The sequence below is a fragment of the Oncorhynchus tshawytscha genome, linkage group LG10 (genome assembly GCF_018296145.1).
Source record: "Oncorhynchus tshawytscha isolate Ot180627B linkage group LG10, Otsh_v2.0, whole genome shotgun sequence".
Taxonomy (NCBI): Eukaryota; Metazoa; Chordata; class Actinopteri; order Salmoniformes; family Salmonidae; genus Oncorhynchus; species Oncorhynchus tshawytscha.
In genome coordinates this window covers 26,720,641-26,791,711 of record NC_056438.1, presented here as the reverse complement: position 1 = coordinate 26,791,711, position 71,071 = coordinate 26,720,641, and the positions used below count along the sequence as shown (strand labels likewise).

Below are 71,071 nucleotides of genomic sequence, written 5' to 3'. Positions count from 1 at the left end.
TATACCTTCCCTTTGCAACCCTAGAACTGTTTATGTTTCCTTTTTAGAGGGCAGTTACCTTCATATCACCACCTACCTTTACAGTGCAGTCCTCTGAGGCACTGGCGATGACGTTGTCGTCATGGGGACACCACTGGACATCCAGCACTGGAGCTGAGTGTCCACACACTGTGGGTGTGGCCTGGTCAATTCTGCCACTCTGTGGAAAAGAAGCAGGTGGGCATGGTCATCATCATCTGATTAGCACAAAACCCCAGGTCAGTGGTTTTCAACTGGTGGTCTGTTATTTGAAACAAATTGGGAGTTTCAATGGTGATATAAGGAATTTTATGTTACTTTTCACAATGCAAATTGTTCATTATAATAATGGGCCTTTCATCTGTTACATTTGTCATAAAATTGCCGGGAATAGGTGGGCACTTTTAGGGTATTAATCCTTATCTTCCATTTGAGAGATTTGATGCCATGGTGTACTGGAGGGTATCTGCAGGCATATGCCAATTATATTTATTTAACTAGGCAAGTCAGTTAAGAACAAATTCTTATTTACAATGGCGGTCTACCCTGGCCAAACCCGGACGATGCAGAGCCAATTGTGCGTCTGCCTATGGGACTCCCAATCACAGCCAGATGCAATTCAGCCTGGATTCGAACCAGGGTCTGTAATGTCGCCTCTTGCACTGAGATGCAGTGCTTTAGACCGCTGCGCCACTCGGGAGCCCATATACCCACTTATTTTCAGTGGGCATTGCATATACTCACTTCTTAATCCCCACAATGCGTATCAAAGTAGTGTAGTAGAGGTATTCGCTGTATCAATTAAAAAGGCTGATAGAACAAATCAGAATGTTTTGCTTAAAATGTTTATAAACAATCATTTCTTAACATTTTAGGAGCAACAATGTGCACAGGGCTATAGGCCTACACGCGAATGTTCCAAAATGTCATGTGCAGGATAACACAGTTCATGTTTTGCAGATGCGAGCGATTTCATGGACAGAGATGGAAACATCCGTTAGAAATGAAAGCGGGGAGATCTAAAGATGCAATAACTATCATGGGTTGCCTATATGACCAGGATGCCGCCTTTGGCTGCTACACAATGAAAGAAAGTTGAAAGAAAACAGAACATGAGAACGCATATGAGGAAGTGCCTCCATGTTTCTATGATGGGATTTTGGCTATAGGCTCCTTTGAAGCAAAGTAATACATGGCTCATAGCCTATGCCTACCTGGCAGAATGATATGATTTTTTGCATCAATCAAGTGACCATTTGTTTTGAAAACTCCATCTCATGTGCTACAGAAATACTGCAAAACAAGCAACAGTGCTAGGTCCCTGTGCACTTGAATTAAAAGGTAACTACAATCAAAAATCTAAATTTTGTAGATTTTTCCCAGACATCGAAAGTCTCCTGATGTGGTTTAAGCATTTTTATAGACTTCGGACCACCAATTTTGCTGTTTTTCTATTACAACAGTGTGAGAGCAAAACATCTAATCTGAAACCTGACTTCGTTGATTAATCTAAACATAATTTATTGGTTTCAATAGTAGGCCTACTATTAGCCTACTCGCACAGTACAGCATAGGTTGGCCTGACTGAAAGACCAACATGGGATTTATAATTTTAGGTAATTCAGAGTACATGAAACTGTATCTCAAATGATTTCTCATGCAGGGCACCTTTCCTTTGGCTGGGCGGACTGTTTGAAAAATTTTGGGCAAAATTTGAGTGTACCCACTTCTCCAGGAACCCCTGGGTGGATGCTTAAGTGGGCTAGCACAAACCTTGTTGAGTGGCAGAACTAGGAAGGCCCCTCCTCCACCTGATTCGATGACGACTGCGGTGAATTTGGGGTTCACAGCGCAGAGGGGCCCGTCCCATGTGACACGGGACACTCGGACGTCATCGATGCAGTGCTCTGCCTTCCAAGCCTGGGCGAAGACGTGCCTGAACTTGCTCTGTCTGACCACACCTCTTCGGAACGACATGACTGTGGAGAGAGAGATGTTGGGAGCATTCGAGCGGATCACTTTTGTCAATTTGGTGACCATTGTTGGTCACTGCCTTTCAAAGTGTCTTGCATTATGGGGATAAAAATTGTCTGACTTGAACATATATTATCGACTGTATGAACTTTACAAAATGAATGCAATCAAAGGTCATGAACGTGACCAAAGACTGACTGGAACAAACTTTGCCCACAATTCATGCATACAGTGGATATGTATAAATGAACGTGATACTGTCTCCATCTCTCTTACCAATTGATTGTACAATGTAAACATATTTTCAGTTTGGAAGGGTTGGAGACATGTTTATTTCTATATTATAAAATATTAGTTACCCATAACGCAGCATAAGCAATAACATGACACATATTTTATCCTCTACTAACTATGCAGCCCCACTTCACTGGAGATATCTACCACATGAAATGTACACTGACTATAGAAAATATTAGGAAGACCTGGACTTTCCATGACAGACTGACCAGAAGAATGCTATGATCGCTTATTGATGTCACTTGTTAAATCCACTACAATCAGTGTAGATGAAGGGGAGACAAGTTAAAGAAGGATTTTTAAGCATTGAGATATGTATTGTATGTGTGTCATTCAAAGGGAGAATGAAAAAGACAAAAGATGTGCTTTTGAACAGTGTATGGTATTAGGTGCCAAGCGCACCGGTTTGATTGTGTCAAGAACTGCAAAACTGCCTGGTTTTGCACACTCAACAGTTTCCCATGTGTATCAAGAATGGTCCACCACCCAGAGGACATCCAGCAAACTTGATAAGTGTGGGAAGCATTTGAGTCAACATGGACTAGGATCCCTGTGGAATGCTTGACACCTTGTAGAGTCCATGCCCCGACAAATTGAGGCTGTTCTGAGAGCAAGGGGGATGCAACTCAATATTAGGAAGGTGTTCATAATGTTTGGTATACTCCTTGTATATTGAAATAGTCACACACAAGTGGTGGTTAAAAAGTATTTGAATTCTGGTGGGCCTAGTGGGGCTAGTTTTGCAAGTCAGTACTAGGCCAATGAGTTCCTAAAGTGAACCATGTTCTTAAAAATAAACCTATCAGGTCAAAGTACAGGAAATGGAACTGACCGACACAAACTTGTTTATTCAGTTAATCAGTAACATTTAATGAATGTTAATACTGGGTAGAAGGAAGCAAGTAAACAGCCAAATTCCCCCATACAATGAGTCAGTCAGTTATAAAAAAGAACAGTCAAGGCTGACTGGACAAGAGGGCATGATCCGCCTGCAGTCAAAACACAAGGGGGGGGGGACAGGGTAATTCTATAGGCCTATGCAGGGTGATACCCAATTCTTTACAGTTGACGCTACAGTATAATCTAATAAAGGGTGTTTACATGTTACATTCCAAAGTAACACATTGATTGTAAATTATAATAACATGACGAAACGTTGGCTTGCATACAAATCATTTGAATGTAGGAATGCCTTGTGGGAGTGGCAGGTGTAGTTTCCAAATAGATTATCTGCACAAGGCACATTATAATCAGCATCAACAAGAATTTAAAAGATGGGACGGAAAATATCCATATAAGGACACAAAATACAACTAAAGGGAGTGAATGTCACAGACGACAAAATAACCTAACGTTAAGTAGCCTACATGATCGAGAAGAGGGTCGACAATATGTGGTTCTAAGAGAATATGCAAGGTAAATACAATAGCAAGGTGTTTTACAAAGAGAAGGACATTTTTTTCAATTACTATACCTCGATTTCAGACAACCTCTTAATTGGAAAAGATCAAAAGGCTGAAGCTACACCGTGACAAGAGGAAGCCAATAAAATAATCCGCCACCAGCAGTAACTTAATCCTTTGCTATGTTGGAGAGGCGGCTACACAGCCGACCTACTGCGATGGCAGGAAATAATTGTTGTAGATTATTAAACACAGCCAGGTGATTGATGATTAGAGCTCAAGAAAAATAAACACGCGTAGCGCACAATCCTGATGGAAAATTATTGCCCGCCCAGTTGGTTAAAAATTGCGTATCTGTGATGTAATATTTAACCTGAGCAAGCATGTCAAAAGATTCGTAAATGTAGACGAAGACAAGGGAATGGAAACCGCGAATGATGGGCGTGCGACCGAAAAGATGCTGACACTACGCACTCCGTTTTGGAATGATTACTGTTTGGAACAGAAATCCAGACTTCCGCCCTTGGCAGGATATAGTGGAGGTAGCCAGAGAGGAAGAGGCGAAGCGAGAGGGTTTGCTCCGCTCAAAAGCTGTCCACGAAAATAAGACCATGTAGAGAGGATTTTTTTTCAATGGAGGTTAATGAGAGAATGTCGAATTTGGTCAACAAAGACATATATTGCTAATTTCCTACGTGAGGCTTATTTAATGGAATACAAGTTTCGTAACGTTCAGGTTGTTACGAAAGCACTGATAGGATTGGACGCACGTGACATTTCGGCAACAAAAGTACAATAAAATAAACTGTATATCAGTGGTTTCAGCGTATCTGCCATCTCATTGGCTAGAAGGTTCCCACCTGATCCCGTCTCCTCCCGCATGCGTTCCATCTTTGAGGATATGCATTTCCATTGTTAGAGCGGTCACTCGAGTATCTTGTCAATATAATAGAAACTCTTTGATGTATCGTTGAATCCAAAGCATTACCCAACGATTGGACTGCTGCACTTACACAAAGCCCTACTGTACTAACTCAAATGCATATCAAATGGTGGACATAACGGGTTTGTAATTGACGTATTCTGTCAACATTTGCATGGCATTACATTATGTCAACAAAAAAAGCTGTTAAACCGTATGAAGCATACCAGGCCATATATGCACAGTTCTGCTTGTCCCTTGTTGTTTTTCAGGTATGACCCACCCACCACCAGGTGTCTGAAATGCATGACATGATGAAATGATTATGGGTGTGTGACACATTCTGTCTATATTTGCACATATTTGACAACAGCAAAACAAGCTGTGTAATTGACCACTTCAAAGCTGGACATGTATGGGTATACATGCAGGGTTGGGTAGGTTACTTTCTAAATGTAATCCGTTACAGTTACTAGTTACCTATCAACAATTGTAATCAGTAACGTAACTTTTGGTATACCCAAACTCAGTAACGTAGTCTGATTACATTTGGTTACTTTTAGATTACTTTCCCCTTAAGAGGCATTAGAAGACAAAAATGTACGTTACCAATTGAACAACATATATTGTAGGATAAATCCATGTTAAAGTTTACATAGCTGGTCATATATGGGTGTTAAATGTTACTTTATGGGTTGGTTATGTAGGCTTCTTCTAACCCATCACTTTCTACTACATATAATAATAACATTAAATTAAACCAAAGTCTATCAGAATTCCAGTCATTCCAATAAATGTTATACCCCTTGATCTTGAAAAATAGGACTTGTAAATATGGAAGTATATATTAGCCAAATTGTTTTACCTGAGCATGACCCCAAAACTAAGGACTTATTAGCCAGCCCTACTCAGTTTTGTATGATTTTGTTGATATAAAAATTATTAAAAGTATTGTTTTAACCATGTTCTGAGGCTATACAGTGTTTGTTTACATTTACAATGTTTATAAACATTGGAGTAAAACAGGTTTATATTTTGGGTTCTCATGGAGTGTGACAGAACTAAGCTCATGAGGCATTTATATTCTTCAAGAATCAATGGTTATATATAATTTATAAATTCAAAAATGGATGGAGCAACTACAGATTGCCCCTTTAAGTCTATCAAAAGAGTGTAAATTTGAGCATGTGTCCATTAGGCCTATGGATTTTTTTTATCAGCATGAATTAGATTGAGCAATAAAAGTCCCACTTTTATTCCACATGCTTGGATCCGCACTATGCAGCTGTTGCAAGAGCGCATTTTTCACTGTCTGTCCACTGGTTTCAAAAACAATGATTGATAGGCAGCCTAAAATTCTGGAATTCAACCATTATTGGGTTGAAATACACATTTAGATTTGTGGACAGACATCAACAACAACCACAATCCGTAAGGCGCAAATGGCTACATGTGAGAGCAGCAGTGTGATTCACATCAATGCGCTATGTAGATATCAATAATAAGTTATATCCGTATCGCTGTAGACTACACCACTGCTGTCATCCATGGCGTTTATTCCAATGGGATAATCTTTGGATGCCGACAACAGTCGCACCATTGGAAGACATAGTTTGGAATGTAGCCTACAAAAGCATATTCCTGCTCCTTTCCCGCGATCCATCAAACACATTTGGTGTGTCATCATAGTGGTCTCTGACTTGTGGTCAGACTCGCTCGGGTGGAAGAAACGTAAACTTTTTTATCTTGTGAAATACCATTTTCACATTTTAATATCGCTAAATTATGTATTTATTTGTGATTATTTGGGCCAAGAAATTATCTTATCCCTTCCAATATCATATCATATGATAATCTTTATGTATTTATCACCCCTAGAAATATGATTGTAATTCCATGCTCATACTAACCACGAGATGGCGATCATGTCCCACAAAGAAAAATAAACTGCTTAAAATAACTTTGGGGAAAAGGGAGTGAGTGGGACAATAGCACAGCTAAAACGATGAGACAGATATTTCACCGGATGTATAAATGTGAAGCATCCGTTTGGTTTTCCACTCACTACAAAATGGAATATAGAAGCCCACAGTGGCCGGCAGTAGAAGATGGAACGAGATGGATTTTGACCAATATTCTGCACATTTCTTTTTATCGATTAAACTATTCATCTCTATACAGTTTTCGGTTCCCAAAACTGAAATCTGTTATCTAAAGAGTGGACAAAGTTTTGTAGACTTTACCCTTTGCCAACGTTTTAAAAATTGCGTTGTTTAGGAGTGCCAACAAGAATTTAGTTATTGCATACGCGCACTTCACATAGTAGGCGTTCCCTAACGGAAATGTGCAAATATTTTCTAGAACGCGCCAATAGGATCTCTCTAGTTTGTGCTTGACTCTTCCCATCCCCTTGCTTGTTCTGCCCGCTATGACTAATTTGTTCCCGTTGGTATCGGCAGGCTGTGGTCTATCTTGGGTTAGTTATACAAATATTTGATGCTAGTAGTAATTCTATCGCGTGCACGGGTTAGTAAATGAAGAGGCTTGATGTAATCTCCCGTGAAGCTCAGTTGGTAGAGCATGGTGCTTGCAGTGCCAGGGTTCTATTCCCACGGGGGACCAGTACGAAAAAAGTATTATACATCTATACACTCACTACTGTACATCGTTCTAGATAAGAGCGTCTGCTGAATGACAAAAACGTAAGCGAGAGGGATTTGTGTGGAGTGGATTACGGGTTGGGCACAATTTTGATCGTCACGTTGTGGATGATCGGGAAACTGGCTGTGTTTTTAGTGGAGTAAATTGTGGAGCATGTATGGACATTTGGGAACCGTATGACATAGAGAGGGAGATATTGTGTGAAGGGTTAGAAAGGCTGGACAGGATTGGGGTTTGGTTGGTGTAGTGGGGAGAGGGAAGCGGTGTCAAGGCTCTATTTCACTTTCTTAGAGGAACGGAAGATAATTGAAAGTAGGTAGGCCGTGGCTGACTTCACACTCCAGTACAATAGGTGGCGGTGTATGCTACTTTAAAGTTGGATACGATCCGCCAACCCAATCTCAAAGAAGAATAACGACTTTGTTCAAAATGTTTGATGCAGGCCGCCGTAGATCAGCCGAACACGCTTGCTGCTAAGGAAGGAACAAATGTTTTTTGAGAAGTCTTCGCGTGATCGTAACCCTCTTAGATAAGTAGTTGCTTCTGGTTATAATAGCCTGACGATATCCAGTACATAACTTAAGTTTACAAGTCACAAAAACAAGAAAAGTGAGAGTAAGACTGAACAACCGTAGAATTTCGTTTGTCACTTGAGCTTGCTAGCAAAGTGGCTAATCGGCGGTGATGTGTCGGTAGTTAGTACGTTTGACATGCTATATTGGAATGTTATTTAGCATCTTCCCATTGAAAGCCTAAAGCAGACAGAATAAGTGAGAGGAAGTACATGACACCACAAAGTCCGTCTTAGTACTTTCCCAACAGCAAGGTGTGTTTGAGCGGGTCTAAAACAAGCCTGGACACCCAGTAACTGTCCAGGAGGATTTGTTTAGGCTACAGTTGCATTTAAAAAATGTGACCAGTGTAGACAAATTACTTAATCCATAAAACTACAGATATTTTATAAAAAATGTATTTCTCTCACATTTCACCGTTGTGTGGTGTTCGGGACTGTGTTGCCCATTTTCTATGTCTACTCAAATAAAAATTATACAATTGTTTTTTTCAACCCGAGACTCATTGGCCTTGGCTCATTTTCTGTGAAGAACATGTAAAATAACACATTTTTATATTACATATGTGGTGTTCGTGTCCACTGTCTTCCTCCTCCCTGGGCCTGCTGTTTCAACAGCACCAATAACCTGCCTTTCTTCCTCCCTGCCTGTCCTTTTTTTCTTGCACTCTTTACCCTTTGTAGTGTGTGTGTGAAACGTCTTGCTGGAACACTATTTTTGAACTATCACAATAGAGTCGCACACTCCATATAAACTCCAATACCGATTATTGGAGGACCAAAAAAAGCCGATACCGATTAATCGTCCGATTTCTCTCTCTCTCTCTCTCTCTCTCTCTCTCTCTCTCTCTCTCTCTCTCTATATATATATATATATATATATATATATATACACTGCTCAAAAAAATAAAGGGAACACTAAAATAACATCCTAGATCTGAATGAATGAAATATTCTTATTAAATACTTTTTTTCTTTACATAGTTGAATGTGCTGACAACAAAATCAAACAAAAATTATCAATGGAAATCAAATTTATCAACCCATGGAGGTCTGGATTTGGAGTCACACTCAAAATTAAAGTGGAAAACCACACTACAGGCTGATCCAACTTTGATGTAATGTCCTTAAAACAAGTCAAAATGAGGCTCAGTAGTGTGTGTGGCCTCCACGTGCCTGTATGACCTCCCTACAACGCCTGGGCATGCTCCTGATGAGGTGGCGGATGGTCTCCTGAGGGATCTCCTCCCAGACCTGGACTAAAGCATCCGCCAACTCCTGGACAGTCTGTGGTGCAACGTGGTGTTGGTGGATGGAGCGAGACATGATGTCCCAGATGTGCTCAATTGTATTCAGGTCTGGGGAACGGGAGGGCCAGTCCATAGCATCAATGCCTTCCTCTTGCAGGAACTGCTGACACACTCTAGTCACATGAGGTCTAACATTGTCTTGCATTAGGAGGAACCCAGGGCCAACCACACCAGCATATGGTCTCACAAGGGGTCTGAGGATCTCATCTCGGTACCTAATGGCAGTCAGGCTACCTCTGGCGAGCACATGGAGGGCTGTGCAGCCCCCCAAAGAAATGCCACCCCACACCATGACTGACCCACTGCCAAACCGGTCATGCTGGAGGATGTTGCAGGCAGCAGAACGTTCTCCACGGCGTCTCCAGACTCTTGTCACGTCTGTCACATGTGCTCAGTGTGAACCTGCTTTCATCTGAAGAGCACAGGGCGCCAGTGGCGAATTTGCCAATCTTGGTGTTCTCTGGCAAATGCCAAACGTCCTGCACGGTGTTGGGCTGTAAGCACAACCCCCACCTGTGGACGTCAGGCCCTCATACCACCTTCATGGAGTCTGTTTCTGACCGTTTGAGCAGACACATGCACATTTGTGGCCTGCTGGAGGTCATTTTGCAGGGCTCTGGCAGTGCTCCTCCTGCTCCTCCTTGCACAAAGGCGGAGGTAGCGGTCCTGCTGCTGGGTTGTTGCCCTCCTACGGCCTCCTCCACGTCTCCTGATGTACTGGCCTGTCTCCTGGTAGCGTCTCCATGCTCTGGACACTACGCTGACAGACACAGCAAACCTTCTTGCCACAGCTCGCATTGATGTGCCCTCCTGGATGAGCTGCACTACCTGAGCCACTTGTGTGGGTTGTAGACTCCGTCTCATGCTACCACTAGAGTGAAAGCACCGCCAGCATTCAAAAGTGACCAAAACATCAGCCAGGAAGCATAGGAACTGAGAAGTGGTCTGTAGTCACCACCTGCAGAACCACTCCTTTATTGGGGGTGTCTTGCTAATTGCCTATAATTTCCACCTGTTGTCTATTCCATTTGCACAACAGCATGTGAAATTTATTGTCGATCAGTGTTGCTTCCTAAGTGGACAGTTTGATTTCACAGAAGTGTGATTGACTTGGAGTTACATTGTGTTGTTTATGTGTTCCCTTTATTTTTTTGAGCAGTATATATATATATATATATATATATATATATATATATATGTAATAATGACAATTACAACAATACTGAATGAACACTTATTTTAACTTAACATAATACATCAATAAAATCTATTTAGTCTCAAATAAATAATGAAACATGTTCAATTTGGTTTAAATAATACAAAAAACAACGTGTTGGAGAAGAAAGTAAAAGTGCAATATGTGCCATGTAAAAAAGCTAACCTTTAAGTTCCTTGCTCAGAACATATGAAAGCTGGAGGTTCCTTTTAACATGAGTCTTCAATATTCCCAGGTAAGACTTTAAGGTTGTAGTTATTATAGGACTATTTCTCTCTATACCATTTGTATTTCATATAACTTGACTATTGGATGTTCTAATAGGTACTTTAGGATTGCCAGCCTAATCTCGGGAGCTGATAGGCTTGAAGTAATAAACAGTGCAATGCTTGAAGCACAGCGAAGAGCTGCTGGCAAACGCAGGAAAGTGCTGTTTCAATGAATGCTTACAAGCCTGCTGCTGCCTACCACTGCTCAGTCACTGCTCTATCAAATCATAGACTTAATTATAATAACACACAGAAATACGAGCCGTAGGTCATTAATATGGTCAAATCCGGAAACTATCATTTCGAAAACAAAACGTTTATTCTTTCAGTGAAATACGGAACCGTTACATATTTTATCTAATGGGTGGCATCCCTTAGTCTAAATATTGCTGTTACATTGCACAACCTTCAATGGTATGTCATAATTATGTACAATTCTGGCAAATTAATTACGGTCTTTGTTAGGAAGAAATGGTCTTCACACAGTTCGCAACGAGCCAGGCGTCCCAAACTGCTGCATATACCCTGACTCTGCTTACACAGAACGCAAGAGAAGTGACACAATTTCGCTAGTTAAAAGAAATTCATGTTAGCAGGCAATATAAACTAAATATGCAGGTTTAAAAATATATACTTGTGTATTGATTTTAAGAAAGGCATTGATGTTTATGGTTAGGTACACATTGGTGCAACGACGGTGCTTTTTTCGCGAATATGCTTGTTAAATCACCCGTTTGGCGAAGTAGGCTGTGATTCAATGATAAATTAACAGGCACTGCATCGATTATATGCAACGCAAGACAAGCTAGGTAAACTAGTAATATCATCAACCATGTGTAGTTAACTAGTGATTATGTTAAGATTGATTGTTTTTTATAAGATAAGTTTATTGCTAGCTAGCACCTTACCTTGGTTCCTTGCTGCACTCGCAATCTCCTCGTGGACTGCAATGTAATCGGCCATAATCGGTGTCCAAAAATGCTGATTGTTATGAAAACTTGAAATCGGCCCTAATTAATCGGACATTCCGATTAATCGGTCAACCTCTAATCTGGATAGTGTTGAACCCAGATTTGAACAGAGGGAAGCTCCAGAGAAAACATCTCTTTCTCGAGGAGCTGGGCTAGGTATTGGTAAGACCTCAAATCCATAGGAGGCAACATATCCCAAGGACCCTAGCTTCTGCAGCCATCGTGAGGAGGATGCTGGTTCCCCATCAGCCTGACCCACAGAACCAACAACTCCAATACCGGAAGTAAGTCTGCGTGATGACGTGTGTCTGACTCTCCTACCTCAGCCTGCTGTGTGTGGTGAGTGAGATGTTAGTAAAATTCCTGTACTATGTATTTTCATCATTCTATATTGCAGCCGGTAGCAACAAGAAGAAGCGCTGCGATGTGTGTGGACCCAAGAAGGACAGGAAGACAGTACACATGCGTCAAGTGCAAGAAATACATTTGCAACACACACACAGTAAAACTCTGTCCCTCATTGTGATGTGTAGACTGGCGTTAATTTGTGTCCAATGGGGCTCATTTATCATTTCCATAAAATTGTCCTTCCAATTTGTTCAAGTTCAAAGTAATTTCTCTGTAGGTGATGGCTTTGTTATGGAATGTTTGGGAATCACTTCCATTTTAGGTGGTTGTAGAATTTAATAGCTCTTTTCTGGATTTTTATAATTAGCGGATATCGGCCTAATTCTGCTCTGCATGTATTATTTGGTGTTGTAAAGTACACAGAGAATATTTTTGCAGAATTCTGCATGCGGAGTCTCAATTTGGTGTTTGTCCCATTTTGTGAATTCTTGGTTGTTGACCGGATCCCAGACCTCACAGCCATGAAGGTCAATGGGTTCTATAACTGACTCAAGTATTTTTTTTTGACAGATCCTAATTGGTATGTTGAATTTTGTTCCTTTTTCCTTGCCTTGTCTCTCAGATCGTTCACAGCTTTATGGAAGTTACCTCTGGCGCTGATGTTTAGACCAAGGTATGTATAGTTTTTTGTGTGCTCTAGGGCAACAGTGTCTAGATGGAATTTGTATTCGTGGTCCAGGCAACTGGACATGTTTTGGAACACCATTATTTTTGTCTTACTGAGATTTACTGTCAGGGCCCAAGTCTGACAATCTGTGTAGAAGATCTAGGTGCTGCTGTAGACCCTCCTTTGGTTGGAGACAGAAGCACCAGATCATCAGCAAACAGTAGACATTTGACTTCAGATTCTAGTAGGGTGAGACCGGGTGCTGCCGACTGTTCTAGTGCCCTCACCAATTTGTTGATTACATGTTGAAGAGGGTGGGGCTTAAGCTGCATCCCTATCTCACCCCCTGGCCCAGTGGAAATAAATGTTTTTTGCCAATATTAAACCGCACACTTGTTTGGGTACATGAATTTTATCAAATTTTATAATGTTTATGTCAGTCGGTTTTGTTCTGTGTGTTGTATTTCTACGTGTTTGGCCTGGTATGGTTCCCAATCAGAGGCAGCTGTCAATCGTTGTCTCTGATTGAGAACCATACTTAGGTAGCCTGTTCCCACCTGTGTTTGTGGGTAGTTGTTTTCTGTTTTGTGTATTGCGCCTTGCAGAACTATTTGTTGGTTTTGTTCAAGTGTTTGCATTTATTAAACGTATTATGAATACTTACCACGCTGCCCCTTGGTCTTCTCCTTCTCCTGACAACAGACGTTACAATAGTGAAGGCGTAGGCTTCAGGTTTTCTGGGTTTTTGGTTGGATAGGTTTCTCAATTTCTTATATTTTTTTGCATTCTTCATCAAACCATTTGTCGTTGATTTCCTTAGGTTGTCTGCTTGAAATGTTTCAATTTGAGGGAAGCTGAGAGGTCAAATATACTGTTTAGGTCTTCTACTGCCAAGTTTACACCTTCACTATTACAGTGAAACCTTTTTGTCCAGGAAATTGTCTAGAAGGGATTTAATTTGTTGTTGCCTAATTGTTTTTTGGTAGATTTCCACACTATTTTCCTTCCATCTATAGCATTTCTTAATATTATTCAGTTCCTTTGGATTTGATGCCTCATGATTGATTATACAGTTGAAGTCGGAAGTTTACATACACAGGTTGGAGTCATTAAAACTCATTTTTGAACCACTCCACAAATTTCTTGTTAGCAAACTATAGTTTTGGCAAGTAGGTTAGGACATCTACTTTTTGCATGACACAAGGAATTTTTCCAACAATTGTTTACAGAAATTATTTCACTCATAATTCACTATCACAATTCCAGTGGGTCAGAAGTTTACATACACTAAGTTGACTGTGCCTTTAAACCGCTTAGAAAATTCCAGAAAATGATGTCATGGCTTTAGAAGCTTTGATAGGCTAATTGACATCATTTGAGTCAATTGGAGGTGTACCTGTGGATGTATTTCAAGGCCTATTTTCAAACTCAGTGCCTCTTTGCTTGACATCATGGGAAAATCAAAAGAAATCAGCCAAGACCTCAGAAACAAATTGTAGACCTCCACAAGCCTGGTTCATCCTTGGGGGCAATTTCCAAACGCCTGAAGGTAGCACGTTCATCTGTACAAACAATAGTACGCAAGTATAAACACTGTGGGACCATGCAGCCGTCATACCGCTTAGGAAGGAGACGCATTCTGTCTCCTAGAGATGAACGTACTTTGGTGCGAAAAGTGCAAATCAATCCCAGAACAACAGCAAAGCACATTGTGAAGATACTGGAGGAAACAGGTACAGAATTATCTATATCCACAGTAAAACTGGTCCTATATCGACATAACCTGAAAGGCCGCTCAGCAAGGAAGAAGCCACTGCTCCAACACCGCCATAAAAAAGCCAGACTACGGTTTGCAACTGCACATGGGACAAAGATCGTACTTTTTGGAGAAATGTCCTCTTGTCTGATGAAACAAAAATAGATCTGTTTGGCCATAACGACCATTGTCATGTTTGGAGGAACAAGGGGGATGCTTGCAAGCCGAAGAACACCATCCCAACCGTGAAGCACGAGGGTGGCAGCATCATGTTGTGGGGGTGCTTTGCTGCAGGAGGGACTGGTGCACTTCACAAAATAGATGGCACCATGAGGAAGGAAAATTGTGGATATTTTGAAGCAACATCAAGACATCAGTCAGGAAGTTAAAGTTTGGTCGCAAAAGGGTCTTCCAAATGGACAATGACCCCAAGCATACTTCCAAAGTTGTGGCAAAATGGCTTAAGGACAACAAAGTCAAGGTATTGGAGTGGCCATCACAAAGCCCTGACCTCAATCCCATAGAAAATGTGTGGGCAGAACTGAAAAAGCGTGTGCGAACATGGATGCCTACAAACCTGACTCAGTTACACCAGCTCTGTCAGGAGGAATGGGAATGTGATGAAAAAATAAAAGTTGAATAAATCACTCTACTATTATTCTGACATTTCACATTCTTAAAATAAAGAGGTGATCCTAACTGACCTAGGACAGGGATTTCCAACAGGATTAAATGTCAGGAATTGTGAAAATCTGAATTTAAATGTAGTTGGCTAAGGTGTATGTAAACTTCCAACTTCAACTGTAGCCCTGTTCAAGTAGTGTGATTTTGCTGTGATCTGATAAGGCTGTCAGTGGACTGACTGAACGCTCTAAGAGACTCTGGGTTGCGGTCAGTGATAAAGTAGTCTACAGTACTACTGCCAAAAGATGAGCTATAGGTGTACCTACCATAGGAGTCCCCTCGAAGCCCCTCTCTCTCCCCAGCCCATGTAGCAGAGGCAGGACAGAGGCGTGTGTTAGACGATACAAAGCGGCAGTTGGATTCTTTAGAGAAAGACAACTTCCAGGATGACCCTCTCTCCTCCCTGCCTCCCACCGGTCCTACCTGCCTTTGGCGAAGGCGACGAACCTGGTGTGTGTTTGTGTGTGAGAAACACCTTTTAGACCTGTCCAGGGCTACTGTGAGGAGTTGTTTGGTGGAGAGCTTTACATACACTTTCCCCCTCTTCTCTCCTTTTTAAAAATGTATTTCTCTCTCGCTCTATTTTCTCCTGCCTCTCTTCCTCCTCCTTCCCGTCTCTAGGTAAGAAGAAGAGGAAAACTAGATGCGATCACTTCAAACAGAGAACTCAAAAACTTCCAGACTCTACTAGAAGAGGAGGTAGATAATAGAACTAGGACACCTGTCACGATCGTTATAATGATTGGACCAAGGCGCAGCATGCGTAGCATTCCACATATTTTAATTCATAGAAACTCACCAAACAAGCACAAATGACCCGTGCCACTACTGGTGTGCACACAGGGAACTAACTAGACAAGATCCCAAAGCACAATGAGGAAATGGCTGCCTAAATATGATCCCCAGTTAGAGACAACGATAAACAGCTGTCTGATTGGGAACCATACCAGGCCAACATAAACCATTAATCACCTAGATGACCCACCCTAGTCACTATCCCAACCAACAGAGAATAAACAGCTCTCTATGGTCAGGGCGTGACAACACCTCAAAAGTATCCTTGCAGTGGCAAGCGCATTTTCATCCACGTTCACTCTCGAGGCATCTCCTCGGTTACCTTGGACCTTTTTCAAAAGGAGGCGAGAGACTACGCAGGAGTTGTGCAAAACCAAATGAGATTCTCCCCGTCTTTGCTGAGTCTAACCCTATAACCTGTCCTTGCTGTGTTGTGATTAGCAGAACGTGTCTGAGAGGGAGGAGCCTAACTACCTGTCTGCCGCGGTAACCTGTCTGCAGCTGCTAATCTGACCATATTTGGTTATGGTCACAGAATGTTGATGGTAAACACCTCCACCTGTAGCTTTCTAGAATGTTACAACAATACAGGATCTGCACTACGGAGAACTACTAGTGTACCCGAACGTTGCTACAATGTCTCCCCAAGGATGATATGGATCGAAGGCTACCAGAGAACGATGGGGAAAGCTACTAGAATGTTAGAGCATGCACACAGTGGCACAGTACTCTGCAGTGTGATGTTAGTGTTGTGGAGTAGGATCTGAAGGGGGGCAGGAAGGAGAGGGGTGGGTTTGTGACATATGGGGAGTAGTAAGGAGGGCACTTGGTCCCATGCATATGTCTAGCTTTGTCTGTCTGTCCTGCTGTGATGATTAATTCAACATGTTTTGATATGACTCTGTGTCTGCTGTCCTTTATGTTTTAGCTTAGTCTCCTGTATTTTATCTTTTGTGTCTGCTCAGTGTCTTCACTGAGCCTGTGCTTGTGACTGGTGGGTGAACCCTGGTCCAGGTTTGTATACAGATGTTTGTTTATGAACTGTGACCTGTTAGAAGGAATGTTCCTAGAGGGAACAACAGGTTGTATACTTATTAACTTCCAGGGGTATTTTCTGAAACCATTGCGCACACACAACTGACTCACAACTAAAGTCTAGCAGTGGTTGAGTATATGAATATATGTTAATGTATTGCATGTACTGAATAGGTTATATAATTTATATGGTGAAGGGGGGGTCAAGTGGTAACCAAGGGCAACAACCCCTGAACCTCGAGCTGAAAAGGACGTAAATTATTAATGTGCGCGGATGGAGGAGAGCAAGTGTAGCCCTGAATTTGGCACAGACCGGACTTCGGAGTGCCAGAGTGTGTGTGTTTAGTGCTTTAGTGTGTTTGTATCCTATTGACAGCACTTGGGAGTGTCAACGAGTGAAAGCTGCGCGGGCATCGTGTGTTGTGTGAATGGCGGATGACTAGGCTCGGTACAAAAATCGGTCACCTGTTCGCACCGCAGACTTTGCCCAGTGAGGGAGTGTGTACGGAAATTCTGTAACAGGCAGCTGGCAAGCGAAACTAGCAGCGGAACCGGGGCGCCTCGAGCTGTCAAGCGCGAGCCGATCGCCGAAGCGCGCCAGGTGAGTAGGATGTAATGAATGGATGTAGCCTATTGGTCGTCCTTTTAACACACATCTAGGATCAGATCACTATGCCCAAACCACTATGGGGGGATGGCAGAGACCTCGGGCAGATTCATCATTCTGATCCTAGGATCAACGGCTCGTTGATCAATACGCACAATAAACTATAGGCTACCGCAGGCTTTTATTTCAGCCAGGTATAGCCACATAATGCATTTTTCACCGAGCTCAGAGATAAGAAGCATGATTTGCTTGTTTTTTCGATTTTTGTTTATTTATTTGACGCTGAAAATCCCCTTCAACGGTGGCAATAGACAATGCTGTGATTGGCCAAGCTCTGTGTTCCCCGAGGAGCACAGGGCTCCTATTGGGTAAGAGGTGTGTGCACACTGCACATATTGTGTGAATATGTTTTGTGTGTGTGTGTTTCTCTGTGTAGGGTTATAGGCTAGATTCCCACTGATACCGCTGCTGCCATGAAGAGGAGGGAGGTAAGATATCAGAATATTTGATTGTGATGCACAATGAAACAGCATCCATTGCAGAACATCTGCTCTTACCCCAACCTGCCTCTCTCTCCTTCTCATCTATCTATCCCTCTCGCTCTCTCTCTCTCTTTCTTTTTCTTCAGTATCCAGTCGGCGAAGTCCTCATCATTCCAATGACATCGACTTCACCTTCACCCCAGGACTCAGCTCGACCCCAAGCCCTTCCCCTCCAGCCCTCTTCCCCTCCTCCCCCTGTCCCCTCCCCCCTCCCCCCTTTCTCTGTCCAATCCACAGCTCCAGGCTGAGTTTCTGAGGAGAGCTCCCAGAGCTGCCTCCCCTGACAACGACTCGGCTAGATCCCAAATCCTTCCCCTCCAGCCCTCTCCCCCTATCTCCACCTCTGTGGCTCCCCGCTCCTCCCTTCCTCCCCCTCTTTCCTCCCCTCCTCCACCCCTCTGTCTGTCCAGTCCCCAGCTCCAGGCGGAGTTTCTGAGGAGAGCTAGCCGTAGTCTCAGAACTGTCTCCTGCGACACCGACGATGTCCTCATCTCCCCCAGCTCCCCCTGGTTTCACCCTTTACCTCCACCACCACTTCCCCCCTTACCTCCCCACCTCAGCCTCTCTCCCCCACCTCTCCCTTTAGCTCTCCACCACAGCCCCTCTCCCCCTCCACGCCCACTACAGAGGGTGAGTGTACAGTGTAATACTGATAGTATAGTCTGAGTAATGTGTTGCTAGTCTGTCTCCAGTTCTCAGCTACTGAGTATAGCTAATGTGGTAGTAGCATTGTTGTAGTTGCAGTAGTAAGTGGTGGTGGCGGTGGTGGCGGTGGCGGCGTTGTTGTAGTAGCAGTAGCAGCGGCAGCGTTGTTGTAGTAGCAGCAGCGGCATTGTTGCAGTAGTAGTAGTAGTAGTAGCAGCAGCGTTGTTGTAGCAGCAACAGCAGCGTTGTAGTAGTGGTGGTAGTAGCAGCAGCAGCAGCGTTGTTGTAGCAGCAACAGCGGCATTGTTGTAGTAGTAGCAGCAGCGACGTTGTTGTAGTAGTAGTAGTAGTAGCAGCAGCGACGTAGTAGTAGTAGTAGTAGCAGCAGCGTCGTTGTTGTAGTGGTATTAGTAGCAGCAGCGCCGTTGTAGCAGCAGCGGCGTTGTTGTTGTAGTAGCAGCAGCAGCGCCGTTGTAGTAGTAGTGGTATAGTATTAGTAGTAGCAGCAGCGGCTTTGTAGTGGTGGTAGTAGTAGCAGCAGCAGCGCCGTTGTTGTTGTAGTAGTAGCAGCGGCGGCGGCGTTGTTGTAGTAGTGGTGGTAGTAGTAGCAGCAGCGGCGTTGTTGTTATAGTGGCAGCAGTGGCGTTGTTGTTGTAGTAGTAGTAGCAGCAGTGGCGTTATTGTTGTTGTAGTAGTAGTTGCAGCATTGTAGTAGTAGTAGCAGTGTTGTTGTTGTTGTGGTAGTAGCAGCAGCGGCGTTGTTGTTGTAGCAGCAGCGGCGTTGTTGTAGTAGCAGTAGTAGCAGTGGCGTTGTTGTAGTAGCAGTAGTAGCAGTGGCGTTGTTGTAGTAGCAGTAGTAGTGGTGTTGTTGTAGTAGCAGCAGCGGCATTGTTGTAGTAGTAGTAATAGTAGTAGTAGTAGTAGTAGTAGTAGTAGTAGTAGTAGTAGTAGTAGCAGCAGCGTAGTAGTAGCGGCAGCATAGCAGTAGTAGTAGTAGTAGTAGTAGTAGCAGCGTAGTAGTAGTAGTAGCAGCAGCGTAGTAGTAGCAGCAGCAGCAGTAGTAGTAGTAGTAGTAGTAGTAGTAGTAGTAGTAGTAGTAGTAGTAGTAGTAGTAAGCAGCAGCGTAGTAGTAGTTGTAGAAGCAGTAGCGTAGTAGTAGCAGCAGCATAGCAGTAGTAGTAGTAGTAGTAGTAGCAGCGTAGTAGTAGTAGTAGTAGCATAGTAGTAGTAGCAGCAGCAGCATAGTAGTAGTAGTAGTAGCAGCAGCGTAGTAGTAGTAGTAGCAGCAGCATAGCAGTAGTAGTAGTAGTACTAGTAGCAGTAGTAGTAGCAGCAGCGTAGTAGCAGCAGCATAGTAGTAGTAGTAGTAGTAGCAGCAGCAGCAGCGTAGTTGTAGGAGCAGCAGCGTAGCAGTAGTAGTAGCAGTAGATGTAGCAGTGGCATTGTAGTAGTAGCAGCAGCAGCAGAGCAGTAGTAGTAGTAGTAGTAGTAGCAGAAGCGTAGCAGCAGTATTAGTAGTAGCAGCAACGTAGTAGTAATATTTGTAGCAGCAGTAGATGTAGTAGCAGGAGCGTAGCAGTAGATGTAGCAGCAGCGTAGCAGTAGATGTAGCAGCGGCATTGTAGCAGTAGTTGTAGCAGCGGCATTGTAGCAGTAGTTGTAGCAGCGGCATTGTTGCAGTAGTTGTAGCAGCGGCATTGTAGTTGTAGCGGCATTGTAGTTGTAGCGGCATTGCAGTAGCAGTAGTAGTAGCAGTAGTTGTAGCAGCAGCATTGTAGCAGTAGTTGTAGCAGCAGCAGCGGCATTGTAGCAGTAGTTGTAGCAGTGGCATTGTAGCAGTTGTTGTAGCAGCAGCGGCATTGTTGTAGTAGCAGCAGCGGCATTGTTGTAGTAGCAGCAGCGGCATTGTTGTAGTAGCAGCAGCGGCATTGTTGTAGTAGCAGCAGCGGCATTGTTGTAGTAGCAGCAGCGGCATTGTAGTAGTAGTAGTAGCAGCAGCGGCATTGTAGTAGTAGTTGTAGCAGCGGCATTGTAGCAGCGGCATTGTAGTAGTAGTTGTAGCAGCGGCATTGTAGCAGCGGCATTGTTGCAGTAGTTGTAGCAGCGGCATTGTAGCCGTAGTTGTAGCAGCGGCATTGTAGTAGTAGTAGTAGCAGCAGCGGCATTGTAGTAGTAGTAGTAGCAGCAGCGGCATTGTAGTAGTAGTAGTAGCAGCAGCGGCATTGTAGTAGTAGTTGTAGCAGCGGCATTGTAGCAGCGGCATTGTTGCAGTAGTTGTAGCAGCGGCATTGTAGCCGTAGTTGTAGCAGCGGCATTGTAGTAGTAGTAGTAGCAGCAGCGGCATTGTAGTAGTAGTAGTAGCAGCAGCGGCATTGTAGTAGTAGTTGTAGCAGCGGCATTGTAGCAGCGGCATTGTTGCAGTAGTTGTAGCAGCGGCATTGTAGCCGTAGTTGTAGCAGCAGCGGCGTAGCAGTAGTAGTAGCAGTGTAGCAGTAGTTGTAGCAGCAGCATTGTAGTAGCAGCATTGTAGCAGTAGTTGTAGCAGCAGCGGCATTGCAGTAGTAGTAGCAGTGTAACAGTAGTTGTAGCAGCAGTATTGTAGCAGCGGCATTGTAGCAGTAGTTGTAGCAGCGGCATTGTTGCAGTAGTTGTAGCAGCGGCATTGTAGTTGTAGCGGCATTGTAGTTGTAGCGGCATTGCAGTAGCATTAGTAGTAGCAGTGTAGCAGTAGTTGTAGCAGCGGCATTGTAGCAGTAGTTGTAGCAGCGGCATTGTAGCAGTTGTTGTAGCAGCAGCGGCATTGTTGTAGTAGCAGCAGCGGCATTGTAGTAGTAGTAGTAGCAGCAGCGGCATAGTAGTAGTAGCAGCAGCGGCATTGTAGTAGTAGTTGTAGCAGCGGCATTGTAGCAGTAGTTGTAGCAATAGCGGCATTGTAGCAGTAGTTGTAGCAGCGGCATTGTAGCAGTAGTTGTAGCAGCAACGGTGTTGTAGTAGTAGCAGTGGCATTGTATTACTATACAACAGCATTATTGTAGTAGTAGTTGTAACAACAAAATTGTTGTTGTAGTAGCAGCAGCAGTGACGTTGTTGTAGTAGTAGCAGCGGCATGGTATTACTATACAACAGCATTATTGTAGTAGTAGTTGTAGCAATGAAATTGTTGTTGTAGTAGCAGCAGAAGTGACGTTGTTGTAGTAGCAGCAGCGGCATTGTAGCAGTAGTTGTAGCAGCTGCATTGTAGCACTATTGTAGCAGCGGCATTGTAACAGTAGTTGTAGCAGCATAGTAGTAGTAGTAGTAGTAGTAGTAGCAGCAGCGGCATTGTTGTTGTAGCAGCAGCGGCATTGTTGTAGCAGCAGCAGCGGCATTGTTGTAGCAGCAGCAGCGGCATTGTTGTAGCAGCAGCGGCATTGTTGTAGCAGCAGCAGCGCATTGTTGTAGCAGCAGCAGCGGCATTGTTGTAGCAGCAGCGGCATTGTTGTAGCAGCAGCAGCGGCATTGTTGTAGCAGCAGCAGCGGCATTGTTGTAGTAGCAGCAGCGGCATTGTTGTAGTAGCAGCAGCGGCATTGTTGTAGCAGCAGCAGCGGCATTGTTGTAGCAGCAGCAGCGGCATTGTTGTAGCAGCAGCAGCGGCATTGTTGTAGCAGCAGCAGCGGCATTGTTGTAGTAGCAGCAGCGGCATTGTAGTAGTAGTTGTAGCAGCATAGTAGTAGTAGTAGTAGCAGCAGTGGCATTGTTGTAGTAGTAGCAGCAGCGGCATTGTTGTAGTAGCAGCAGCAGCGGCATTGTAGTAGCAGCAGCAGCGGCATTGTTGTAGTAGCAGCAGCAGCGCATTGTAGTAGCAGCAGCAGCGGCATTGTAGCAGCAGCAGCGGCATTGTTGCAGTAGCAGCAGCAGCGGCATTGTAGTAGCAGCAGCGGCGGCATTGTTGTAGCAGCAGCAGCATTGTTGTAGTAGCAGCAGCGGCATTGTAGTAGTAGCATCGTAGTAGTAGTAGTAGTAGTAGTAGCAGCGTAGTAGTAGTAGCAGCAGCAGCATTGTTGTAGTAGCAGCAGCAGCAGCGGTGTTGTTGGTGTAGTAGTAGTTGCTGCAGCAGCATTGTAGTAGTAGTAGTAGCGTAGTAGTAGTAGTAGTAGTAGTAGTAGCAGCAGCACAGCAGTATCAGTAGTAGTAGCAGCAGCAGCGTAGTAGTAGTAGCAGCAGCAGCGGCATTGTTGTAGTAGCAGCAGCAGCAGTGTTGTTGGTTTAGTAGTAGTTGCTGCAGCAGCATAGCAGTAGTAGTAGCAGCAGCAGCGTAGTAGCAGCAGCATAGTAGTAGTAGTAGTAGTAGCAGCAGCGTAGTAGTAGTAGCAGCAGAGTAGCAGTAGATGTAGCAGTGGCATTGTAGCAATAGATGTAGCAGTGGCATTGTAGCAATAGTTGTAGCAGCGGCATTGTAGCAGTAGTAGTAGTAGTAGCAGTAGTAGTAGTAGCAGCAGCGTAGTAGCAGTAGTAGTAGCAGCAGCATAGCAGTAGTAGTAGCAGCAGTAGTAGTAGTAGTAGTAGAAGTAGCAGCAGCGTAGCAATCGATGTAGCAGCAGCGTAGCAGTAGTTGTAGCTGCGGCATTGTAGCAGTAGTTGTAGCAAACTATCACTCGTATCACTCGTATTTTTTTGTGCAGCTTTGACAGTGCTACTGTATCTTTTTTGACCGGCAAAGACCCAAACGGCGTAACATAGTATGTATGTCGTGAAGCTAATAGCAGTGACGTTATTATTGTGTAACTCCGGACTTGACCCGTCGGCAAAAGCCAACATCACCCCCAACAGATAACGGTTGATTGTCAAGGGCAATGAATTCCATTATCTTGGCTTTAATGGATTTTGTCTTTGAGTTGTCTTGCTAAAACATTCTTACTCTTTCAAATAACTGCTCGACTTCTTGACTGCTCGATCCACACAGGAGACATTGTGGGCTAGGTTAGGAATGCTGTGTTGCGCTCGTAACGCAAAATTTTACGTGACGTCTTTACGTCATGTACCTACATTATATAGGTATGCACTGTAGCTTTGACGTCGGTTTTTAACGTCGTTGTTAAACTAGACATCGGGCTGATACATACCGATGTTGGCATTTTTAGCTAATAACGTCCGATTACGATATGTTCACGGATATATTGTGTATACCTAGTAGTAGTAGTAGTAGTAGTAGTAGTAGTGTATTAATACAGTACTATTGTGTGTGTCTCTCTCCAGTCAAGAGCTGCTGTGTGTAGTGGTGTACAATAATATTTGTGTGTGTGTGTGTAGACTGCGCTACTCGCCTGTCTCTTTCCAGTCCTGAGCTGCTGACAGAGCTGCGTCGGTCTCAGTCCCGTCCTATGAAGCACGTCTCCATCTCTAAAGGACTCACCACTGTCTTCTGTGGACGGGGCAGGGGCGTAACGGTAAGGTGTGTGTGTGTGTGTCTCACCACTGCCTTCTCAGGCAGGGGTGAGGACAGAAAGTATTGGGGGATGATGTGAGAACTTATCTACTGTGGTAAATATAAACTTCTCCTGACCCCCCCTCATTCTCTCTCCCTCTCTGTGCACCAGACTCCTAGCTCTGCTCCTGCCTCAGGAGCAACCAACCTGACACTCCGCTCAGACTCCACGGCCAATGGAAGAAGACAGGCGGGTCCCAAGCTGTCCAATGGGACATAGCGTTAGACTAAGTTAAAGTGCCTCTGAGGAAACCAGCTGCTGTATAGTGTCAATGTTATTGATATTAATGAAAACCAGTAGTACGGTGGCCTGAATATGATACATGATCAAACACTATCTATACTGCCATGTGCCAACAATAAACACAATGCAAACTAACCGACAGACGGACACACTGTAGCTCTTCATGTAAGACATGGAGAGCAATGTGTTGAGCTGAGGCATGCCTCTCTCTTGAAAAATAAATTATAAAATGTATCATAACACCCTTGTTTGTCTCAGTATTGTGTGTGTGTGTGGGTGTCACATCCCTGATAAGATCCAACCCATAGCCAGAGTCCAGAGACATCATGAGATACGGGGACATCATAACTTACCTGCTCGTGTGTGTTAGCTGACAGGGGTGATATAACAGTGGTTGAGATAAAAGCCAAAGGTTGCAGGTCAAGTACAGAGTGTCCCAGGGGGTGTGGCTTAAATAGGAAGTGTATGTTTACTGTGTTACATTTAGAAAGGGAGGGAAAGGAAAACAGTACTAAGAAAGAATGTAAGAGGCAGAGAGAGTACAGGAAGAATGAGAAATTACAGAGAGACAGCAGAGGAAGAAAGAGAGGGGGATAAATTAGCTATAGGCAGACAAATAGAGTAGGTGATAGCAGCAGTATGTCCCATTACTACAGGTTAGATTTGCTCACCAGCCGGATCTGTCCTGGTAGCAATTAACCTGGGGGTGAGGTTAACTACCGGTAGGTTATGTGAAGGGTGGTCTACTGACATAGCGTGTGTGTAGACAAGATGGGGCTCTATGGGCAACTGCAATGCTACCTGCTGCTGGCCTCCATGGCTCTGCTGCTCTTCCTCAGCTCCTTCTGGCTCCCTAAGTTTCCACTTTAATCATAGTGTTTCGCTGAAACTGTTCTCCGTGTGGCTCTGTTTGTATAATGTGACATACACGTGTCCCTCTCACTGCTCAGGTTAGAATGTGTGATTCGTGAGACCTTCGGGCACCCCTGTCTAAGTTTCCATTTTTACCATCCAACGGTGAGTAACACAAACACACGTGATTTCGTCTGTAGGAAAATGTAGTTATATTTGAAAAGTATTAGTGCAATTGATATTCTAGTGTAAAACAAAGTGAAAGATTTGAATATACAACTGTGAAGATATCTAGAAAAATTGTGATACCTCTCTTTTTTTGTGTGCATTCCTCTCTCTGCCTCTGCCTCTCGCCTCTTCTAGCTGGAGACCCCTGTTATTCCAGATGCAGGAGAAGTGCAGAGAGGGGGACAGCTGGGTGACAAGGGTGTAATGTTGCATTCCGTGCCCCCTTTCCAGGTGTGTCCAGGTCAACAGTTCCAGGTGTGGCGTCTCATGCCCCACCTGACCTCTTCCATGGCTGCACACACTGACGATGTTCTGCTGGAGCAATACCTCTACAGCTGGGACGAACTTATCAAGTGTGACTAGTGTGTGTGTTTGTGTGTGTGAGAGATAGAGAGAAAGAACTAAAGTGTTTATAAGGGGAACATCTTTTAAACTTGCCATGAATGATATAGTGAGGAGTTGTTAGGTAAAGGCCAGACAGAACGCACGTGGGCACACACACACTCTAAAGGTCGGTTCACAATCTCACTGAATTATCCCACACTACCCATACACCGGTGGCCATGCCAGCCTCCCAGCAGCGTGGGCACAGATGCCTGCTCTCTCACTCATAGAGAGAGACACACACACACACACACACACACACACACACAAAACCTTTTAGTAAGTCTATTAACCACAGATAGATCCTTCACTTTTGTCAAATCTGATTGTGCGACACACTTCATATCACTCACAAAGGAATCCATTATTTCAGAGGCCTCGGAGCCTAACGGTTGTAGATAAATGTTCTTCTGGCATAGCTGGCAGATTTGTTTGACTGGCCAGATTACTTGAAGGCTCAGGTCTGCCAGCAGACATTTGTGCAGATAGACTTCTGCTAGACCTAATGAGCCTCCCTAATAGCTTCAGTGACTTCTGACTTCAGCTCAACACTGGATATTTTCTCAATGGTTGACATTACAGGAGAGTCAAGCATTTTGCCTGGAGGTGAAAGTATGAGCATGTTTTGACTCACCAAGCTGCCATAGGATACAGTCTTTTCAGACATTTCTTTTCTCCACTAGGGAATCTTCCAGAAGACCACCAACACAATCCTTTTAAGCAAAAATGTTTACTTTGTGTGCGATTTCTCCAAGTGCATCCATTGTTCCTTGCTCTCCTTTCCTGGCATTCTCCGGAGTTGACAATGACAGCCTTGACCGCTCCTGTCAATGGTGCAAGGGAGGCCTTAATGTCTATATTCTCCATAGATGGATTGGGCTTGGCTTGAGGCACAGCCTTTTCAGTGACTCCAAACCACCGCAGCTTGGCAGAGAAAACAGACACCAGGACGGCCTGGATGCCATTTCGCCTGCTAGTTCACACAACACTGGGCTTGATTTACCTGAGCTGGAACAGGAGATGATCAGTGAGATCTAAGAGTTAACCTGAATCACGACATCTCTTACCACAGATCTGGTCAATCCAAGTGAGCAAAAAGAGCAGGATTGATCTCCCAGAACCTAAAGAATTGTGTCCTTTGTGATCCCAAAGAGGACATTAAAAGGATCTGCCAGTTGAACCTCTCCTCCATGTGCATTCTGCAACAAGATCTAAATTTAAATAAAAAAATATTGTTTTTATCAATCTTGTCTTATGTTTACATATTGATGATCTTTACAAATTGTTGCTTTGAATGAACCAATAGTTCATTATCTAACCAATATGTAAAATGTAGTTCTATGAAGTGTTTATATGTGGTGTCTGCTTTGTTATTTTACAATACATATTGTAGTTTCTTAGCTTTGTATTCTAACAGTCAAATGCTGTGTAATATGAAAAAGTTAACCTGAATTTGAGTATGTACCAGTACAGTTGAGGTTGGTGAACATGTGGTTGATGAAGATACCTTCCAGAAGAAGAATGTGGAGTGGGTGTGCGGGAGTTGTAATAATGTATACCACTTCCGCTCTTCCTCAATTCTCTGTTGTAACTTTTCACGCATCAACTCCAGCCTCTGTTCAAATTCAGTGGATGAGGGTAGGGTGTCTCGACCACCCAGAAACTTTCCAGTGCTAGGCCTTGTGGGTAGATCTGTCATTTAAACGTCACCATGCGTGACTGCTTAAAGTCAATGGCAGAGGGGTATGGAGCCTTGACCCGTTGGCTGAACAGACTTTCCACTGCCAGGGATCTTGGGTAGACCTTCATTAAACCTCAGCACACATTCCTGGATGCTTGCAATGTTGAAGCACTCCAGTCAGCGAGGAGGAGGAGCTAGCTTCCCTGGCAGCATTAAGCTATAATATGTGTGCAAGGGCTGGCATGAGGATCTCTACCACTACGGGGAAACCGTTTTCGCTATCTTCCAGCACATTTGGGCAAGGTGTACTTTGGGAACCTGTTTCAATACAAATAGAGCATGAGATGTTTTTTGAGATGATGTGGTGTCAAGTGCTTAATTAGTCAATATGACAAACTTTATGTTCAAATTTCTCTCATATAATCTATCAAATGTTGACAGATAAAATTACAGGATTTCTCATGCCCTCTTGAATCACTTTCCACTGCCTGATAAAGACACAAGTAAAAATGTTCAGTTGTTTTGTACTGGTTCAGACAGGTTTGTTGTATACAGAATGTGTGCTATTGAAACACTGCATTCGGAAAGTATTCAGACCCCTTGGCTTTTTCAAAATGTTATGTTACAGCCTTATTCTAAAATATATTTTTTTTCTCATCAATCTACACACAATACCCCATAATGACAAAGCAAAAAAAAAATGTTTTAAACATTTTTGCAAATGTATAAAAAAACAAAACTGAAATATCACATTTACATAAGTATTCAGATCGTTTACTCGGCAGACATTTTTTGATATCCTTCTCCAGATCTGTGCCTCGACATAATCATGTCTCGGAGCTCTACGGACAATTCCTTCGACCTCATGGCTTGGTTTTTGCTCTGACATGTACTGTCACTGGACCTTATATAGACAGGTGTGCGCCTTTACAAATCATATCCAATCAATTGAATTGACCTCAGGTGGACTCTAATCAAGTTGTAGAAACATCTCAAGGATGATCAACGGAAACAGGATGCACCTGAGCTCAATTTCGAGTTTCATAGCAAAGGGCCTGAATACTTATGTAAATAAGATAGGTGTGAGGTGTGGGGGGGGTTCTGTTTTTTTTTTTTTACACATTTAAAAAAAAAAAAAAAAAAAAGGTTTTCGCTTTGTCATTATGGGGTATTGTGTGTAGATTGAGGGGGAAAAAATATTCCATCCAGTTTAGAATAAGGCTGTAACTGATCAAAATGTGGAATAAGTGAAGGGGTCTGAATACTTTCCGAATGCACTGGACCTATCAGTGAGATTACTCCTGAAATTGGTGAGGATAAAGAATCAGACGTCCTCTGCCATTCCTGAGGGGTGAAGTAGACTATTGAGAAGTTCCTCCTGTAAGAGTTGAATTACTGCTGTCCTGTTTTGGTATTTATCCAAAGAGAATACCACAGAGGGACCAAAAGGACAACAATTATTAGGAGTTTTCCCCTTTTTTATATAATGAATCTGCACAACAAAGGGCACACTAACCAAAAAGTACATGTACTGGGAAAAGTAATGTTTTAATATCGAAAAACTCTAACCTGCTTCAGTGTCACGTTCGGCTGAGGTCTTCTTGGCACTTGATTTCCATTTGGCCTTCAAGAAAACAGATTTCAAATCCCACATTATTATGCTTAATGTGAAACATCAAGTCAAAGCAGCCCATTTTCTAGCCAATACATAGACAGATAGATAAAAACTAGTCAAGAGCCCAAACGACCAGAGGACCAATCTTACCGTTCTCTCTTCCTTCAGCTGAGCAACTGGCTCTTCTTCCTTCCTTCTCCTCCATCCCTTTCTTCTGATGACTATCTTCCAAGTCCTGTTCATCAAAATGAAAGTAATGAGTTTTATAATCTGTAGAGATTCTATAAACGTTTTGATGAAACGACTGTAAAAAAAAAAGTAGCCAAAATAGACATACCTCCTTTTGTCTGACATTGAATCAAGTTTGTACCAGATAGATTAAGCATATCAAATAACCCAAATGACCAGAGGACCAATCTTATCTTGTCAGACTTGTCATTCATCTATTCCTTTAGCTGAGCAACTGGCTCTTCTTCCTTTGCCGCCTCCTCCATCCATTTTTCTTGGTGACTATCTTCCAAGTCCTGTTATATACAAGTGTTGTTAATGTTATTATTATCATAGCACATACAGTGTTAATCAAATTAAGCTTGTTAACCTATCTGTAGACATTGTATAAATGGTTTGTTGAACAGAGTCCAACACAAATCTGCCAAAATAGACCTACTTTCTTGTCGTTTGATATTGAATCAAATTTGTAAAACAAAAACCTAGTAGACCTGTGTGGTGACTTTGTCACAGCTGTCGGTCAAAAACACGATGGTGCTAAAGTAGTCCTACCTGAACAACAAGAAAACAGACGCTATTGGCTATTCAACACAATTTTTTAACATACAGCGACTGAAGCGGAATCCCGCGATCTGATGTTCAGCACCGCCGTGCAGTGGACAGCGGCCGTCTCTTGTGCAACCCCATCTCTCATTATGATGGACGGTAGATAACCAAACTCGTCCTTATTACTGTAATACGTAATGCATGTTGTACATGTCATGGATAGAGATTAGAATGAGTATTCTAATTCCTAATTCTATTGAGGTGAGTGGGTGTGTGTGTGTGAGAGAGAGAGACAGAGAGAGAGAGAGAGAGAGAGAGAGAGAGAGAGAGAGAGGTGGTATCAATAGTTTCATAGGGCAGAAGAAATGCTTAGATTTATAATAAAAACAGTTTGCCCTAGGCAATCACAATGTAGGCCAAACGGATTCTTAATCCATCAAATGAGGCGACTCTAGCGTTTTCTTACCAACTAGTATAAATATAATTATATCCGTAAGGAAAATAAACCAAAATAGCCTTTCTAGTGAAAATACAGAGTAAATTTCCTGAACAGGCTACACGACATTTGGTATTTACCATAGAGATAGATAGAGGACTGATATTTATATGTTTGAAATCATAGCCTCTGTGACAGCATGGGGGGAGCGCCATTGAGGCTACAACCCATCTGAATCCCCACTCAGTTGACTACTTTGAATACTTTAAAATGGCGGAAGCATGGAGGAAGCCCTCAATGCCGCTGGCCATGCTAAAATAGCCTTTTGGTCACTAGAGGCCTCTATCATTCTCTATGGTATTTCCCTCCTTTTTTGAATTCCCACAGATGACACGTCATCAACAAGAGACAAAATAGGTTTGCAGAAAGCTTGGTTAGAAAAATACAATCTTATTTAGGTTTTGGTACGAGAGCCTGTGTTTAACGTGGTTCCTCTAACATGTATAATGACGTGGAATTTGGGTGTACACATTTTCTAATTTAGAGTGTGTTTACCAACTAATTATTCATCAAGAAAAGTTGTCATACACGGTTTCTTAGTGTATGAGGACCTCACAGTTGGCGAAAACAAACCAAACGCTAGTAGCTCTAGTCTTAAGTCTGAAAGATACGTTAGCTATCTAAATTATACATTTTTGCCGGAGATAATAAGGTCATGTCTTCTGTTCAATTTGCTATCTGCTTCCTTCTGAAATATATTTGAGGTGAGGGGTCTCCTTGCTATGGCTATCAGTGCCGACTGCCTTTCTAGCTAGCTAACTAAATGCACGTTAGCCACATAAAATTAACATTTGACTCCGTGTTCTCAATTAGCATAATTCAAAACACTAGTTAGCTTATGATGAATTAATTCCAATAGCTACCTTCAGTGTAATTTTACCCTTGAAAAAATATATATATATATTTAACTTTTATTTAACTCGGCAAGTCAGCTAAGAACAAATTCTTATTTTCAATGACGGCCTAACAAAAGGCCTCCTGCGAGGACGGGGGCTGTGATTAAAAATATTTAAATATAGGACAAAACACACATGACAAGAGAGACCTAAGGTAACAACATAGCAAGACAGCAACACATGACAACAGAACATGGTAGCAGCACAGAACATGGCACAGACATTATTGGGCACTGACAACAGCAAGAAGGTACAGACAACAATACATCACGCATGACATGTGTAGCTATATGATCATGCTTTATGTACCACTCACTCAAGTGTTATCAGATCATGGTTGACACTGAGAAAAGAGCAGTGGGCTGTGGTGCCACATCCACCATAGATCTCAGTGGAAAGAACAAAGAGAATGAGAAGAAGAAGCGGTCCCGTGTGAAACTAGTGATGGCAGATGTGAAGAAACAGGTGGACGTCTAGTTCGGGGATGTCAACCTTCACAAGGACAGGCTTCTGAGACGACTCATTGAGGAGTCACAAGATGGATGTAAGTCATAGCAATGAGCAGCACTGGTGTAGTAGCCGTCTAGTTTACTTTCCCTATAAGTTCCTTTCATTTGAAGCGAGTTGAGCGGCTACTGTCAACTATCAGGGGTTTTATTTTCTACAGATGTTGACTAATCAGTGTTGACATCCTTCAACTGAATGAAAAATCGGACAACTGATTGCAACAGCGCTGAAAAATGAATCTGTTGTTGAGGTAAAGTACTACTGTACATATTCAGTTGTTCCGTTGCATGCTGGTTGGAGTTTTGTATTGAATCCATAGACTTACGATGTTCACTGTGATCTGTTTTGGTCCTTTAGGTCAACCTAGAGGGAACTCAAGTTTGACAGCAGCGTCCAATAGGAAAGGATCCAAAAGATGTAGACAACCGAACAATCTGGTAAATACCAGTTACATTAATGTTTGTCAATTCATGACATGGTCCTTTGGCTATTATAAAATACAGCTTCCCCCTAGGAACTTCTGCCCAAGAAAGTAACCCACGACTGGCTAGAGCGAGAGTTCACCAAATGTGAAAATGTGGTTTACCTCAGCGTGCCGAGATACAAAACCACGGGCCACTCCAAAGGGTTCGCCTTCATTGAGTTTGAGACGGAAGAGGAAGCACAGAAAGCCGTAGAGGTGAGATATCATAAAGATTCCTCTGTATTTCATTGATGTGTCCTATGTAGTAACAAACCTGTAGATAACTTAACCATGTTCTCCTTGTCCAGATGCTAAACAACCCTCCAGAGGATGCCCCCAGGAAGCCTGGCATCTTTCCCAAGACCAAGAACAGGAAGCCTATCCCTGATCCACCCTCCCTGAACACCACACAAGGTGGGTATTGGGAAGAATGTAGCATCACTGGTTAACTCCAGAGTGACTACACACAATAAGAATAAATGCGTATATTGGCCACTTTTGATTTAAGTGCCAACGCTCAAAGTGTCAAGTTAACACCCTTTACCATCCGTTAATCTACTGTGTGTGTCTGTCTTTGCAGACGACAAAGAGGAGGAGAATAAATCCAGGGAGAGAGCCAAAAAGGATGCCTCGGCGTTCCCAGACAGGGGAGAGCTCAGAGAGTGACGCACAGGGAGACATGCCATCCAAGCTGAGGAAGACAAGTGAGGATGACAAGGTAGAAGCGATGGGAAAGGTACTTCATTATATTGAACTCGCATCACATTGTTTGTAGGGCTGGGAATTACTAGGGACCTCGCGACACGATATCATGATACTTTGGTGCCGATACGATATGTATTGCAATATTACACGATTCTATATGTATTGTGATTCGATACTGTGATTTTATTGCGATGCTCCAAATGTATTGCTCACCATATGTCTGCTGCAGAGAGACAAGAGAGCCATGAGAACGAGTTTTGATCAGTCATGGAAATAAAAGTGGTAAAAACAAATTGGCTCCCTATTTAAAAAGATGGAGAACCAGCTATGAAGGAAAAATTTAGTTTTGGTGCAACTGTGCAAAAAATAATATTGCGATATTGTCAAAATGATACAATATATCGTCAAATTATATCCCTATATGTAACTATCACCTCTCCACCATCACTAATTGCTTGTGAACAGATAAAATCACACAAAATGGTTTGGCATACAAGAAAATCTGGGTTACACGCCTCTCATTAACAGATAGATGGATCCTGGTTCAGAATAACACGTGGGCAGGTTTGACTAAATCCTGCACTAAGGATGGTCTCCTGGTCCGACACTATGGTGAGTTGGTCAGCAGTGACGAATAAAGCCTAATAATAATCTTGTGTTCTTCAGACCTGCAAGTCAAGGGTGAGGAAGAGGAGGAGAAGATGGAAGACTTCCTACTGAAAGCCAAGAGGACAAGGAAGAAGAAGCACAAGGAGAGGGTGAAGATCAGGGAAGATGTTATTCCTCTCCGGGTTCTCTCCAAGTAAGAACCATCATGCATCTTTATGACTACTAGCTTACTCTTAGTCAATCAGATCAACAGCATTGATGTAATCTAAATAAATCCCTAAATGACTTAGTCTAAAGCATATCATCTTTGTTGAACAATCCAATACCCTAGTGACAAGATATTATTTAGAATCAAGCTCTTTCTTTTGTTCTCTCTCTCTCTTCTTTATCTATCTCTTCTTCTGGCTCTGGATGGAAGGAAAGACTGGCTGAAGCAGGAGTATATGACCCTGCAGAAGAGGAGCATGGGAGCTCTGAAGACATGCTTGACCAAGTTCCACCACAAGGGGGCAGGAGGGAAGATGGAAACCAGTCTGCAACAGACATGTAAGTGCCTATACTGAACAAGAATAGAAACGCAACATGTAAAGTGTTGGTCCCAACATACATGACGTTTCATGAGCGGAAATAAAAGATCCCAGAAATGTTCCATACACACTAAAACCTTATTTCTCTCATATTGTGCACAAATTGGTTTACAGGGATGTTACAGGGATGTAAACCAATTTGTGCACAATTTGAGAGAAATTAGATTTGAGTGCGTTAGTGAGCATTTCTCCCAGACCTTTTCCATATGCACAGCTTATTTCTCAAACATTGTGCACAAATGTGTTGACATCCTTGTAAGTGAGCATTTCTCCTTTGCCAAGCGGTTTGCTGACGTCAACGTTGTGAACAGAGTGCCCCATGATGGCGGTGGGGTTATGGTATGGGCAGGCATAAACTATGGCTAGAGATCCTCTCTGGTATGCTGACTCTCCCATTACTTCTCTGTAGGTCATCAACGGCCCTGTTCAAATCATCTTTAATTGCGTCCTTCCTTCCTCCCTATCTTGAGGTAATCACTGAGCTGACATGGCTAGTGACAGCAACACAGAGATCAGTGATTTCTGCAAGGATGGGAGGAAGGAGGGATGTATTTGGGAGAATTCAAACAGGGCCACTAACTATTTACTACATCTGAACAGAAGCAATGGAGATGTAAGATAATGGTCAATTAACCGTTGGGGGTCCTCTGTAGCTCAATTGGTAGAGTATGGCGCTTGCAACGGCAGGATAATAGGTTCGATTCCAGGGACCACCCACATGACTAAGTTGGTTTGGATAAAAGCGTCCGCTAAACGGCGTCCCCCTCCATCATTGGGCCTCAGGATCTCGGCACGGTATCTCTGTGCATTCAAATTGCCATTGGTAAAATATTATATATTAACAGTTGTTTTTCGATTCCTCTTACAGTGTCATCATTAGAGGATCAAGAAAGCATATTCATGAATGGATGTCTTTTACCGAAAGATGTTTGATTCATTTGGCTTCATTTGCTCATTAGGTGAAAAATGTGGCTGAATTATGTCACATCGAAATGAACAATTGCTCATACATTTGTACTTTTAGGCGACCATGAACAAAGGTACTGGCAGAAGATCCTGGTGGACCGCCAAGCTAAGCTGAACCGACCCAGAAACAAGAAAAGGGGCACAGAGAAAATAAGATTCCCCTCCATTTTAATTTATATGGATTATGTACAAGTATCTCTAGCAGCACCCAACCATTTTAATTTGAGGAGAAACATTTTGTTAATGAGCATGTTCACTCATTATTATATGCCTTAAATTGATTTTAACAGAGCAATGTCTCCGTTGTATCTCTTTCTGCCCCAGCTCATTTCCAAAGCTGAGAAAATCATCATAGCTAGGACCAGGAGGCCACTAAACACATCCGCATCATGGAGGACTGATCAAGACTGTCAAGTTCTACTGTGCGTCCTTTCTTTTCTGAATCATTTTCTTCCTTAAGAGTTTGACTGTCGGCCATTTTGTAATTTCTACATAGGATGATGTTTTTGTGAAGCTTTGTTTTTCTTTTCATGAGAATGGTACAAGCAGAGAGAAGCCATGGTTTTAAAGGGGATGTTGTAGTTTTAAAAGGGATACACGATAACCTTCCACTGACTGGAAGGTTTCCATGTATGGCGACTGTTTTACAAGCAGAAAGCTGCTACGTTATTTAAATTGGGAATAGGTTCGCTCACTAGTTTTTTGTGTTGCAGAGAGAGGTGCCAAAATTTCAGTTATGAAATGTGAATGTATATACTGTAAATATGATTTCAAAACGTGCCCAGAAAAGCTTTGTTCAAGAACGATTTTTCGGTAATATGGCAACGATAACCTTTTTCTTTTTGAAGAAATTTTTACTATTTTCTAAATAATAAATATACATTTTGGTGCATAGTAATAGACTTGTGGCTTTTTTATTCAGCCCATGAACAAACGCCTCATGGATTATATTGCTCACACGCATTAGGTGCATTACCATGCTAAATGGTGTCTGATCTTTGTGTCCACATTGTTAACATTAAATAAAAAACAGCTTAACAATTACATAATATTCAAAGTAAGAATTATGAATTCTTTGTATATAAAAAAAAAACACAGGCACATCAGGATTATGCTTTTTTTAATGTGAGTGACCATACAAAATACCTGAGGTGCTCGTGATGAATTCATCTAAAATGTCTATTAATATATTTGAATAGAAATATAAGAATCCCCTCTAGCTATCTGTGTGTGTGCAGGTTTGTGATCGGGACTCTATGGCGACCTCTTGGCTCGGCTGGGGACCCTGCAGCTCTTTCTGCTGTGGGAGTAAGAGGGCTTATCGGACGTTGCAGCGGCCAGCTGATTCAGCCCCGTTTCCTGTACTGAGATGGTTCGGTACAACCTGTGTCCTCCAGCCCCCATAGAGCTGTACTCAAAACCAGGAGGACAGCCATCCCGGGCTGGACAAGGTGGGATCTCCTTGGGTGTGTAGGTGGAGCGATAGATGGAGTCTTCATCCATGGTCTGGGGGCTCAGCAGCTTCTGGGTGGGTTTAAAGCTGGTGGCGCGCTGGGCCGTCTTGGGCGTGTATGCTGAGCGGAAGGTGGTGGTGTTGGCGAAAGCCCCCTTGGGTTTCTCTAGCTCATCTGCGTAGACCATGGGGGGACGACGGACCACGTCCCAGGTCCGGTAGTCTTCCTTCATGGTGGACCTGGTCCGGAGGGGCTCTCTGGCCTCCTTTGTCCAGGCCTCGACCAGGGGACGGGCGGACTGGGGCCGCTGCTGGCTCTCATGGTCGACATAGTCAGCATGAGCTGTGGACAGACCGACCATGGTGCCCTCGGGTGGGCAGTACTCCTCAGCCTGGTGCCGGTGCTTGGGCTGCAGGGGCCAGGCCTTGTACTGGTCGCGGAACTCACTGGTCCCCTGGAATACAGCCGGGCTGCTCTCCCAGGCCACCTTGGCCCTAAAGGGCTTGGCGGGCTCAGCTGGCAGGCCCCGGTAGTCCTGCCTGTGGGTGGAGACCCCATTGAGGGGGGCGCTGGTGGGCCTGTAGACGGCCCTCTCTTTGGGCTGCCTGGGCTGGACCGGGTGGGGGACATACTGCGTCTGGTAGTTGGTGGCGCCGTCAAAGGGCAGGGTCTCCCGGGCGTCGGCAGCCGGTTTGAAGCTCTCCCTGGCCTCGGCTGGGCCCTTGTGGCAGTAGTCGTCTTGGAAGGTGGTGGTCACCTCGAACTTGCTGTCGTTCAGCTTCAGGTTGTCACAGGTCCTGTAGGGTTGGACTTTCTGGTTGTGCCATGCTCGGAATTCCCCTGGAAACAATCGAGTGAGAGGACCACATTTTATGTCAATCCATTGTCGTCTCTGATCATTAGAAACATTTACAAATTCTACGAGCGACCCAATGTTAACTCCAAGATGTATTCGTTTGATTTGAACAATTATTGTTGATTTGATTACAACTGATTTATTAATCTTCTGTATACTGAGTAACCTGAATCTTAAACTATTCTCCTATTCTCCTTCTCCCTAAAGACACAGTTTCTGTACCTTTGTATAAGGACTGAGCGACCATCTTTGCTGTGGGCGGATGATACTCTTCTGGCTTAGTCACGATGTGCTTCTGAACAGGGTGTGTTGGGTAGTCCCTGGCGTAGGTGCTGCTGTGTCTCATTCTCCCGTCAGGTGGCACATACACCTTGGTGACCTTTGGGGGCCTCTGGGTCACTTCATGGGCCACGTAGTCTGACCTGGAAGACATGACCCTCATGACTTGCAACATGCAGACTGAATAAACTACGCAAACAATTAAACTGTGAATGTTGTCATTCACTCTTTTTCTACCACAATATCATATCTTCTTTGATGAATTATGTGTGTCTCACTTGAAAGTAGTCATGTTGGATATCTTTCCCTCCAGACGCTGATACTCATTATTCTGCTTCTTGGCTGCCCGGACAACAGTGGTGCAGTAGGCAGGGTACTTTTCCTGGTATTCCGAGACCATGCAGCCGGGGATCAGGACACACGGTTCCTCTGGAAGGGATCCTCGTGAGCAGTGGTGATGCCTGCCAGAGGAAAGGGATAACGTGTTGTGATTGGTTGGAATGGCGCAACAGAGTGTGTTGTTGAGAATCTGCTGTTTGTCAAAGTGGTGTTCTGAACCACAGGAGGGAGGTTGGTGGCACCTTAATTAGGGAGAACGGGCTCGTGGTAATGGCTGGAACAGAATGGTATCAAACACATGGTTTCCATGTGTTCGATGCCAATCCATTCGCTCAGTTCCAGCCATTATAATGAGCTGTCCTTGCCTCAGCGAATGTGGTTCTTATCAGAAGAATATTACAATTATATTGGGCTCCGATTAGGTTTGTCTCTCTTCTCTCAGATAAACTACATTAAAAAAACATAATTTGGTGTCACACAAGCATGCAAAATAATTATAGGCAGTTAAACTTGTAAATGTAATTAGAAGATGAACGATAACACTAGCATGATGTATAATGATCATGTGCTTTCATTGGGTCACAGTCAATATATTTGCATTATGTTGGTACGCACGTACCCTACCCTACCTTCAGGTAAAACTGTATTGCAACCCACTCCCCTTTCACTCCCCTTCCTCCCATCAAGGATTTTACAGCCATATCCTCTCTCCATCATCAGAATCTAACTCACACTCCATGCACGATCCGAGGTATTTAAAGACCGCAAAGTTAAAAACGTTAATGATTTTACCTCATTGGCAAAGGTGGGCATCTCCAAATTCCGGATATAGCTTGAAACATCACACTACGGTATAGGCCTGCGCGTCTTTACGCTGTGCGCTCGGGTGTTGTGTTCCAATCCAATGTACCAAACCCGTTTCAATTATTGACCAGAAGAACATGGGCTGTGTTGTAGTAGGCTACATGAAGTGCGTAGCGACCGAGAGAGCTTCTAAAAATAAATGCCCGTGGATTATTCACTCTCTCTACTCTCACTCTCTCAAGCCCTGTTTATACCTGATGCTTATATGGGTCCTTTATCCTGATCTTGTCTACATTCTGATTGTGCCTACATTTCCAGAAATGTGTCTACACACAATGAGTCTGTTATCCGTTCACTGTGTCTGCATTGTGACCAGATTTCCTGGTCCCTTCCTTTATGCAAATGATTTCACAGCTATTCCTTTACAATTATATTTATTGCAAGACACATATTGATGTAATCAGTCAATGGTGCCACCTGTCAATGATTTTAGAGGGCGGAATAATATGATTTATATGGTTTCTCTGCCCAGATCGGTTTACACATGTAAGATAACCAGACACAATGCGTGTCTGACTATCTCTGGAGGTGGGCGGGATGATCTGATGACAATCAGATCACAATGTGTCTTTTGATTGTCACACCTGTCTAAAAATGTGGGCACGAACAGGACAAAGGACGCAAGTTAGAACTAGGTATAAACGGGGTTTTAGACTCCCAGCTCTGGCTCGCTCGAAGGATGAGAACGCGGCTATGCTTTTGCTCTGTGTAGACAGTTATTTACAGGGCATTCGTTGGGGAAATGTATTACATAAATTCCAGCTACTTTAAGTAAACAAAATACTAACAATTAAATTAATGCTGAGCATACATATTGGTCATCCTATGTCCACTCCAGTTACGAAATTGGAGTGGAAATTGGTGATAGACATCAAAGAGAATAGGCTATGAGACATGTTGCAGCAGATTTTGAGTCAGTGTGCACTCGTAGGCTGTGTCGTAGTTGCAGCTCTCTCCATCTGTTACCTTTTCTTTGCCAAAAAAAGCACTAGATTATACACTACAGCTGAAATCGATGTGTGAGTGCACTGTCGGTTGAGATGTTGGTACTTACCCGCAGGTGCATATCTGGCACAAACATTGGATTGTCATGGTGTCTGTCTGTTGACTATACACTCCACTCCTGCTGTCAGATTAAACTTTGAACATCATTTTGTGGTTGAGAGAATAATCATTCCAAAATTGGAATTTAATATTCTAGAATGTGTTTTCTTTGTGTCATAATGAAGGCTTTGTTCCACAGGTGTGATCATTCTTTGAATGTGGCAAACTTTATGACATATATATATTTGGGGTGTTCTTATTCTTTTTGTATGGATTTGTCACACTGAACTCAACCTGTTATGCCATTAGTACCGTCATTGTAAATAATAATTTGTTCTTAACTGACTTGCCTAGTTAAATAATGGTTAAATAAAATAAAAATATATGGGCCCCAATCTAAAAAGGATATCCAATCTTAACTTGCAATGTATCAAAGAGTCCACACAGGGGCAGCAATACCCTGTATTTTACAGTATCACCACAGAATCAAAATCATACTACCTGCTTTGTGTCGAATTATTTAATCACGTTGATAGAGGGAGACAGAGAGAAAGACCCAGTGGCAGGTATTCCCAGTAGTGTTACTGGACCGATATAGAGGTCTGTAGCATGGGCAAAAACACATTTTCAGTATTTCCACTTTGGCAAAAAAGGTAGTTGTACACCTTTGGCAGTGATTACAGCCATGAGTCTTCTTGGATATGACACGACAAGCTTGGCACACCTGAATTTGGGAGTTTCTCCTATTATTTTCTGCAGATCCTCCCACGCTCTGTCACGTTGAATTGGGAGGTTCGCTGCACAGCTATTTTCAGGTCTCTCCAGAGATGTTCGATCATGTTCAAGTCCGGGCACTGGCTGGGCCACTCAAGGACATTCAGAGACTTGTCCCGATGCCTTTCCTGCGTTGTCTTGGCTGTGTGCTTAGGTTCATTGTCCTGTTGGAAGATGAACCTTCACCCCAGTCTGAGGTCCTGAGTGCCCTGGAGCAAGTTTTCATCAAGGACCTCTCTGTACTTTGCTCCATTCATCTTTCCCTCGATCCTGACTAGTCTCTCTGTCCCTGCCACTGAAAAACATTCCCACAGCATGATGCTGCCACCATGCTTCACGGTAAGGATGGTGCCAGGTTTCCTCCAGATGTGACGCTTGGTATTCAGGCAAAAGAGTTCAATCTTAGTTTCATCAGACCAGAGAATCTTGTTTCTCATAGTCTGAGAGTCCTTTAGGTGCCAATTGGCAAACTCCAAGCGCACTGTCATGTGCCTTTTACTGAGGAGTGGCTTTCGTCTGGTCAATCTACCATAAAGGCCTGATTGGTGGAGTGCTGCAGAGATGGTTGTCCTTATGGAAGGTTCTCCCATCTCCACAGAGGAACTCTGGAGCTCTATCAGAGTGACCATCAGGTTTTTGGTCACCTCCCTGACCAAGGTCCTTCTCCCCCGATTGCTCAGTTTGGCCAGGCCACCGCTCTAGGAAGAGTCTTGGTGGTTCCAAACTTCTTCCATTTAAGAATGATGGAGCCCACTGTGTTCTTGGGGACCTTCAATGCTGCAGAAATGTTTTGGTACCCTTCCCCTGATCTGTGCCTCGACAGAATCCTGTCTCGGAGCTCTACAAGCAATTCTTGAGACCTCATGGCTTGGATTTTGCTCTGACATGCACGGTCAACTGTGGGACCTTATATTGACAGGTGTGTGCCTTTACAAATCATATCCAATCAATTGAATTTACCCCAGATGGACTCCAATCAAGTTGTAGAAACATCTCAAGGATGATCAATCGAAACAGGATGCACCTGAGCTCAATTTCAAGTCTCATAGCAAAGGGTCTGAATACTTATGTAAATAAGGTATTTCTGTTTTACATTTTTTTATAGATTTGCTAAAATTTCTAAAAACCTGTTTTTGCTTTGTCATTATGGGGTATTGTGTGTGGATTGATGAGGAAGATTTTTTATTTAAACAATTTTAGAATAAGGCTGTGATATTACAAAATGTGAAAAAAGTCAAGGGGTCTGAATTACTTTCCAAATGCACTGTATATATCACAAGGCATATGAACTAACAGATTATAGAGCAAACTCAATTATCACAACGCATACTGTAGGTTGTAAAATGCAATTTTTTTCTGGCTTCTCCAGTGATTTTACCCACGCACCACTACTGGCGAGACCTATAAACTATAAAGCTGTGGCATGACTCAGATGCGGTCAGAGAAGTCAAATAAGGACAATGAACTTTGATCACACTCAACAGGCCATTGAAGATGCTTTCACTACTAGCAACACTGGGTAAACATTTATATAAAGTTGGATTACAAAACCTACCACATCCTAAACAAATATGTAATCTTGTCAGTTTCTCATGTCACATGAGACATAGCCTAAGCCAAACGGCAAAAACCAACGTGACAAAAACACAAAGCTACACATGTATTATGTGCTTCTAGATAACTGCAACTTGTCAAATATCCCTTATTGCCTACTGATTCTGTACAGTTGACAGTGACATCACAAAGTGCATCAATAAAGTGACGACATTCATTGTTCTTTGTTTCATTGTACACAGGTTGTACTTTGCTTGACATCACATCAGGCCAGGCAAATAAAATTATATGATGGAACCTTCTGGATTGTAATACACTATGTGATTGGATTATAGTCCAGATCAAAACAGCAAAGTAATCACAAACGTCACTTAGACATTGGAAGGGTCAAATCTAGCCTATTACAACTTAGAACTATTGTTGTAAAAACCCCCACCTTTTTATTACTCTAGATCATTCCCCCCCCTTTTTCATTACCATTTGCCCACCTATTTACCCACGGTGCTCAGGGTTTAACATACTTTACCACTACTTCCATACTTATAAATATAAAAGGCTAAGGAAAGGGGATCAGTTATGTAGAAACGTCTATTTTAGTCCAATATCTCTTTAATCCAGACTTTTGAGCAAGGTCAAAAATGATGGCCAACTGGGGAATAGTTCATTGAGTAATACTGCATTCCAAAATCACATGGCATGATGATTCATAGTCTAAGTATGAATTACACTGTATTACAGTCATTGTAATTATAGTGTAACACACAGAGTCAGGTCATACAGCCTAAATGGTTTGATAAAAGTATCCGTTCTTCTGACACCCCTCACTGTAAAGACTCTATTACCGTAAAACCCAGGTTCAATAGCCCGTCAGTCTATGAAATTCAATTACTTTTTGGCTAGGGATGTATTCCTGAAATGGCCATAGCCTACTTTAAGGGTTATTAAAAGGGAATCTCTGAATGAATGTGGAATAGAATCCAAACAGCAGTACATTACGTATTCATATCCATGTTATCCCAGTAATCCTACAAAAATAAATATAACATCTATGGGGATATCCACTATAGAGGTTGTTAGTGTAAGAAGCTACCACATGCAATGTGTTAAATGTCTGACATCGTTTATCCTCAACTGATGCAGGACTGTGTCAGGCCATTCATTTATCTAGGAAATCCCCTGCCATTTTCCCCCTCGTTACCTTTGCCCTATAATTTTTTGAGGCGGTTACGTCAAGTTATTAGCAATATCTCGCGAGAAGCAGATACTATAAATGGGACGTTGTTAGTTCACAATCAAATCAAACCTGAAACGGAGTAAGTTATTACACTGCTGGGATCATCATAATTTACCAAAATTAACCAACTAACGTGGTAGGTAACCTTGTTCAATTTTATTATTATCATAATTATGTGTTTATTTGATTTCATTATCAACCAATTTGGTGGATATTTGTCTGAACGCGAGAGTTCCTCTTTCGAATTTGACAGCATACAGTAACGTTTGCTGCTACACTGTAACAATCAATATCACTTTCCCTGATGTTGTTTGGGTAGATAATTGAGTAGACATAATGATGTAGAAATATTAAATCGTATTTTTTCCTTGTGAGTTTATCAAAGCAATGTAGCAGAAAATAACATTTTTGTTGCGTTGTTTGAAAGAAATTAAATGTCCATAACGTCTTAATGTCTTTCTCCTCTTGTTTAGGTTTGCAGACATGGAAGTCGTTGAAGTCGTCAATAACCAGGTATGTCTCTTTTGGGGAGTGAAACGGATCAAAGTAGTGTATGCCAACTGATAATGAAACAGGACATAAGTGCTATACAGAAAATTATAGGCTACAACTCCTCAGATAGTTGACATTCAATTGGCTTGGTTCTAGGTTTTTCTTTATTTTTGATTGTGTGTTTACGGGTCCAATGTTATGATAAAGTATAGCAAGTTAAAGTTTTATACTACAGTAGCCAACTTTAGTCAGGAGCTGCTAGGCATTGATCCTTTGGACCCCAGGTGGGTTAGGTTGCTCATTTTAAATCTGAAGGAAAATCTATACATTCAGAAGTCTATAGCATACTTAGGGTTTCTACTTGTGTCATTGCTGACATTACTCTTGAGATATTGTAACACGCAGTGTTCTAACATCCATTTTCAACTCAATTTCTCATCAGAATGTGGTTGAGAGGGTGACCAGCCTCCCATTGGTGAGCTCCACCTATGACATGGTGTCCAGTGCCTACTGCACCACCAAGGATAACCACCCCTACCTCAAGTCTATGTGTGAGGTGGCCGAGCAGGGGGTTAGGAACCTCACCACTGCAGCGCTCACCGGTGCAGCACCCATCATCGGCAAGCTGGAGCCACAAAGTAAGAATCTGTAGTCATCTCCAAATCTATAGCCACCTGGTATATTTTCACTAATGTGGACTTACATATTGAGTTTAATCTATTTGATTAATTTCCTATGTGGTGGTCAAATCTGGAGAGCTGAAATGGAAAAGCAAGCGCGTTTGCCAGAATGGAATGTCTAGTATAAGGCTTTAAACATATGCGTATTACAAAAAATACTGTGCTTTTCTAGGTCAGTTTGGTTTCGATTATAAACAAATAGGCAGGGCTTTTCGGTTTCGATAATATTTTTTAAACATTACAGTTACTTTGTAGCTTTTTAATTGCAATTTCAACGCGGAGTGCTGAGAAGCCTATATCGGTCCGATATACACGACTAGTGTACCTTTTTCAAAAACCAAAACTTTAAAAATATTTTTTTTAATGTATTATTATATTTCTCAGCAACCCAATTTAGCTAGGCTAGCTGCAGAACTGTCTAACAAAATAATTGTACTGTTTCTTCAAAGATAAGGCATACTATCACGAGCTGTCTCTATCTCTTGCGGTCTATGCGGTGTTTGTATCTAACCTAACGTATTAGGCTTAAAAGTGTATCCATCTATGCATTGACGTTAATTACCACGTTTCTGCACTGAAATAGGTTGAATATTAGCTTAATGAAAACTACAACTCGCTTTGGCCCAGCGACCCACATAGTTATTGAGTTTATTTCTCTCGTGAATGATTAGAATTTTCTCTAGTGAAACGGCGCGTTGGGCTCACAAAACCCCCGAAGTAAATGGAATTCAAGTAATTGAACCAACATCGGTCAATTAGTTGTTTAATAACCGAAAATCCCGGAAATATTGGTTCATCGCTCAGCATTAGATCGTGGAAAGAAATATTGAGTTACACTTCCTAATTGTGTAAGGACCAGAAAGTCTGTCCAGTCATCTATGAGCTGTTGCTCAACAACATAACCTTTTACCTAGTAATCACATCTTTGGTCTTGTCTTGAACCAGTAACACTTTTTTAGTATTCTTCTGTAGTGCTACAATTTGTTACTCTCCATTCCCAACCTTGAATGTGATTCATTTTGCTTATAATGTTATCCCCTCTTTTTCTGCCACCAGTTTCCATGGCCAATGACTTAGCCTGCAAAGGCCTGGATAAGATTGAGAAGACCTTGCCAATCCTGCACCAGCCTTCTGAGCAGGTATATGACTCTCACTCCCCAGTTATTACTTGGTACCGAATGACACAACGCAACACTGCATTTCACAATGAATCAAGCGGATGCCAGTCAGGTTGGCCAACCATAGAGGGAGGAGCAATGACTCATAACCTGTGTGTGTCAAAATCAGTGATGTATCATCTATTTGGACCTGGCTCTCCCTCTATCATAAGCAAGTGTCTAGTCTGTCAGTGGTCATCCAAAGGCCAGGACTCACTCATTTGAAAAATTAAGTTCAATCTCAATGTGACTTTCCTGGTTAAATGAAAAACAACATTTTTCCTCCCTATCCCATTCTTCCTGTCTAGATTGTCGCCAACGCCAAGTATGCAGTGACCGGTGCCAAAGACGTGATGTCCAACACCGTCACAGGGGCCAAGGACAGTGTGTCCCACACCTTGACCAATGCAGTGGACCGGACCAGGGGTGCCGTGCAGGACGGCGTGGAGATGACTTGTGCTGCCGTGCAGGATGGTATGCAGATGACCCGGGCTGCGGTCAGCGGCAGCGTGAATACGGTGATGGAGAGCCGTGTGGCCCAGATGGTCAGCAGCGGAATGGACACGGCACTCACAACCTCCGAGAGCCTGGTGGACCAGTACCTGCCTTGCACTGAGGACGAGTTGGGTGAGTGAGAGCTAGGCTTATATAACCTAACAGTCTGTTACAATGGATTCTCAGTGATGACTGAATAATTGGACTGGGGCTAGCAACAAAACCAAAGAGCATTAAGATTAGTCATTGATACTATTTAGCTATGCTGTTGATCTTCATCAACATTCCGAAGAAAAGGCAGCTAAAGCAGGGTTCGGTTGAGATTCTCAGAAACTAAGATTATTCAGACATGGCCCATTTTTTCTAATGACCAAAAGAGAACATTTCTGGTTGTTTTGGGCTAAATCATTTTGGTTTACAGTACAGTGACGAATAAAGAGGAATAATCCTGTACACAATGTTTCCTACAACACTTCCAAAACATATATGTTGTCAATAAACTCAAGGTTAGGAAGTCAACTACTCATTTACTCATAATACTATGTGTGATTAGATTCACTAAGCTTGCTCACTTAAACCCATACAATGTCAGCAAACGTTTACATTACATTTACAATGATTACAATAACTTGATATTTTTTTACACAAAACGCTCAAAGTAATGCTTAAAGGGACAATCAGCAGTTGCTACTGTCACAGCTGTCGTCGGAAGGATGAGACCAAGGCACAGCGTTCTTTGAGTTCCACATAATTTATTAAAGAAGTGAAACTTTTAGAAAAGACAAAACAATAAAGACTACAACCACCAAACAGCTTCATTGTGCAAACTACCTGCACACAAACAAAGAACAAGATCCCACACAGAAGGAGGGAAAGGGCTGCCTAAGTATGATCTCCAATCAGAGACAACGATAGACAGCTGCCTCTGATTGGGAACCACACTCGGCCAGAAACAATAAAGAACATAGAATTAAAGAAACTAGAATGCCCACCCTAGTCACACCCTGGCCTACCCAAAATAGAAAATAAAAGCCTCTCTATGGCCAGGGTGTGACAGCTACATCCATTTTCTGACTTATAAATGAACGACATGCAACCATTGATTCTTGATGAATATAATTTTTAAATGCCTCATGAGCTTAGTTCAACTGTCGTACCCCATCAGAAGTATAAGCTGCTACTAATCCAATGTTTGTAAACAACATGTAAACAATCACTGTATAGCCCGAAAACATGGTTAAAACTATAATTTTGATACCATGGATGGCCAGTCCTTGCATCCATAGCTGTCTTTGAATATGAGAGTGGTTACATTTCTCTAGTCCTAATTCCCCTTTATTGTTTCAACTCCTGATTGCCGCTTTAGTTTCATGTTCCTCTTTTCACCTTGACAGAAATGGAGGCTAAAATGGTTGAAGGATTCGACGTGGCGAAGGATGCACCTAGCTACTATGTCCGTCTGGGCTCTCTGTCTACCAAGCTGCGTAAGAGGGCGTACCACAAGGCTCTGGCCCAGGTCAAAGACGCCAAACAGCGCAGCCAGGAGTCCATCTCACAACTCAGCCACACTGTAGACCTGGTGAGTGTTGACATCAAATGATAGAAGTGGAAATGGAACACTTTCTTCTCCATAGAATGTGTAAATTCTGCAGAAGGAGTAAATGGAAATTATTTTAACTGTCTTTCATGAGATGTAATTAGATCTGATGAGGTTCCCTTGCACTGGATTCATTTAAATTATGTGGGAATGAGATGTTCGTTGTGAAGTCTATCATTTCTTTTTCAACCCTTTTAGATTGAATACGCCAGAAAGAATATTGACGGAGCTAACCAGAAGGTGAAAGGGAAACTGAGCTCCCTGATTGAGTGGAAGTCTAATGAGGAAGCCGATGGCAATGAGGCTGAGGTAATGACCATACTTAAGAGCACTTATCATAGAATACCATTTTAGCCACATCATATTGTACATGGACCATCTCTTGCAGTTTTGCGTCCAAATTGCATATTTAAGTTATTTTATTTGACTACTCCTTGAGGAAAAAGCTACTTCATTTTATGTGAAGATACAGGTGAATTAAATGGTCTTCATCATTTATCCCCCAGAATATAGAGTCAAGGACCCTGGCCATAGCACGCTCCCTCACCCAGCAGCTGCAGACAACGTGCCAGGTGCTGGTTTCTGGCCTGCAGGGTCTTCCCCAGAACATCCAGAAGGAGGCGCTGTTCCTCAGCCACTCCGCCTCCCAGGTCTACTCCAGCTTCAGCAAAGCGGCGGCGTTTGGAGACCTGTCGGACGGCATGCTGGCCAGCAGCAAGGCCCAGCTGGGCAAGATGAAGGAGTCGCTGGATGGCGTCATGGACTACCTGGTTAACAACACATCCCTCAACTGGCTGGTAGGTCCCTTTTACCCCCGGCTGGCACCACCCCCCACCGCCACATCCTCCCAGTCTCAGAAGACACCAGCCCCCGCAGAGGTGGAGATGAAATCAATGGAATAACTAGCTACCTGTTTAACGACTTTCTATCCCATATTATTCCTCCATCAAATATCCTTAAGTCACACTAATGAGCTTGCATTTATTCAGCATGTTGATGAATAAATGTTGACCAACTGTTTGTGAATGTTGCTCAGTGTGTGCTCAATAATCTAGCTTAATTTCCATATGCCTTTTCTTATGCAGGACATTGCTTTTGATGCTACTGTTGTTTTTGACATCACATTATATCCTGTTGTAACCATAACCTGCCATATAGTAGATACGTAGATGTTAACACCTTACCTTGTATGCTGCCATCTTTGTACAATTCTAATAAATAAGTTAATATGTCATCTGTGTGTTGTCTTGCTGCCTTGAAAATGACCAACCAGTGTGAAAGCATTTGGGAATGGAATTGGATGTTTTATACATTGTCAAAACCCATCTTCGGGCTTCAGTGAATTCAGTGTCTGTAATACATTGAGATAGCTTGGATATGAGGTTTGTCTGTGAGTGGTTCAACTAACTAAACTGTAGTTGTATGGTTTTCCAGGACTAGGTTTGGCAATGATGTAACCCTCCCCTGTATCAATACCTAGTAGTCCAAAGGTCATAAAGTAAGGCAGGTTCTTGTGCTTAGTTGCATTTTCCATTTACAGGTACCAGACTCTACCTTGTCCGACCTCTCGTCAGTTGAGGATGATGAAATATCAGATGAGACCAGCACCAACAAACCTCTATCAGCCCCCATTGCCCACCAATAACCTTCATTGTCAGCTAAATAGCACATATGTCTGATATAATGGTTAGTTATTGAAAATAGTATTTTCTTTTCAAAATACTTTCAAATACCATTGGTAGACATTGATTCATTTGGCCAGTGTATTTTAAATTTGAAATAGAATATGTAAATACTCATGTATTTCAACTGTCTGTTCTGTTGTGGATTAAACATTTTTGCATTCACTAAGTGCCTCTCCCACTTACATATCCAGTTTTGAATCGGATTCATTATAAAATTCATAATGCGGTCATTTAAGATATAATAAAATTGGTGTTTGTGGATTAATTTACTACTGCTCGATGCCTTTTATGAACATGTTTGATTGGGTTTTAAATTTTTGTAGATTTTGCACTTGAAAACATTCAAAAAGTTAAACTACAAGGCGGTCACTTTCCTAGGGTATTTTCATGGAAGGCGTGTGAGCATTTAAATAAACATTGTAACTATGGTTTCCTATACAGAATATAATGTAATGGTAGTGGGATATAGACTGAGGACTCCACCTATGACATGGTGTCCAGTGCCTACTGCACCACCAAGGATAACCACCCCTACCTCAAGTCTATGTGTGAGGTGGCCGAGCAGGGGTTAGGAACCTCACCACTGCAGCACCCATCATCGGCAAGCTGGAGCCACAAAGTAAGAATCTGTAGTCATCTCCAAATCTATAGCCACCTGGTATATTTTCACTAATGTGGACCTACATATTGAGTTTAATCTATTTGATTAATTTCCTATGTGGTGGTCAAATCTGGAGAGCTGAAAATGGAAAAGCAAGCGCGTTTGCCAGAATGGAATGTCTAGTATAAGGCTTTAAACATATGCGTATTACAAAAAATACTGTGCTTTTCTAGGTCAGTTTGGTTTCGATTATAAACAAATAGGCAGGGCTTTTCGGTTTCGATAATATTTTTTAAACATTACAGTTACTTTGTAGCTTTTTAATTGCAATTTCAACGCGGGGTGCTGAGAAGCCTATATCGGTCCGATATACACGACTAGTGTACCTTTTTCAAAAACCAAAACTTTAAAAATATTTTTTTAATGTATTATTATATTTCTCAGCAACCCAATTTAGCTAGGCTAGCTGCAGAACTGTCTAACAAAATAATTGTACTGTTTCTTCAAAGATAAGGCATACTATCACGAGCTGTCTCTATCTCTTGCGGTCTATGCGGTGTTTGTATCTAACCTAACGTATTAGGCTTAAAAGTGTATCCATCTATGCATTGACGTTAATTACCACGTTTCTGCACTGAAATAGGTTGAATATTAGCTTAATGAAAACTACAACTCGCTTTAGCCCAGCGACCCACATAGTTATTGAGTTTATTTCTCTCGTGAATGATTAGAATTTTCTCTAGTGAAACGGCGCGTTGGGCTCACAAAACCCCGAAGTAAATGGAATTCAAGTAATTGAACCAACATCGGTCAATTAGTTGTTTAATAACCGAAAATCCCGGAAATATTGGTTCATCGCTCAGCATTAGATCGTGGAAAGAAATATTGAGTTACACTTCCTAATTGTGTAAGGACCAGAAAGTCTGTCCAGTCATCTATGAGCTGTTGCTCAACAACATAACCTTTTACCTAGTAATCACATCTTTGGTCTTGTCTTGAACCAGTAACACTTTTTTAGTATTCTTCTGTAGTGCTACAATTTGTTACTCTCCATTCCCAACCTTGAATGTGATTCATTTTGCTTATAATGTTATCCCCTCTTTTTCTGCCACCAGTTTCCATGGCCAATGACTTGGCCTGCAAAGGCCTGGATAAGATTGAGAAGACCTTGCCAATCCTGCACCAGCCTTCTGAGCAGGTATATGACTCTCACTCCCCAGTTATTACTTGGTACCGAATGACACAACGCAACACTGCATTTCACAATGAATCAAGCGGATGCCAGTCAGGTTGGCCAACCATAGAGGGAGGAGCAATGACTCATAACCTGTGTGTGTCAAAATCAGTGATGTATCATCTATTTGGACCTGGCTCTCCCTCTATCATAAGCAAGTGTCTAGTCTGTCAGTGGTCATCCAAAGGCCAGGACTCACTCATTTGAAAAATTAAGTTCAATCTCAATGCGACTTTCCTGGTTAAATGAAAAACAACATTTTTCCTCCCTATCCCATTCTTCCTGTCTAGATTGTCGCCAACGCCAAGTATGCAGTGACCGGTGCCAAAGACGTGATGTCCAACACCGTCACAGGGGCCAAGGACAGTGTGTCCCACACCTTGACCAATGCAGTGGACCGGACCAGGGGTGCCGTGCAGGACGGCGTGGAGATGACCCGTGCTGCCGTGCAGGATGGTATGCAGATGACCCGGGCTGCGGTCAGCGGCAGCGTGAATACGGTGATGGAGAGCCGTGTGGCCCAGATGGTCAGCAGCGGAATGGACACGGCACTCACCACCTCCGAGAGCCTGGTGGACCAGTACCTGCCTTGCACTGAGGACGAGTTGGGTGAGTGAGAGCTAGGCTTATATAACCTAACAGTCTGTTACAATGGATTCTCAGTGATGACTGAATACTTGGACTGGGGCTAGCAACAAAACCAAAGAGCATTAAGATTAGTCATTGATACTATTTAGCTATGCTGTTGATCTTCATCAACATTCCGAAGAAAAGGCAGCTAAAGCAGGGTTCGGTTGAGATTCTCAGAAACTAAGATTATTCAGACATGGCCCATTTTTTCTAATGACCAAAAGAGAACATTTCTGGTTGCTTTGGGCTAAATCATTTTGGTTTACAGTACAGTGACAAATAAAGAGGAATAATCCTGTACACAATGTTTCCTACAACACTTCCAAAACATATATGTTGTCAATAAACTCAAGGTTAGGAAGTCAACTACTCATTTACTCATAATACTATGTGTGATTAGATTCACTAAGCTTGCTCACTTAAACCCATACAATGTCAGCAAACGTTTACATTACATTTACAATGATTACAATAACTTGATATTTTTTTACACAAAACGCTCAAAGTAATGCTTAAAGGGACAATCAGCAGTTGCTACTGTCACAGCTGTCGTCGGAAGGATGAGACCAAGGCACAGCGTTCTTTGAGTTCCACATAATTTATTAAAGAAGTGAAACTTTTAGAAAAGACAAAACAATAAAGACTACAACCACCAAACAGCTTCATTGTGCAAACTACCTGCACACAAACAAAGAACAAGATCCCACACAGAAGGAGGGAAAGGGCTGCCTAAGTATGATCTCCAATCAGAGACAACGATAGACAGCTGCCTCTGATTGGGAACCACACTCGGCCAGAAACAATAAAGAACATAGAATTAAAGAAACTAGAATGCCCACCCTAGTCACACCCTGGCCTACCCAAAATAGAAAATAAAAGCCTCTCTATGGCCAGGGTGTGACAGCTACATCCATTTTCTGACTTATAAATGAACGACATGCAACCATTGATTCTTGATGAATATAATTTTTAAATGCCTCATGAGCTTAGTTCAACTGTCGTACCCCATCAGAAGTATAAGCTGCTACTAATCCAATGTTTGTAAACAACATGTAAACAATCACTGTATAGCCCGAAAACATGGTTAAAACTATAATTTTGATACCATGGATGGCCAGTCCTTGCATCCATAGCTGTCTTTGAATATGAGAGTGGTTACATTTCTCTAGTCCTAATTCCCCTTTATTGTTTCAACTCCTGATTGCCGCTTTAGTTTCATGTTCCTCTTTTCACCTTGACAGAAATGGAGGCTAAAATGGTTGAAGGATTCGACGTGGCGAAGGATGCACCTAGCTACTATGTCCGTCTGGGCTCTCTGTCTACCAAGCTGCGTAAGAGGGCGTACCACAAGGCTCTGGCCCAGGTCAAAGACGCCAAACAGCGCAGCCAGGAGTCCATCTCACAACTCAGCCACACTGTAGACCTGGTGAGTGTTGACATCAAATGATAGAAGTGGAAATGGAACACTTTCTTCTCCATAGAATGTGTAAATTCTGCAGAAGGAGTAAATGGAAATGATTTTAACTGTCTTTCATGAGATGTAATTAGATCTGATGAGGTTCCCTTGCACTGGATTCATTTAAATTATGTGGGAATGAGATGTTCGTTGTGAAGTCTATCATTTCTTTTTCAACCCTTTTAGATTGAATACGCCAGAAAGAATATTGACGGAGCTAACCAGAAGGTGAAAGGGAAACTGAGCTCCCTGATTGAGTGGAAGTCTAATGAGGAAGCCGATGGCAATGAGGCTGAGGTAATGACCATACTTAAGAGCACTTATCATAGAATACCATTTTAGCCACATCATATTGTACATGGACCATCTCTTGCAGTTTTGCGTCCAAATTGCATATTTAAGTTATTTTATTTGACTACTCCTTGAGGAAAAAGCTACTTCATTTTATGTGAAGATACAGGTGAATTAAATGGTCTTCATCATTTATCCCCCAGAATATAGAGTCAAGGACCCTGGCCATAGCACGCTCCCTCACCCAGCAGCTGCAGACAACGTGCCAGGTGCTGGTTTCTGGCCTGCAGGGTCTTCCCCAGAACATCCAGAAGGAGGCGCTGTTCCTCAGCCACTCCGCCTCCCAGGTCTACTCCAGCTTCAGCAAAGCGGCGGCGTTTGGAGACCTGTCAGACGGCATGCTGGCCAGCAGCAAGGCCCAGCTGGGCAAGATGAAGGAGTCGCTGGATGGCGTCATGGACTACCTGGTTAACAACACATCCCTCAACTGGCTGGTAGGTCCCTTTTACCCCCCGGCTGGCACCACCCCCCACCCGCCACATCCTCCCAGTCTCAGAAGACACCAGCCCCGCAGAGGTGGAGATGAAATCAATGGAATAACTAGCTACCTGTTTAACGACTTTCTATCCCATATTATTCCTCCATCAAATATCATTAAGTCATACTAATGAGCTTCCATTTATTCAGCATGTTGATGAATAAATGTTGACCAACTGTTTGTGAATGTTGCTCAGTGTGTGCTCAATAATCTAGCTTAATTTCCATATGCCTTTTCTTATCTAGGACATTGCTTTTGATGCTACTGTTGTTTTTGACATCACATTATATCCTGTTGTAACCATAACCTGCCATATAGTAGATACGTAGATGTTAACACCTTACCTTGTATGCTGCCATCTTTGTACAATTCTAATAAATAAGTTAATATGTCATCTGTGTGTTGTCTTGCTGCCTTGAAAATGACCAACCAGTGTGAAAGCATTTGGGAATGGAATTGGATGTTTTATACATTGTCAAAACCCATCTTCGGGCTTCAGTGAATTCAGTGTCTGTAATACATTGAGATAGCTTGGATATGAGGTTTGTCTGTGAGTGGTTCAACTAACTAAACTGTAGTTGTATGGTTTTCCAGGACTAGGTTTGGCAATGATGTAACCCTCCCCCTGTATCAATACCTAGTAGTCCAAAGGTCATAAAGTAAGGCAGGTTCTTGTGCTTAGTTGCATTTTCCATTTACAGGTACCAGACTCTACCTTGTCCGACCTCTCGTCAGTTGAGGATGATGAAATATCAGATGAGACCAGCACCAACAAACCTCTATCAGCCCCCATTGCCCACCAATAACCTTCATTGTCAGCTAAATAGCACATATGTCTGATATAATGGTTAGTTATTGAAAATAGTATTTTCTTTTCAAAATACTTTCAAATACCATTGGTAGACATTGATTCATTTGGCCAGTGTATTTTAAATTTGAAATAGAATATGTAAATACTCATGTATTTCAACTGTCTGTTCTGTTGTGGATTAAACATTTTTGCATTCACTAAGTGCCTCTCCCACTTACATATCCAGTTTTGAATCGGATTCATTATAAAATTCATAATGCGGTCATTTAAGATATAATAAAATTGGTGTTTGTGGATTAATTTACTACTGCTCGATGCCTTTTATGAACATGTTTGATTGGGTTTTACATTTTTGTAGATTTTGCACTTGAAAACATTCAAAAAGTTAAACTACAAGGCGGTCACTTTCCTAGGGTATTTTCATGGAAGGCGTGTGAGCATTTAAATAAACATTGTAACTATGGTTTCCTATACAGAATATAATGTAATGGTAGTGGGATATAGACTGAGGACTCCACCTATGACATGGTGTCCAGTGCCTACTGCACCACCAAGGATAACCACCCCTACCTCAAGTCTATGTGTGAGGTGGCCGAGCAGGGGGTTAGGAACCTCACCACTGCAGCACCCATCATCGGCAAGCTGGAGCCACAAAGTAAGAATCTGTAGTCATCTCCAAATCTATAGCCACCTGGTATATTTTCACTAATGTGGACCTACATATTGAGTTTAATCTATTTGATTAATTTCCTATGTGGTGGTCAAATCTGGAGAGCTGAAAATGGAAAAGCAAGCGCGTTTGCCAGAATGGAATGTCTAGTATAAGGCTTTAAACATATGCGTATTACAAAAAATACTGTGCTTTTCTAGGTCAGTTTGGTTTCGATTATAAACAAATAGGCAGGGCTTTTCGGTTTCGATAATATTTTTTAAACATTACAGTTACTTTGTAGCTTTTTAATTGCAATTTCAACGCGGGGTGCTGAGAAGCCTATATCGGTCCGATATACACGACTAGTGTACCTTTTTCAAAAACCAAAACTTTAAAAATATTTTTTTAATGTATTATTATATTTCTCAGCAACCCAATTTAGCTAGGCTAGCTGCAGAACTGTCTAACAAAATAATTGTACTGTTTCTTCAAAGATAAGGCATACTATCACGAGCTGTCTCTATCTCTTGCGGTCTATGCGGTGTTTGTATCTAACCTAACGTATTAGGCTTAAAAGTGTATCCATCTATGCATTGACGTTAATTACCACGTTTCTGCACTGAAATAGGTTGAATATTAGCTTAATGAAAACTACAACTCGCTTTAGCCCAGCGACCCACATAGTTATTGAGTTTATTTCTCTCGTGAATGATTAGAATTTTCTCTAGTGAAACGGCGCGTTGGGCTCACAAAACCCCCGAAGTAAATGGAATTCAAGTAATTGAACCAACATCGGTCAATTAGTTGTTTAATAACCGAAAATCCCGGAAATATTGGTTCATCGCTCAGCATTAGATCGTGGAAAGAAATATTGAGTTACACTTCCTAATTGTGTAAGGACCAGAAAGTCTGTCCAGTCATCTATGAGCTGTTGCTCAACAACATAACCTTTTACCTAGTAATCACATCTTTGGTCTTGTCTTGAACCAGTAACACTTTTTTAGTATTCTTCTGTAGTGCTACAATTTGTTACTCTCCATTCCCAACCTTGAATGTGATTCATTTTGCTTATAATGTTATCCCCTCTTTTTCTGCCACCAGTTTCCATGGCCAATGACTTGGCCTGCAAAGGCCTGGATAAGATTGAGAAGACCTTGCCAATCCTGCACCAGCCTTCTGAGCAGGTATATGACTCTCACTCCCCAGTTATTACTTGGTACCGAATGACACAACGCAACACTGCATTTCACAATGAATCAAGCGGATGCCAGTCAGGTTGGCCAACCATAGAGGGAGGAGCAATGACTCATAACCTGTGTGTGTCAAAATCAGTGATGTATCATCTATTTGGACCTGGCTCTCCCTCTATCATAAGCAAGTGTCTAGTCTGTCAGTGGTCATCCAAAGGCCAGGACTCACTCATTTGAAAAATTAAGTTCAATCTCAATGTGACTTTCCTGGTTAAATGAAAAACAACATTTTTCCTCCCTATCCCATTCTTCCTGTCTAGATTGTCGCCAACGCCAAGTATGCAGTGACCGGTGCCAAAGACGTGATGTCCAACACCGTCACAGGGGCCAAGGACAGTGTGTCCCACACCTTGACCAATGCAGTGGACCGGACCAGGGGTGCCGTGCAGGACGGCGTGGAGATGACCCGTGCTGCCGTGCAGGATGGTATGCAGATGACCCGGGCTGCGGTCAGCGGCAGCGTGAATACGGTGATGGAGAGCCGTGTGGCCCAGATGGTCAGCAGCGGAATGGACACGGCACTCACCACCTCCGAGAGCCTGGTGGACCAGTACCTGCCTTGCACTGAGGACGAGTTGGGTGAGTGAGAGCTAGGCTTATATAACCTAACAGTCTGTTACAATGGATTCTCAGTGATGACTGAATACTTGGACTGGGGCTAGCAACAAAACCAAAGAGCATTAAGATTAGTCATTGATACTATTTAGCTATGCTGTTGATCTTCATCAACATTCCGAAGAAAAGGCAGCTAAAGCAGGGTTCGGTTGAGATTCTCAGAAACTAAGATTATTCAGACATGGCCCATTTTTTCTAATGACCAAAAGAGAACATTTCTGGTTGCTTTGGGCTAAATCATTTTGGTTTACAGTACAGTGACAAATAAAGAGGAATAATCCTGTACACAATGTTTCCTACAACACTTCCAAAACATATATGTTGTCAATAAACTCAAGGTTAGGAAGTCAACTACTCATTTACTCATAATACTATGTGTGATTAGATTCACTAAGCTTGCTCACTTAAACCCATACAATGTCAGCAAACGTTTACATTACATTTACAATGATTACAATAACTTGATATCTTTTTACACAAAACGCTCAAAGTAATGCTTAAAGGGACAATCAGCAGTTGCTACTGTCACAGCTGTCGTCGGAAGGATGAGACCAAGGCACAGCGTTCTTTGAGTTCCACATAATTTATTAAAGAAGTGAAACTTTTAGAAAAGACAAAACAATAAAGACAACCACCAAACAGCTTCATTGTGCAAACTACCTGCACACAAACAAAGAACAAGATCCCACACAGAAGGAGGGAAAGGGCTGCCTAAGTATGATCTCCAATCAGAGACAACGATAGACAGCTGCCTCTGATTGGGAACCACACTCGGCCAGAAACAATAAAGAACATAGAATTAAAGAAACTAGAATGCCCACCCTAGTCACACCCTGGCCTACCCAAAATAGAAAATAAAAGCCTCTCTATGGCCAGGGTGTGACAGCTACATCCATTTTCTGACTTATAAATGAACGACATGCAACCATTGATTCTTGATGAATATAATTTTTAAATGCCTCATGAGCTTAGTTCAACTGTCGTACCCCATCAGAAGTATAAGCTGCTACTAATCCAATGTTTGTAAACAACATGTAAACAATCACTGTATAGCCCGAAAACATGGTTAAAACTATAATTTTGATACCATGGATGGCCAGTCCTTGCATCCATAGCTGTCTTTGAATATGAGAGTGGTTACATTTCTCTAGTCCTAATTCCCCTTTATTGTTTCAACTCCTGATTGCCGCTTTAGTTTCATGTTCCTCTTTTCACCTTGACAGAAATGGAGGCTAAAATGGTTGAAGGATTCGACGTGGCGAAGGATGCACCTAGCTACTATGTCCGTCTGGGCTCTCTGTCTACCAAGCTGCGTAAGAGGGCGTACCACAAGGCTCTGGCCCAGGTCAAAGACGCCAAACAGCGCAGCCAGGAGTCCATCTCACAACTCAGCCACACTGTAGACCTGGTGAGTGTTGACATCAAATGATAGAAGTGGAAATGGAACACTTTCTTCTCCATAGAATGTGTAAATTCTGCAGAAGGAGTAAATGGAAATGATTTTAACTGTCTTTCATGAGATGTAATTAGATCTGATGAGGTTCCCTTGCACTGGATTCATTTAAATTATGTGGGAATGAGATGTTCGTTGTGAAGTCTATCATTTCTTTTTCAACCCTTTTAGATTGAATACGCCAGAAAGAATATTGACGGAGCTAACCAGAAGGTGAAAGGGAAACTGAGCTCCCTGATTGAGTGGAAGTCTAATGAGGAAGCCGATGGCAATGAGGCTGAGGTAATGACCATACTTAAGAGCACTTATCATAGAATACCATTTTAGCCACATCATATTGTACATGGACCATCTCTTGCAGTTTTGCGTCCAAATTGCATATTTAAGTTATTTTATTTGACTACTCCTTGAGGAAAAAGCTACTTCATTTTATGTGAAGATACAGGTGAATTAAATGGTCTTCATCATTTATCCCCCAGAATATAGAGTCAAGGACCCTGGCCATAGCACGCTCCCTCACCCAGCAGCTGCAGACAACGTGCCAGGTGCTGGTTTCTGGCCTGCAGGGTCTTCCCCAGAACATCCAGAAGGAGGCGCTGTTCCTCAGCCACTCCGCCTCCCAGGTCTACTCCAGCTTCAGCAAAGCGGCGGCGTTTGGAGACCTGTCAGACGGCATGCTGGCCAGCAGCAAGGCCCAGCTGGGCAAGATGAAGGAGTCGCTGGATGGCGTCATGGACTACCTGGTTAACAACACATCCCTCAACTGGCTGGTAGGTCCCTTTTACCCCCGGCTGGCACCACCCCCCACCGCCACATCCTCCCAGTCTCAGAAGACACCAGCCCCGCAGAGGTGGAGATGAAATCAATGGAATAACTAGCTACCTGTTTAACGACTTTCTATCCCATATTATTCCTCCATCAAATATCATTAAGTCATACTAATGAGCTTCCATTTATTCAGCATGTTGATGAATAAATGTTGACCAACTGTTTGTGAATGTTGCTCAGTGTGTGCTCAATAATCTAGCTTAATTTCCATATGCCTTTTCTTATCTAGGACATTGCTTTTGATGCTACTGTTGTTTTTGACATCACATTATATCCTGTTGTAACCATAACCTGCCATATAGTAGATACGTAGATGTTAACACCTTACCTTGTATGCTGCCATCTTTGTACAATTCTAATAAATAAGTTAATATGTCATCTGTGTGTTGTCTTGCTGCCTTGAAAATGACCAACCAGTGTGAAAGCATTTGGGAATGGAATTGGATGTTTTATACATTGTCAAAACCCATCTTCGGGCTTCAGTGAATTCAGTGTCTGTAATACATTGAGATAGCTTGGATATGAGGTTTGTCTGTGAGTGGTTCAACTAACTAAACTGTAGTTGTATGGTTTTCCAGGACTAGGTTTGGCAATGATGTAACCCTCCCCCTGTATCAATACCTAGTAGTCCAAAGGTCATAAAGTAAGGCAGGTTCTTGTGCTTAGTTGCGTTTTCCATTTACAGGTACCAGACTCTACCTTTGTCCGACCTCTCGTCAGTTGAGGATGATGAAATATCAGATGAGACCAGCACCAACAAACCTCTATCAGCTCCCATTGCCCACCAATAACCTTCATTGTCAGCTAAATAGCACATATGTCTGATATAATGGTTAGTTATTGAAAATAGTATTTTCTTTTCAAAATACTTTCAAATACCATTGGTAGACATTGATTCATTTGGCCAGTGTATTTTAAATTTGAAATAGAATATGTAAATACTCATGTATTTCAACTGTCTGTTCTGTTGTGGATTAAACATTTTTGCATTCACTAAGTGCCTCTCCCACTTACATATCCAGTTTTGAATCGGATTCATTATAAAATTCATAATGCGGTCATTTAAGATATAATAAAATTGGTGTTTGTGGATTAATTTACTACTGCTCGATGCCTTTTATGAACATGTTTGATTGGGTTTTACATTTTTGTAGATTTTGCACTTGAAAACATTCAAAAAGTTAAACTACAAGGCGGTCACTTTCCTAGGGTATTTTCATGGAAGGCGTGTGAGCATTTAAATAAACATTGTAACTATGGTTTCCTATACAGAATATAATGTAATGGTAGTGGGATATAGACTGAGGCCTCCAGAATAAGAATGCTATTTCTCATAGTTGCAGGTGAATTAGGAGTAAATGTAACCAGTGTGTGGTTGTATGTTCTAATTAGCAGTTCTTTAATAAGTAAATAGAGACAAAGTGTTCTGCCCCATTGCTGCTCATAATAATGTCTTCTTTATTAACAAGAGGAATAGTCATATAGACAAAAGCTATACAAAAACTTTTCCAGGAATCCTCAACAATTATGACAGTCTTCATATTGTGTCATGCAGAGATCATCAATTAGATTCAGCCGCTGGCCAATTTCTTTCTGGAGCGGATGGTCGTGGGCCGGAACATAATAAAAAAAATGATATGATAAAAATGATAAGATATTTGACTAAAACAAAAATGTCAAACCTTGATTACATTTGGGAACATTTTCCTGTGAAGGGTGCCTTCTTTTGGATGGCACGTTAAAATGGCTGTCATGACTCTCCGTGGTCTTTCAAAATCCCATGGTGCTTATTGTAAGAGTATGGATGTTGACCACAGTGTCATGGCTAAATTCCCAACCTGGCCACATTCCATCATGGCCACTGAATCATCCCCCTCATTCCTAAATGGAATATATCACTACTCACCTCTCCACCTGATAGCTGATGTGTGGGGTAGAGTTTTGGCATAAAAATGGTCACTGTGCATCACTGAGGTGGGTGCTGCACATTGATAGTGGAGGAGGTGAGTTTCCACCTACTATGGAAAGTACTTTGAGTACCTCAGTTAGCAGAAAAGTGCTATATAAATCCAATCAATTATTATTATTTCTATACAATCAAATATGTCTGTCTATTATGCGTGGCAGTACTTGGGAATATATTTCAGAAATGAAAACCAATAGATGATTTCCTGGTGTTTTTACAGTCTTATGTCCAACAATGATAATCTAAATTCGGTCCGTGGGTCGCCAGTCGGGGAACCCTGCTGTACAGAGCACAACGTCCCTCAAGAACTTTCGGACAACTTAGACTTTTTCTCAATGAACTCGCTGGTGTATTTTCAGGTTGCCGCTTTCAGTGAATCTCTTACCACACCTTATACACCGATAAGGTTTCTCCCCTGTATGAGTTCTCATGTGTTTTTTAACGCAGCTGCTGGATGCAAAACGTTTGTCACACAGTGTGCAGGGGTACGGCCGCTCGCCTGTGTGACTCCGCAGATGCACTGTGAGACTTTCAGGTTGTTTGAACCTCCTCCCACAAAGTTGACAGCTGTAGGATTGCTCACCTGTGTGTGTTCTCATGTGTACCCTCAACTGACCTGAGGTGCTTAAGGTCATTCCACAAACGCTACATAAGAACGGTTTCTCCCCTCTGTGCATCCGGAGGTGTTGCGTCAGGCCATTGGACTGTATAATTTTTTTTATTTTTTATTTTACCTTTATTTAACCAGGCAAGTCAGTTAAGAACAAATTCTTATTTTCAATGACAGCCTGGGAACAGTGGGTTAACTGCCTGTTCAGGGGCAGAACGACAGATTTGTACCTTGTCAGGTCGGTGATTCGATCTTGCAACCTTTCAGTTACTCGTCCAATGCTCTAATCACTAGGCTACCTGCTGCCCTTTGCTATGAGGCTGGAAATTGAGCTCAGGTGCATCCTGTTTCCGTTGATCATCCTTGATGTTTCTAGAACTTTGATTCAATTTATTTGAAAATGATTTGATTAAATTAATTTGACATGATTTGGAAAGGCACACACCTGTCTATATAAGGTCCCACAGTTGACAGTGCACATCAGAGTAAAAACCAAGCCATGAGGTCGAAAGAATTGTCTGTAGAGCTCCGAGACAGGATTGTGTCGAGGCACAGATCTGGGGAAGGGTACAAAAACAATTCTGCAGCATTGAAGGTCCTCAAGAACACAGTGGCCTCCATCATTCTTAAATGGAAGCCGTTTGGAACCACCAAGACTCTTCCTAGAGCTGGCTGCCCGTCCAAACTGAGCAATCAGGAGAGAAAGGCCTTGGTCAGGGAGGTGACCAGGTCACTCTGACAGAGTTCCTCTGTGGAGATGGTTGTCCTTCTGGAAGGTTCAAGATTGAACTCTTTGGCATGAATGCCAAGTGTCACATCTGGAGGAAACCTGGCACCATCCCCACGGTGAAGCATGGTGGTGGCAGCATCATGCTGTGAGGATGTTTTTCAGCGGCAGGGACTGGGAGACTAGTCAGGATCAAGGGAAAGATGAACGGAGTACTGAGAGATCCTTGATGAAAATCTGCTCAGGACCTCAGACTGGGTTGAAGGTTCAGCTTCAATACATTTGCAAAAATGTCTAAACCTGTTTTTGCTTTTCATTATGGCGTAGTGTGTGTGTGTAGATTGAGAAACATTATTTAATCCATGGCTGTAAAGTATCAAAAAGTTGTAGAAAGTGAAGGGGTCTGAATATTTTCCAAATGCACTATACATCCAAAACCACTCAGTGGTTTTGAATTCAACACATTCTTTATGAATTACATCTGCATACTGCTCTGCTTGCATGGTTTCAGATTTTTTTGTTCTCCCTCATATTGTAGGAAAACTTTTGAAGGGGTCTGAACAGTGTGTTTTCATGGACTTTCCTGAGTATTAAAGGTCAGGTGAGCATTGGTGTCATTTAGAATTATGCACCAATTAAGGAACATACAAATGGAAAATATTTATATATATTCTTTATTTTAAATACATCAAATGTATAAGTATTTGCCAATTCTGTTTAATATGCCCAATTAGTTTTAGGGAAATTGCCCGTTACATAATGTTGCATCAGGCTTTCAAAATGTGTGGGTGAATATTTTTTAAATGGACATTTTAAAAACCAATCTGAACAATACATGGACCTATGTGTAGTTCATTCAAATGACATTTGAGGGTGCATGCTCCACAGCTCATAAAGACTGTGCTCACAGAATGTTTCATATTTTGCAGATACTGTGACATTGTGGGTCTAATCGAGACCAATATGTAATGAAATCACATTGCTGTTGCAAATAGAAATATGTTCAACAACTGACATTTTCAGATATTATTTTGACAAACACACTTTGGTGCTTACAATTCATTCTCTATTGTCATAGATTTGGTGGGCACCGTCATGTGATCTTTGTGATATGACTTTAAGCATGTACTGATGAAACTCACTTAATATTTTATTATTAAAGTCTACAAAATGCTCTACATTTCTTCACTCTGTGATAGGGTTGGATTCTATATGCTACTTGTATTATTGTCCTGTAAATGGTTCAGTGCCTATAATTTAGGCTGTGTGTAGCATGGGGCATAAAGGAAATTACCTCTACTAGATTATAGTGATAAGGAAAACAGCATACAAATTTGGCCTGTGTATTCATTTGCCTATAACTAATCAGAATTTCATTATGTTTACGTAAAAATAGTACTTCAAAATGAGAGGATCCTGCCATGGAAAAGACGACTGGGTGGACAAAGTGGAAAGGAGGGGAAAACTCACCATGCAGCAGGACACCTTCAGCTGCGGGGTCTTTACTGCAGGTTTGATAGCTAACCATTCATTATTGAAAATATAACTGCTGTGTGACAATTAGGTCAAAAACTCTTTTATTTTTTGGTATAGATGGCCAAGAAAGTTGCACAGAACTTCCCCTCCCAACTTGATATAGAACCTTTACAAAAGCACATGGAGCAACTGCGAAACTAAATGGCTGAGGATATACTAAAAATGTCTGGTATGTAATGTCATTTGAATTCAAATAAATGTAAATTCTTAATTTGTATGTAGTTGTGTGGGACTGCCATATGTTCAGTTCATGCCTATGATTTGAGTTCAACAAAGCCAACACCTGCTTCTTGTGTGTCACCAATAAAGAACCTGGATGTGGCCCAAAGACTGACTGGGTTAGTAACTTAGTAACTTTATTTAACACGTTTATAATCTTTTGACAACAGTGACGGCATGTAAGACAATTTTTGATAACACAATGGATGGCTAATTCGTCATACGTTATAAATAATATCAATGCAGTGTTACGCTTTGTTTTAGATTTGATGTTTTGCATGCCAACAGTGGTTCAATGTGCTGTCCCTAGGCCTGAAGACAAGAGTTCAGAGTGAAGAACACAAACTGGAAGTGCTGTCTTTGTTGTTGAAAATGTATGCTATACCCCATCCACACTGAAGAGGCTCTGAAATGTACATCAACCAGGGATAAAGAGAAAGTCAACACTGAAATGTTTCATACTCATTTGAATGAAAGTGTCTGACATTATTAAATGTCTACAATTTCTGCTTAATTTGTCAATATTACATTTTTTATTCATTGATTTACTGGCCACCATTACTGTGGTTACCTGTTCAGTATATGTATTAACCAGCAAACCCACTGCAGCCTACTTCAAGCTCACTCTCCATCCCTGCTTTGGACAATTAATAACATGACTCTCGTACTTTGCCCTATTCCTACTTTATCTGGTGACAACTGCATGCATGGCCATCCTTGTAGAGTTTCCAAGCCTTGTTTTATATCTTATGACACAATATTGTATACTTGTATAGAGCAGACAAACCCAGTAATCTGTAAAAGTTTCACCATGTTACAGGTGGTCCAAAAGCTGTCGAGATCCCTTCAGAGAAACTGCCCAACAACAGAAAGCCTGTGTTGTGAGGCCATTGCACTGATGAAGCATACAGCTGATGAAGCAATTGTAAAGGAGAAGATGAAGCAGATGTTCGCCTATCGCCAAAAGATGGTTCATGACCCAGTGAAGTCCTCTGAAATATTCACAGCAATTCAAAGACATAGCAGGAATGGTATGTGGATCTTAGACTGCCTTGCCTTAACAGTTGTTTTCTGTTCTACAACAGTCTGATTAGTACTGATATATTACATGACGATAGTGCTACACCATAATGTTTACTTTTCTATCTTGACTTATTCCATCTTGTCTGCAGATTGAGCAAGATTTTAGTGATGCAACCTCTGCAAAGTTCCTGGAGAAGTGGCCTACTCTCTCCAAGCAGAAAGTTATTGACCAAAGCCGTGGCCTCACACACAGGCGACCTGCAAGAGCTGGTTCAAGATGCTGAATCCACAACAGAAGTGGAAAATCGTATGCTGGAATAAAAGTATTATACTAATGGAAGGGAGCATTATTTTTTAAAGCAAAATGGAATGATGTAACTTGTGAAAATTTGTACTTTCAGGATGGGACAGTGACATGTCCTCCATTTTGGTCCTTGTCCACCTTATACCACCGTCACCTCATGGCCACAAGAGACCTGGAAAAATATCAGCCAGACACACCAGTAACCACATTGTGAAGTTTATCAAGGTGAGGTTACAGTTGACTGTTCTCTCCCCATTCCTAATCCTAAACTATTTAAGATTATGGACAAATTGTAAGATCATATGTAGCTGTAATTTAAATTGACAAACTGTTTGCGAACCGTGATTCATTTTAATAGCAAACTAATGAAGTTCTTGTGTCACAGACTGGCAGACCAGCATCTGGAGAGCGCCATGGAAAGCCTTCAACCCTATCTGCTTGCTGTGGGGATCCAGAGGAGTGTGATTCACAAGTACTTCATTGTGATTGACAAACATGCAATACATTGTAAGTCACCAGACTCTCTTGCCTGTTTTGATGAGCTTTTCAAAGCTCACTTTGTCTTTGGTACCTCACATCTCCCTCACTAGCTTTAAGCACCAGCTGTCAGAGCAGCTTACAGATCACTGCACATGTAAACAGCCCATCTACCTACCTCATCCCCATACTGGTATTTATTTATTTTGCTCCTTTGCACCCCAGTATGTCTACCTGCACTTTCATCTTATGCCAATCTACCGTTCCAGTGTTTAATTGCTATATTGTAATTACTTCGCCACCATGGCCTATTTATTTCCTTAAACTTACCTCATTTGCACTCACTGTATATAGACTTTTTGTTTTCTTTTGTTCTACTGTATTATTGACTGTATGTTTTTGTTTATTCCAAGTGTAACTCTGTGTTGTTGTAAGTGTCGAATTGCTATGCTTTATTTTGGCCAGGTCGCAGTTGCAAATGAGAACTTGTTCTCAACTAGCCTACCTGGTTAAATAAAGGTGAAATAAAATGAATACATTTGGTTTTGTTGAATCATTCAGTGCCAGATATTGTTGCCGCTTTTGTCTTGCTGAGAAAGGACTTTCAGACTGAATTTGATGAAGATTCACCCAAGATAGTTATGCGAACTCGAGCACTTCATGCAGAACACTGCCAAAAAAGGAGACTGATCCCAGTCTTCCCTTTGAAGGGTGTTAAACGTTATTGCATTCTAAACTCCTTGCAGTACATGTGAAAACTTCTGTCAATATTATGCATGATATCTTGGAGGGAAGTGGCACAAAATAAAATAAAACTGCTAATACTGCACTTGAACAAGTACACATCATCAAATGAAATAGACAGGAGAATAAAGAGGTTTAACTATGGTTACATGGAGCAAAGTAACAAACCTCCGGCAGTGAACTTAGAGGACTAATGACTTGGGGTTAAATGCTATCCAGTCCTGGTGTTTACTTCGCAATCTACCACTTATCTTTGGAGACTTGGCTTGTCCAAATTATCTACACTGGTATTTACTGTTGCTTCAGATAGTAAAACCATTGTATTTTCTCCAATGATAGAGTATTTAATTTTTTTTTTTTAAACACTTAGATTGCAGAACACCACAGGTTATTCAAGCAATTGTTTTAATTTTTTAAATTTTTTTTAAAAAGGCTGCTACCGAAGCTTCATTTTATGGTGCATTACCCCACATATACAAGTCGGAAGTTTACATACACTTAGGTTGGAGTCATTAACTCGTTTTTCAACTACTCCACAAATGTCTTGTTAACAAACTGTTTTGGCAAGTCTGTTAGGACATCTACTTTGTGCATGACAAGTAATTTTTCCAACAATTGTTTACAGACAGATTATTTCACTATCACAATTCCAGTGGGTCAGAAGTTTACATACACTAAATTGACTGTGCCTTTAAACAGCTTGGAAAATTCCAGAAAATGTCAAGGCTTTAGAAGCTTCTGATCATAATTTGAGTCAATTGGAGGTGTACCTATATTTCAAGGCCTACCTTCAACCTCAGTGCCTCTTTGCTTGACATGGGAAAATCAAAAGAAATCAGCCAAGATAAATTGAAGACCTCCACAAGTCTGGTTCATCTTTGGGAGCATTTTCCAAACGCCTGAAGTTACCACGTTCATCTGTACAAACAATAGTACGCAAGTATAAATACCATGGGACCACGCAGCCGTCATACCGCTCAGGAAGGAGATGCATTCTGTCTCCTAGAGATGAACGTACTTTGGTGAGAAAAGTGCAAATCAATCCCAGAACAACAGCAAAGGACCTTGTGAAGATGCTGGCGGAAACAGGTACAAAAGTATCGATATCCACAGTAAAACGAGTCCTATATTGACATAACCTGAAAGGCCACTCAGCAAGGAAGAAGCCACTGCTCCAACACCGCCATAAAAAAGCCAGACTACGGTTTGCAACAGCACATGAGGACAAAAATCTTACTTTTTGGAGAAATGTCCTCTCGTCTGATGAAACAAAAATAGAACTGTTTGGCCATAAAGACCAGAGTTATGTTTGGAGGAAAACTGTGAGACTTGCAAACCAAAGAACACCATCCCAACCGTGAAGCACAGGGGTAGCCGCATCATGTTGTGGTGGTGCTTTGCTGCAGGAGGGACTGGTGCGCCTCACAAAATAGATGGCATTATGAGAAAGAAAAATGTGGATATATTGAAACATCTCAAGACATCAGTCAGGAAGTTAAAGCTTGGTCGCAAATGGGTCTTCCAAATGGACAATGACCCCAAGCATACTTCAAGTTGTGGCAAAATGGCTTAAGGACAACAAAGTCAATGTATTGGAGTGGCCATCACAAAGCCCTGACCTCAATCCTATAAAAAAAACTTGTGGGCAGAACTGAGAACGCGTGTGCCAGCAAGGAGGCCTATACACCTGTCTCAGTTATAACAGCTTTGTCAGGAAGAACGGGACAAAATTCACCCAAACTTATTGTGGGAAGCTTGTGGAAGGCTACCCAAAATGTTTGACCCAATTTAAACAATTTAAAGGCAATGCTACCAATATACTAATTGAGTGTATGTAACCTTCTGACCCACTGGGAATGTGATGAAAGAAGTAAAAGCTGAAACTGAGTAATGTATTTAGCTTAAGGTGTATGTAAACTTCCGGCTTCAACCGTATCCCTAAAATTGGACCAGTTTTGCATAGCTGGTGCATGCTCTATGAAGAAATGCATAATTTCTTTAAAAAAGCTTCAAAAATGTAACATAGCCAAAAAAACAAGTCAAATAGCATACAGTTGGCAGACATTTAACACCAACAGTCATGATCAGTCCATGTAAAATGTTATATTTAAAATGTGGTGGGCTGTAAGATGGCTGAGACTCTTCAGGTACCAATTGACACCATGGTGTTAAATGGGCCAAACCATGGAAATATGTATCGTTCAGTTGTTTGTCAGATGCCAGTTTCAGAAAATCCACCATATTGTTGTTAAAGATGAGGTTACTTTTGCCCTACAATGTCTTGATGAGCATTTTAATGCATATAGAGTTGGGTGTACAGAGGGATCTTATGTAGTTGATGTTAATTAAAGAGCTTTTCTGTCACAAAGCATTTGATATACAGATGTCTTACAGTTGTGATGATTCACGTTTGTTTATTGTCCCATACGGTTTCCTGTGACTCTAAACTGCACAGTAAGCTCTTTAAAACCAATATGTATTGTATTGCAATATTGGCTTTTTTATTTACTTTTAATACAGGCGGGACAGATGCCACAATTTTATTTTCTGTGTTTTTGATATGGGAGATGCCAGTTTCACAAAATCCTCCATGTCATTGAATTGCAATATTGAGCATTTTATATGTACATGTATTAAAGTGAACGGATGCCAACATTTCATTTCAGTCCACAATTTTATTAGCAGTATTTTAAATGTATTGCAAATGTCTTACATTTAAGAATAAAGTGCTTTGTTAAATACGGACTTCTGATTTGACGTTAAGTTCAGTTTTACAAATACTACTTGAATGATAATATTCAATTCTATATTGAGTGAATTGGCAGTAGAGTTGTTTCCATGTTACTCTAAATGGAGTAAATTACAGTTTGTAGAGTTATATATGAAAATTAAAACTCTGCAACAAGAGTAATAAGTTTTACTCTATTTAGACTGGGACCAAATGTTATCTTTTGTAGAGTATAATTGTATTCAATGAGTACAATTTACTGTGTAATTGGTGTGGTATTAAAAGTGACTGCTAATATGTACAATTGCATGAAATAGTGTACAAAATGATTTTTTCTTAGACCTGCAAATACAATAGATTGAAGATAGATTGAAGCAATGCTTTTACTATAAAGGAGATCTTTCCACCCCAACTCTTGTTCACGGTCTGTGAACCCACAACCTTCTGGCCCGCAGGCCTCTGTGCTATAAAATGTCCTGCCTTCAGGACGAAGAACAGTTCCTTTAACTGCTTATCTAAGTCTCTGGTCTGTCCAAGAAGTGAGGATAAATGGTAGACATGTTCCCTGCTATTCACTTTGTTTTAATTATTTTGGGGATAAGGGAGGTTCACTTGTTTCAGGGAGGGTTTAGGTCAAATATATTTTGCTGAGGGGAGGGCCATTCATTTTCATTTCAGAGAGGTCCGATTTATATACTGTTAATTCCCTAA

The 71,071-nt window shown here is 42.0% G+C and overlaps 4 protein-coding genes, 2 long non-coding RNA genes and 1 pseudogene across 9 annotated transcripts in view; 5 read left to right on the top strand and 2 right to left on the bottom strand.

Annotated features, from left to right (window-relative positions):
• LOC112260021 (coronin-1B) overlaps nucleotides 1–4,210 on the bottom strand; it is a 13,337-nt gene extending 9,127 nt beyond the window's left edge. The window contains exons 1-3 of the mRNA XM_024434802.2: nucleotides 3,764–4,210; nucleotides 1,792–1,997; nucleotides 77–199 (exon numbers count right to left, since the gene is read on the bottom strand). Of these exons, the coding sequence (XP_024290570.1) occupies nucleotides 77–199; nucleotides 1,792–1,995 (327 nt within the window). The 5' untranslated portion in view covers nucleotides 1,996–1,997; nucleotides 3,764–4,210. The remainder of the gene's footprint in view (nucleotides 1–76; nucleotides 200–1,791; nucleotides 1,998–3,763) is intronic.
• A 12,907-nt stretch (nucleotides 4,211–17,117) lies between these two features.
• Nucleotides 17,118–24,640, top strand: LOC112260027. The gene is made up of 5 exons (XR_002954970.2): nucleotides 17,118–17,498; nucleotides 17,941–17,992; nucleotides 18,133–18,676; nucleotides 23,982–24,118; nucleotides 24,269–24,640. It is a non-coding gene; the product is annotated as an uncharacterized LOC112260027 (long non-coding RNA).
• A 5,801-nt stretch (nucleotides 24,641–30,441) lies between these two features.
• LOC112260029 lies at nucleotides 30,442–36,495 on the top strand. Of its 4 annotated transcripts, XR_002954973.2 has the most exons (10): nucleotides 30,442–31,870; nucleotides 31,994–32,083; nucleotides 32,191–32,270; nucleotides 32,348–32,512; nucleotides 32,605–32,710; nucleotides 32,877–33,032; nucleotides 33,668–33,803; nucleotides 34,029–34,156; nucleotides 35,222–35,585; nucleotides 36,402–36,495. It is a non-coding gene; the product is annotated as an uncharacterized LOC112260029 (long non-coding RNA). The 4 variants fall into 4 exon arrangements; XR_002954972.2 differs by lacking the exon at nucleotides 36,402–36,495 and having other exon boundaries at nucleotides 30,618–31,870; nucleotides 35,066–36,057; XR_002954974.2 differs by lacking the exon at nucleotides 36,402–36,495 and having other exon boundaries at nucleotides 30,619–31,870; nucleotides 32,877–33,014; nucleotides 35,222–36,057.
• Nucleotides 36,418–39,261, bottom strand: LOC112260022 (stabilizer of axonemal microtubules 2). Its single transcript, XM_024434803.2, has 4 exons — nucleotides 38,884–39,261; nucleotides 38,031–38,213; nucleotides 37,696–37,895; nucleotides 36,418–37,457 (listed from the first exon to the last, which is right to left on the bottom strand). The coding sequence occupies exons 1-4, from the start codon at nucleotides 38,931–38,933 to the stop codon at nucleotides 36,418–36,420; spliced, it is 1,473 nt and encodes a 490-aa protein (XP_024290571.1). The 5' UTR covers nucleotides 38,934–39,261.
• A 4,330-nt stretch (nucleotides 39,262–43,591) lies between these two features.
• On the top strand, nucleotides 43,592–49,214 carry LOC112260023 (perilipin-2). The gene is made up of 8 exons (XM_024434804.2): nucleotides 43,592–43,697; nucleotides 44,035–44,074; nucleotides 44,496–44,691; nucleotides 45,790–45,872; nucleotides 46,199–46,517; nucleotides 47,780–47,964; nucleotides 48,181–48,291; nucleotides 48,489–49,214. The coding sequence occupies exons 2-8, from the start codon at nucleotides 44,045–44,047 to the stop codon at nucleotides 48,882–48,884; spliced, it is 1,320 nt and encodes a 439-aa protein (XP_024290572.1). The 5' UTR covers nucleotides 43,592–43,697; nucleotides 44,035–44,044; the 3' UTR covers nucleotides 48,885–49,214.
• A 2,174-nt stretch (nucleotides 49,215–51,388) lies between these two features.
• Nucleotides 51,389–55,223, top strand: LOC121847640 (perilipin-2-like). The gene is made up of 6 exons (XM_042329570.1): nucleotides 51,389–51,466; nucleotides 51,793–52,111; nucleotides 53,374–53,558; nucleotides 53,775–53,885; nucleotides 54,083–54,373; nucleotides 55,119–55,223. Exons 1-6 carry the CDS (start codon nucleotides 51,389–51,391, stop codon nucleotides 55,221–55,223), a joined length of 1,089 nt encoding a protein of 362 aa, XP_042185504.1.
• A 515-nt stretch (nucleotides 55,224–55,738) lies between these two features.
• LOC121847435 lies at nucleotides 55,739–60,402 on the top strand (annotated as a pseudogene).
• The last annotated feature ends 10,669 nt before the right edge of the window (nucleotides 60,403–71,071 follow it).

Coding starts and splice junctions, on each gene's coding strand:
- LOC112260023 (XM_024434804.2), top strand. CDS start 44,045: ATGGAAGTCGTTGAAGTCGTCAATAACCAG. Junction 46,518..47,779: donor TTGCACTGAGGACGAGTTGG/GTGAGTGAGAGC, acceptor TCACCTTGACAG/AAATGGAGGCTAAAATGGTT. Junction 48,292..48,488: donor CCGATGGCAATGAGGCTGAG/GTAATGACCATA, acceptor TTTATCCCCCAG/AATATAGAGTCAAGGACCCT.
- LOC112260022 (XM_024434803.2), bottom strand. CDS start 38,933: ATGTTTCAAGCTATATCCGGAATTTGGAGATGCCCACCTTTGCCAATG. Junction 38,214..38,883: donor TGCCCACCTTTGCCAATGAG/GTAAAATCATTA, acceptor TTCCTCTGGCAG/GCATCACCACTGCTCACGAG. Junction 37,458..37,695: donor CGCTCAGTCCTTATACAAAG/GTACAGAAACTG, acceptor GATTGTTTCCAG/GGGAATTCCGAGCATGGCAC.
- LOC121847640 (XM_042329570.1), top strand. CDS start 51,389: ATGGCCAATGACTTGGCCTGCAAAGGCCTGGATAAGATTGAGAAGACC. Junction 52,112..53,373: donor TTGCACTGAGGACGAGTTGG/GTGAGTGAGAGC, acceptor TCACCTTGACAG/AAATGGAGGCTAAAATGGTT. Junction 53,559..53,774: donor TCAGCCACACTGTAGACCTG/GTGAGTGTTGAC, acceptor CAACCCTTTTAG/ATTGAATACGCCAGAAAGAA.